Source organism: Vulpes lagopus, chromosome 8, assembly GCF_018345385.1.
Source record: "Vulpes lagopus strain Blue_001 chromosome 8, ASM1834538v1, whole genome shotgun sequence".
In the NCBI taxonomy this organism is placed as follows: domain Eukaryota; kingdom Metazoa; phylum Chordata; class Mammalia; order Carnivora; family Canidae; genus Vulpes; species Vulpes lagopus.
This window is the reverse complement of record NC_054831.1, coordinates 101,192,292-101,264,380: the sequence shown is the minus strand read 5'-3', so window position 1 is coordinate 101,264,380 and position 72,089 is coordinate 101,192,292. Positions and strand designations below refer to the sequence as shown.

At 40.2% G+C, this 72,089-nt stretch overlaps 1 protein-coding gene across 8 annotated transcripts; it reads right to left on the bottom strand.

Moving 5' to 3' along the window:
• Positions 1–26,299: 26,299 nt before the first annotated feature.
• Positions 26,300–71,739, bottom strand: SREK1 (splicing regulatory glutamic acid and lysine rich protein 1). Of its 8 annotated transcripts, none has more exons than XM_041765199.1 (13): positions 71,425–71,739; positions 65,679–65,741; positions 62,415–62,548; positions 56,586–56,701; positions 50,763–50,927; positions 50,444–50,622; positions 49,128–49,258; positions 48,125–48,239; positions 43,308–43,427; positions 42,570–42,938; positions 38,861–38,956; positions 32,026–32,167; positions 26,300–30,911 (listed from the first exon to the last, which is right to left on the bottom strand). In XM_041765199.1, the coding sequence occupies exons 1-13, from the start codon at positions 71,583–71,585 to the stop codon at positions 30,762–30,764; spliced, it is 1,941 nt and encodes a 646-aa protein (XP_041621133.1). In that variant the 5' UTR covers positions 71,586–71,739; the 3' UTR covers positions 26,300–30,761. The 8 variants fall into 8 exon arrangements, with proteins under 8 accessions (XP_041621133.1, XP_041621132.1, XP_041621135.1 ...); XM_041765198.1 differs by having other exon boundaries at positions 32,026–32,170; positions 71,425–71,738; XM_041765201.1 differs by lacking the exon at positions 65,679–65,741 and having other exon boundaries at positions 71,425–71,738.
• Between the last annotated feature and the right edge of the window lie 350 nt (positions 71,740–72,089).

The following is a 72,089-nucleotide window of genomic DNA, read 5'->3' as shown; positions in this document are numbered from 1 at the left end:
GGCAGCTCCGCCTAGAGCCTCTTCTCTAGCCTGTTCAGCAAAATGTTCCCAATCTGGTATTGGTAAAACGCTGACTGGAGGGGTTGCTGCCAGCTGAAACTGCTGCTACTTCTTTATTGAGGAGCCTAGCTAGCCAATGCAGATCAAGGTTCTTTCACAGGGTAGAAGGCACTTGAGATAGGACCCCAGGCTGGTTCTAACTAAACAGGAAAAAAGAGGAGACACGTTTGTCCCTCCCAACAAGGGGGTACGGGAAGGACAGAGGAAGGGGAAGAGACAGTGAGGCATGTGTGTTCCAACTACCCCTCTCTGGAGCAGCATGCAGAGGGGGGAGGTGTGTTACACAGAGGGCAGCCCAGCCAAAGCAGAGGAACCTTCACACCCCGCTCCCTTGCCAGGGGGCAGAGCCCTGGCAGGCCACCTCCACAACGACATGGGTGATCTCAGGCCTGGCTCCTCGATGGCCTCAGGTTTTCGGAAATTTCCATATACCTGTGGGAGACAGTGAGCTGCAATGAACAAATCGGAGAATAATATGCAAGGCACTCTAATTTTTGTACTTAAAAATGGACCCTCTGTAGTGTATTTGTGCAAAAAATACACTACAGACCTTTAGTTGTGCAAAAAAAAAAAAAAAGTTGCACAATTACATGGCAAATTGTGAGCCATGATTACTTCCCACAGGAAATGAAAGGGAGTCAGAGGAGAAGAAACTTCACTTTTGCAGTTACAATGTTCAGTATTCTGCGGATTTTCAAAAGTGAACGAGGACTTCTTTTGTAATCATAAAACTCTGTCTGCCTCCTCTTCCCTTGCAGCTACTAGCCACATGGGAAGAGCCATGTGGGGGGCAGCATCGTCAGGAGTGGTTCACTGCGATTTGCTCGAGAGGCTTTCTATTTACACTTGGCTGTTACACGGACACATGAATATTCAAAAAGTTTCCCTCTGTTGCTTCTGAGAAAACGGACATTGGTGACATCACAATGACGAAGTGGGCAGTGGTTCTCAAACTTGAGCAAACATCAGAATCACCTGCTGGGCTTGTTAAAACACAGTTGGCAGGCCCACCTCCAGAGCTCCTGGCCCCACACCCCTGGGGTCAAGGGCATGCCTCTGAGACCCTCTGCTCTACACCCCTGCTTCTCAGGGTAGTCCCAGAACCATCAGCAGCAGCAGCCCCAGGGCACTTGTGAGGAACCCAGAGCCTCAGACTTTCTCCCAACCCCATGGAGGTGGAAGCCGTGTTCTAACAAGAGCGAAGCCGGGGTCACATGCATGCAGCAGCTGGAGAGCCCTGCCCCAGACATCCAGAGCCCTCAGCCCCAACACTTCAAGATGCTCCCAAAGCAAGAGCCACCCATGAGCTCCCTTCCACGTCCCAGCCCTGTGATGTGCTGAGGCAGGTCAGTGCCCTCTTGGAGGCCTGGGGACAGGGGACGGAGGGAAGGAGATCCTGTCCATAAGAGGGGAGACCTCAGCCACAGCCTCTCAGTGTCATGTGGCAGGAATACTTTTTCTCCCCTTAGACACATTTCTGCAGCTCTGGGGAGCTGTCTTCTTGACACAACAGGGCTGCGGAGTTACATCCTCCTGAGCACCGAGATGCAGAGGGCTGACCCCATTCTGGATGGATCCCCCCCAACAACTCCACTTCATGGGTCCTCCCCCACCCTAGGCCTTCCTGGAAATGCTCAGTCTGCAAAGCCACGGTGTGAACAGAACACAAGCCAGCCAGACTGAAGGCCTTCTAGGCGTTTTAGAGACCAAAACCAGCATGATGCCCACCACTTAATTTCATCCCAGAGCCCATATGATGAGATGGAGTCTTCAGGCCACCTCTGCCTGGACTTGCCTCACAGCCCTCCCCACTGCAGGGAAGGCCCAGCACAGAGGACCCCACGCCAACCCGTAGGAGATGAGCACATCGAGTTCTGGAGTTCTTTCCCTCCAAGACGAAATCAGGAGAGGAAAACTGACATTACAAACACACACACAAACAGGTTTCAGCTGTTTTTCTCTACTGATTTACAAAGATGTGTTTCTCCAGAACTTATTTGAATGTATCAACCCTAAGGCGCCTGATTGGCTCAGTCGGTGGAGCGTATGACTCTTGATCTGGGGGTTATGGGTTCAATCCCAACCGACAAAGAAATCAGTGGTGTTGACTGGTCTCCAAAACACAGTGTCAAGGAATGAACAATATGCTGAAGGTTTGGAGAGAAGTCAACTTTACAACCGGGAAAAATAAAACAAAACAATAATTTCCAAGTAAATAAACAAGTATAGTCCTTTCATTAAAAAAAAAAAAATGTGGTTAAAAAAATCCGGGATCCCTGGGTGGCGCAGTGGTTTGGCGCCTGCCTTTGGCCCAGGGCGCGATCCTGGAGACCCGGGATCGAATCCCACGTCAGGCTCCCAGTGCATGGAGCCTGCTTCTCCCTCTGCCTGTGTCTCTGCCTCTCTCTCTCACTGTGTGCCTATCATAAATAAATAAATAAATAAATAAAAATTTAAAAAAAAAAAAATTTCTAAAAAAAAAAAAAAAAAAAAAAATCCTACCTCTTATGAACACTAACACTTGTTAGGAGTTTACTGTGGACCAAGCACCAAGCTAGATCTCCTTGATTTTCACACTGTCCTCTGCAGCAACAGGGGTTGCTTTCACTCCCAACACTCCTCACATCAAATGTGTGGGCTTTTTCTACACCAACAACCAGTTCTCCAACACTCCAGCACCAAATGGGTGGGTGTCCCACAATTCAGCTCAATGCTGACACTAACTATTGGGAGTTCACATCAAACCCCACAGGTTGAAGGACTCTGTCCCACAAGATTTCAGGTTGCAAGTATTGGGCACCTAGGATACCCACTCCCTATGTGACAAAGTTGAGGGTTCCCATACCACCTCACTTCAGATTCAATAATTTGCTAGAACAGCCCACAGAATTCAGGAAGATACTTGATTTAGTATTACCAATTTATTATAAAGGATACAAGTGAATAGCCAGATGAAGGGTCTGAACCCCATTGTTTAGATATTTGGAGGGGGGGCGGCTCATTACACAGGTATGACTGAATCATTGGCTACTGGTGACTGAACTCAACCCCTCTCCCCACCCAGAATGTCAGGAGGTGGGAATAAATTTCCAACCCTCTATCCAAGGGTGGGATCAATTCCACTTCCATATAAAGTGCAGAAAACACCCGAACTTGTAAGCATACAAGAGAAAGAGAAGGCTAGCAGAAGTGCAAGTGGGAGTATTATTAGAAAGAAAAGCCAGGTTAGTGTTTAAAACTGGCCTCAGGGCGCCTGGGCTGGCTCAGTCGGTAGAGCATGCAACTCTTAATCTCAGGGTTGTGAGTTTGAGCCCCACAGTGGGTACGGCGATTACTTAAAATCTTACAAGAAAATACTAAATAAATAAGACTAGCTTTAAAGCAAGTCACATAAAGCACATTAAACAGAAATAGACTCAAAGACCTTGTTGAGACAAAACAGAGGAAATTAGAATCATAAACGGATTTATGAGTGGTCATAACAATAGATACCATTTATTAAGAATCTACTGATCACCAAATAAGATAGATATCATTCCTATTTTACAAGTGGGGAATGTGAGGCTTAAAGAAGTTCAATAAAACAAAGCAGATGCTACAGATGATGAAAACCAGAGCCTTGATCCGCATCAAGGTTGAGCTGAATCCAGAGCCCATCAATTATTTCAGACTATATTGAAAATGGCTACAATTTTTTTCAGACCACAAGTTGGGAAATGGCATCCAGGTTGAGGTGTGCCTGGAAGGGCCTGGAGTGACTGCTGCCCGTGACCTGTCCAACATCTTTTTCCTCCTTTCCTCCTTCCTGTTCAAACCTCAATCATGTTATATATGTCTTTAAACAATTTCCAGCTTCCAAGGGAGAGTCCTGATTGAAATAAGAGGATCCTTGATTGGTGTTTTCCCAACCACTGCTACTGGTCTGTGGGTGAGCATATGGCCCAGTTACACTGAAGGGAGGGGGTTATAGTCAATATGGTAGAGATACTCTTCTCTTTCCTCTGGAAAAAAAACTGGCAGCCATGTGATAGCCATGAAGAAAACCAGGGGAAGACAAAGCCAGCACCCCACGAATGGCATTGCAGCAAGATGGGGAAAAACTGGGTCTGTGCAAAAAAAAAAAAAAAAATTCCATTGAGCTGCTGACTTAGCAAATTTTCAAAACTGTCATACTTCTGAACTTATTATGTGAAATAAAAGGTGCCTTTATTTTTAACTAATTTGAGGCGCAATTTCTATCATTGGTATATAAAAGCATCCTAGCTGGTATTGGCTCCCTGCCCCAATCATCTTCTTTAAAGCCTACCAAGTAGCCATGTTCCACAATTAGAGATTTAGTCCTTTGAATATTTGTATTCCTTAATAGGTAATAGATAAATAATGATATAATCTTAGAGAAGGGACCGTTTTTCCTTTTTTTAAAAATTTTTTTATTTATTTGAGAGAGAGAGAGCACACATGGGCAGGGGGGAGAGGCAGAGGGAGAGGCCAACTCCCCACGTAACAGGGAACCAGAGAGGAGAGCAGCGCTCCATCCTGGGACCCTGGGATCATGACCTGAGCTGGAGGCAGATGCTTAACCTATGGAGCCACCTGGGCACCCAAGACCATTTTTCTTATTACTACACGAAACGAAATTATTCACAAAGGAAAATATTAATACATTTAACTACATAAAAAGTTAAAATTTTTCAATAAGAAACACCATAAATAAACTTTAAAGGGAAACAAGAAACCAAAGAGCAGTTTTTCTGCATATAATGCAGAGCTAATATCCTTTCTATATAAATAGCTCTGCAAATAGATGAAAATCGCAAGAGAAAATATACAAAGGATATGAACAAGCAATGGACATTCAATCCATTTTTAATGTTCAAGTTTACTCAGAATCAAGGGCATGCACATTAAAATATAAGAGTATGCTCACCTACCTAATTGGGATTGGTTACTTTTCCCTTAATAAGGACGACCTTGTGAAAGAAAGGACCACCTCATGGTGCTGGCTACCAGCTGAGGTTCCTGAGCTCACTCACTCTGCCTCAAGCCAGGCTGGGCCGCTCATCACGGTGGAGGGATGAGTGGGGAGGGAGCAGAAACACAGGCTTCTCCAGGCCTCGCCTCAGGACTGGCATGCATCACTTCCCCTGCCTTCCTTTGGCCAAAAACACTTCACAAGGTCAGGGAAGAGTGGGGGGGTGGCAGGAAATGACACCGCCTCTTGAGCGGAGACTTGCAAAAACGCACTGAAAAGGTTCAGATACACGAAGAGATGGAGATGGAGAATTGGGGCCAATTCTCAAGCAACCTGTCACAAGCATGTGCTACATTATCCCCATGACGCTTTAAAAAAATGAAATGTATCTGTAATATAGTACATATATATTTTTTTCTTTTATGTTTGTGATATGTGGGTAGATAGATAGTCCACAAAAACCTATCCTCTATGGCACAGGCACTACACAACACAGAAATGGCCAGTAAGACTATGAAAAGAGGAGCAACACGCTGGTGGCCATGGGAATGCGCATTTAAGCCTACCCACTGGCATGGAGAAATGAGACCCAACAAATGTTTAAAACCTGACAATACTACAGAGTACTGTGGTGTGGCATTTCTGGGCCTCACATACCACTGGTAGGAACGTCAATGGGTAGAGAACCACAGTGGGAATTGTCCATGTCAACTCTAACCAGCACAGACACACCTCGTGACCCAGCAATTCCACCCCCAAACATACCCCCATATCCCCCAAATGAACATGAAGGAACATGTTTAAGAATATTCATAGAAGCATACTCATAGCAGCCAAACTCAACCCAAGGGTTCAGCAACAAGGGAATGCATGAGTGGCAAGGGGGGTTTTCCCCACAAAATGGAATACCAGACAAGGAAATGAAGTGAAATGGAGAAAAACACATTCCCAGAAGTAACAGTGACAACTCTCACGACATGATGGTGACCAAATGAAAGCAGGCCCCCAAAACTACATACCTTACGGTGCTCCTGAACCGGGGAAGAGCTAACCCGTGCTTACGGAGATCAGGAGAGCACTTACCTTTGACCACAGAGCATCCAGACATGCCACCAGGCTCTGCCAACATGCCTGGCTCTGGGTCTTGACGTCACCTCCTAAGACCTCATGCTGTACACCGGGAACGTGGGCTATTTTGCTGTAGGGACGTTGTACTTCAGTGACAATATTTACAAAATGATAGTAAAAATTAGACTGGGGTTTGAAATGCTCACCATTAAAATGCACATGCCTCTCACGGGGGAGATTCCTCAGTTTACCCCACCCCAGGACCCCCTCCCCACCCCCAGAAGAGGGCAGGGCGGCAGGTGGAAAGGCCTGGGACCCGCACCACAGCAGGCCCTTGTTTAGAGCGAAACGAGCTGGGCGCCCTCCGCTCTTGGGCAGCTCTGTGAGACCCAGGCTCCCGGCCCTGCTCCCCGCTCGGAGCCAGCTGCCTTCATGCTCTTCCAGGCCCTTTCCAGGCCCTTCCCCGGGCACAGCTCGCAGGGCAGCAGGGCCCGTGATGCCTGTTTCGGTGACACCGCCAAGGTGTCAGAGTGACACAGGTTTAAAGGGACCCAGGTGAACCCACCTCCCCTCTCCTCTTCAGCTTCCATTTCTCCACCTCATGTCTCGTTGTCAACACATTTAGGATGTTTGAGAAAAGTGAGGGCCTGGTCCTGGGGCTTGGACTGCCTAAGGGGCACTGGGGACAACCGCCAGGATAGAAGGAAGGACAGAAGTAAAGAGGCCGTGGATGTTCCGGATGCTGCATTCAGGCGGATTATTAATTCGGGTCAATGCATTTCCGTAACAGCTGGGGAAATTTATCCAGGCTTGGCTTAAGGATTTTAAAATGTGCTGCAGTTTGCCCCAGAGGGATCTTCAAATACATAGGATTTTAACCAGCATCATGTTCGTGTGTGTCTGGTCTGGATCAACATAGGTTAGTTAAGAATAAATTTGATTTGCCAAGTATATCCAAGCAGGGCACTGTTGTCTGCAAATATTGCTCACGGTAGTCAAAGGGACGTAGGAAATGAAAGGAAACGAATTGTCAAGATAGAAAATCAAATACTGTGCTGTTTCTGGACTGACGAAACCCGTTGCGAAAGAACAACACCGATGTGCTTTTTTAGCTGCAAGAACCTATTCTCCTTGTAGCCGTGCGTGACTAAGTCCTGGGAAATGTAAATAAAATCAAACACCATGTGGCAGGTGTTATTTTGGGAGTTATTTTGACCTCGTGTCATACACCATGGAAGCCAACCAATGCCCCGCCTAAATCCTAACACAAACAGGGGAATGCACAGATTTTTCATAGGCCAAGATCAGAGTAACCTCCAAGAAACGCCCTGATGGCTCTGTTCACCTCCCAACACAACACCATGACTGCCTGCATGACAAAGGCAGGAGCATCAGATCAGCCTCCTTAGCACCCCAGATAGTCTCAGAGATCCTACATTCTTAGGCAGCCCGGGTGGCACAATGGTTTAGCGCAGCCTTCGGCCCAGGGCATGACCCTGGGGTCATGGGATCAAGTCCCGCATCAAGCTCCCTGCATGGAGCCTGCTTCTCCCTCTGCCTGTGTCTCTGCCTCATTCTCTCTCTCTCTCTTTCTCTCTCTCTGTCTCTCATGAATAAATAAATAAAATCTTAAAAAAAAAAAAATCCTACACTCTGGATTCCATACACCAATTAAAGGAAAACCTGCCGCCCAGCAATAGCTGTGTTTATCAAGGGCTGTAACTGGGCACAAGGCCAGACTGAGCAGGTTTGTTTGAATGGAGATGATCTAATACAACTGCTGGACATGACAACAGGAAAGAAACAGGAAAGCCACTGAGCAGATGCCTGAGGAGTCCAATCCTATTTTTAATTTTCGTAAGATGATTAAGTCTCAAGAGCACACAACAGCTACAGATCCTGCGGCATGAATCTTCATTCACTCACCCGTCGTTTACTTGGACCATCAGCTGTGTTGGGGGAAGGAGTGATCAGTAGTTGGCCACGCTCCCTGGCTAGGAGGCAATGGATGTGTAGACGGAGGGCCTGTGTGTGAATACCCACGTGAAAACGGGTCGTAGGAGCCAGCGTGTAAGAAGCGCTGCAGAGGAGCGAACATGGTGCTAGAACTCAGCTCGCTAAGGGCCTCCGACAAGTGCAGCCGATGGCCAGTCAAACGTGGCAGGGCCCCAAACCCTGGCACCTGGAAAGGCCGCCCTATAAAGAAGAAGGGTCTCTGCAGATGGGATTGAGTTAAGGATCTGGACATGGGGAAGTTATCCTGGATGATCTGAGGGAGTACAAACTCTGATCATAGACGACTTATCAGGGACGCCTGGGTGACTCAGGGACTGAGCGTCTGCCTTCGGCTCAGGGCGTGGTCCCAGGGTCCTGGGATCGAGTCCCACATCAGGGTCCCCACAGGGAGCCTTCTTCTCTGTCTCTCTCTATCTCTCATGAATGAATGAATCTTTTAAAAAAACACACACAATAAAACAAAAAGCAAGCATCCTTAGAGGAAGGAGGCAGAGGGACATTTGGTGCAGACACACAGAAGAGAAGGCCATGCGAGGACAGAAGAGATTGGATGAATGCAGCCACAAGCCTTGGGATGGCAGGAGCCACCAAAAGTTGAAAAAGTGAAGGAAGAGCTCTCCCCCAGAGCCTCCAAAGGGAGGGAGTGCAGCCCGCCGACACCTTGACTGGGTCTCTGGCCTCCAGAACCAGGAGAGAAGACAATTCTTTGTTTTAAGCCACTTAGGTTTGTGTCGGTTTGTTCAGCAGAAAAAGGAAAATAACATACCAAGAATTTGGAGAGACTCTAGAGGGTTAAAAAAAGAAAATTGCATGCACTGGGTGTGGAGATGCAAGGGGAGAGTCAAAGCTTGATCCGGCTGGAGCGTAAAATGCAGAATGGTGGGATGAGAAGGGCCTCGAGCTGGGTTATGGAGGGCCCCGGGGTTGCTGCTGAGATTTCACCCCATGTGTATTCATGGTGAATGAGGGGGAGCTCTTGCAAGATTTTAAGCTGTTTACATTTTAAATTTACACTTTAGAAAGGCCTCTCTGTCCACACTGTGGGTACCCTCCCCTGCCACCCCCACATCCAGTGTACCAGGAAATCCTATGGGCCCTATATTCCAGGTGCATCATTCTTACTTCTCCCCCTGCAGCCACTGTGAGCATTCTGTCCAAGCCACTGTGTGCACTTCTAGACTTTAAAATAGTCTCCTGGCCTCTCTCTCTCTCTCTCTCTCTCTTTCTCTCTCTCTCTCTCTCTAAATATATATTTCATATTTATTAATATATAATATATAATATATTAATATAATGTATAATATATAATAAATAGTAAATAAGTAAATAAATATTAAATAAATAAATATTAGATGAATTAAAATAAATATTATTTATATTTATTAATGTAATATATTGATTTATTAATATATTGATATATTAATATTTATATATATTATAAAAAAGAAATTATATAAGTTGAGCAACACAGAGAATAAATGATGAAAAAGAATGAATCTTTGGGTCACTTCAGAGGCTTCAGGGCAAGACCAAGAGGCCTAAAAACACTCTTGTCATCAGAGTCACAGAAGGAGAGGGACGGGGTGGGGTGTAAAAAAGAAAATTGTTTTGAAGACACAATGGCTGAAAACTTCCTGAATCTGGTGAAAGACAAAACCTGCGAATTCAAAAAGCCCAGCAACTCCGACAGGATGAATCCAAAGACACCCACCCGGACACATCATAACCAAGCTGTTGGAAACTAAAGGCAAGGGAAACATCCCGAAAGCCATAAGAAAATGATGATTTGAAGAAAAGCCGCTTTCTCCTCAGAGGCCCTGGAGTCTGGAAAGAAGAGGGCAATATTTGTTAAGCCTGAAAGACACGAACTGTCAGGATTCTCTCTCCAGGATGACATCCTTCGGAAGAGAAGGCATTCTCACAGAAAGAGAAACTAAGAGAATTCACGTGCGCACACCCGCCCCAGAAAGAACAGCTCGAGGAAGCTCTTCAAATGGTGGGGCAACAGCATCAGAGGGGAACGTGCGTCTTCAGAAACACAGGAAGAGACACAAAACTGGTAAATAGCTAGTAAACATAACAGGCGATTATTCCCCTCTTGGGTTCTTTAAAACAGGCATGACAGTTGAACACGAAAATTGTAACCCTGTCTGACGGGAGTTCTGTTGGGTGTGGATGTTGATAGAGAAGAACACTAAGGAAGGGAAGGTAGAGGGACTTGTGTGGTGGTGACATGAGAAAGAGAACCTAATTAAGGGGAAAGACATTCAAGCTCTGGAAATGAGTCCAGGGCAGGGAGAATGTTCTCCAAACCACAGCAAGCCTGGGGCCAAAAGGCCCGTCCTCACTTTGGCCTGCAAAACCCAACTTCATCCACCCCATCTCCACCTTCTTAAGCCCTTGAAGGCTTCTTCAGGTCTCTCTCACTTGCTTCTGTGCCCTCCCCTCAGCGTCTGGTTTATAACCACCTGAGTCCCTGTAACACACAGTCGCTGGTGATATTAAGAAAAATATCAGGGCAGCCCGGGTGGCTCAGCCTGCCTTCAGCCCAGGGCCTGACCTTGGGGACCTGGGATCGAGTCCCACGTTGGGCTCCCTGCATGGAGCCTGCTTCTCCCTCTGCCTGTGTCTTTACCTCTCTCTCTCTCTCAATCTCTCTTTCTCATGAATAAATAAAATCTTTTTAAGAAAAGAAAAGAAAAATACCAGCAACCATCTGTTAGGTATCATCCATCAGATACAGCTCTGAGTATAGCCCTTTACAAATGTTATTCTTGATTCTTACCAAAACCCTGTGAGGCGGGTGATATTTTCCACATCCCACTTACCAAAAGAGGAAAGAGTCTCATTGTGTGACTGTGGTTAGGATGCCTGTTTCGTTCCCAGGAATTAGACTGGTCAGGTTCTGCTAAGTTATATCTGTCCTGAAGGCATCTTCCGGGCTCATAGAATCCGAGCTGGAATGACCTTAGTCACGTGCTTCTAACTCCATCTTCTGATTCTGTAGCTGACAAAATTGGGCTGGTTCGGTTTATTTGGAGATTGAGTTGAACCCATAAATCCAAAAGAAGCACCAGCCCAATTCAACGTTTGTGAGCTGGTAGGTCTTGGTGATGGCTCTTCAGCCTCCTTGCAAACAACACGTGAGAAAAGGCAGAGATGGTCGGAGAGAGTTTTGTGCAACCTGAAAAACCATTCCTGATTCTAGGATCCGAGAGAAACAATTTATGCTCCTGGGCTCCAGTACCTTCGGCTGACCTTGCTGCTGAACGCTTATGGTGATTTTTGCGCTGCGGCACATTCCAAGTTCAAAGTAAGATGGATATATCTTAGCAACACACGCTGGAGAAAAATCAATTCCTATGATAAATGGTGTGATGCTTGTCCTGTCGTGGGGCTGCGTGGGCAGCCCTGCTGGAGCACAGCATATCCACTTCTGAAAGGCCACGGCTTCTGAGCATCGTAACGTGCTTGCTACCTTGGAATGCTTTAGGCCAAGCTCAGTGCACGCAGAAAGAAACGGTATCTGACCACTCAGCGGTCACGCCTACTATGGTCCGAATGTGTCCTCCCCAAAATTCATAGGTTGAAACCCTACCTACAAAGTCAATGGTATTAGGTGGTGCGACTTAAGCCATGAGGGTGGAACACGCATGGGTGGGATTAGTGCCCTTGTAAAACAGGCTCCGGAGAGACCCCAGCCTCCCCTACCACATAAAGATACAGCCAGAGGGGGATCCCTGGGTGGCTCAGTGGCTTAGCACCTGCCTTCAGCCCAGGGCGTGATCCTGGAGTCCTGGGATCAAGTTCCATATCAGGGCTCCCTGCATGGAGCCTACTTCTCCTTCTCTCTCTCTCTCTCTCTCTCTCTCTCTCTCTCTCTCTCTCATAAATAAATAAAATCTTAAAAAAAAAAAAAGATACAGCAAGAAGTTAGCAGCTAAGAAGCAGGAAAAGGGCTCACACCCAACTACACTGGCACCTTGATCTTGGACTTGCCAACCTCCAGAACTGTGAGAAATCAACTTCCGCTTCCATAAACCAGTCAGTCTGTGGTATTTTGTTACATCAGCCCAAGCAGATGAAGACAATATCTGCGGGGGCGAGGTGGGGCGGTCGCCTTGGGTGGCTCAGTCGGTTAAGGGTCTGCCTTTGGCTCAGGTCATGACCTCAGGGTCCTGGGATGGAGCCTGCTTCTCACTCTCCCTCTCCTCCCCCTGCTCAGGCTCTGGCTCTGTCTCTCTCAAATAAATAATCTTAAAAAAAAATTCTTTTAATTAAAAAAAGACAACATCTGAGGGAACTTCTCAAGGAATAAGGTCCAAGGTATTGGGCATTGCCGAGGTGGATTTGGACTTGGAGAAATGGGATTTGAGCAGATGATACTCCAAGTTGAGAAGGCAGGAAAGGGGACCAAACATAGAGCACAGGCTATGTATTCCAAGAAGGAAGAGGGAGCATGGGATGAAAGATGGGTCGGGTTTGCTTTAGGAAAGGACTCTTCCAAAGAAAAGAATTGAAACTCAATTCAAATTCACGGAGTCAAAAAAGAAGGGAGTTCAGTGGCTCCCGTAACTGGAACATCCAGGGCTGCTGCCAGCCTCAAGTGTGACTGCTCACAAGCACTGAAGAGACCCTCCATCTGTCCTCTCCCCGCCTCTCAGCCATACCCACCAGTGGGTGTTGGTCGTTCCCTCCGCAGACCAATTCCTCCAGGTAGTCAAGGAAAAGCCACCAGCAGTGGCTGTCAGGTGGCAGGCTGTGCAGCCCTCATCTGGCGACTCAGGTGGGAGAACTGTCCTTTGCCTGTTGCCTGGAGCCACAGAACAATCTGATGGCCCTTGTGCAAGACACTTACTTGCCTCTCTCCCGCCAATCACTGGGTCCTTGTGCGCAGGGAGCAGTGATCAGCCAGGCCTGGTTACGTGCCCAGCCTACTGCCGCAGAATAGGGTCTGAACCTGGAAGAAAGAGATGGGCAGAGGGAAGACAAAAGTCACAGCTGGCACGGTCTGCTTCAGGGCCACCTCGTGGGGGCCTCAGGAGTGAGCGCTCTGTTGTTTAGACTACAGCAGGGACGGTGACAGCTTTTAGGGTGAGAGGCTTGTGCAGAAATGAGACTTCGGAAAGAGGATCCCATGGTAGTGCCTGGGGAGGCCTGCAGTGGTCAGGCATGGAGGGGGTGGTCCCTCTGGCCCTGGAGGCTCATGTCTGAGTTTGCCCTCCCCCCAGGGAGCCCCAGGACGGGTCCTTATCATGGTGGAAAACTACAAGTCTGTGATGTTGCAGTGGACGAGCTGGTTTCCATTTGCCATAACGTGCACATTGCGTGGGTGTTGCAGAGACATGGCAAACATAGACATCATGGAGGAAAGGCATTGTGATGGGGCTTTTGTACCTTGAGCTGGTGACTTGGGACACAACAGGTTTGCTGGGAGAGGGACCGGAAGGGGGTACCGGGGGGGCACGTGACAGACATGGTTAGTTCTCTCTGGGCCCCTAGGAAGATTTTGTTGACAAGCTGCTCGTGTTGAGACTCGAAAGGGAACCAAGTGTTGGCCACACCAACAAGAATGAGAGGAAGTGACGTTGACTGGGTGGGGCCAGAGCAGCCTGGGAGGCCTAAATGGCAGGAGTGCTGGGAAGAGAACTCAGAGGGGCAGGCAAAGGCCCGCTCAGTCACCCGACTTGCCCACCACCACCCACCCCGGCCATGGGGCTTTGCTCTGAGGACAAGAGAGCACCATTGACAGATTCCACGCAAAGGAGGGGCTTTGAGTCTCTCTTTCCACGCAAAGGAGGGCAGCTTTCAGTTCAGAAAAACCACTGCGTGGCATCCGTCAGAGGGAGGGGGGAGAGGCAAGGCTCCTGGAAGAGTCTGTTGAGGGCCTGAACCAAGGTGGCGGCCGCGAGGATGGAAATCTCTCCCATCTGTGAGCCCTGTTCACACACCTACCCTAGTAGGCATGGGAGTCAGGGTCACTGGATGCCCTTTTCTGGTCTGAGTGGCCCCTGGATGATGATCCATGGAATGAGGAGAGCTTCCTTGAGGCCAAGACCAACGTTCTATGGTCTTTATCTCGATTCACGAACGTAGACTTTTTTTTTTCTCTGCCTACTGAGGTAGTTTCATCCACTTTACACCTGCCATTTGGTGATTCTATCATCCCCATTGATGCTGGAGCGGCCAGTTGAGTGGCAGCATGTCGCCCTGTCACCTGCAGCATCCCCTGAGCTCCTCAAGAAAGCCCGGCTCTGCCTCTCCAGGGCGCACCTTTATCAGCTCGGTGAAGGGAGCATGCTCTAGTTCTCTCAAGGAGCATAGTTGGGGATGGTTCCCTGGCATCAGCAAATCAATCCCTCCAACAGTCCTGGCCCCCTGCACTCGGAGCCCTCACTCAGGCAGCTCTGCTTTGCACCTGGCTAACTGCAGGCCACCACTCTGTCCCTGTCTCAGAGAGTGAGCTAGCCCCTCATCAGGACTGGCCCAGATGTCCTTCCAGGAGGGGTTTCCCCTTCAATAATTCCCCTTCCCACCCCATGTTCTTCCCAACCCCAGGTTAAACCTTCATGCTGTGTCCACACACAGCCCCCAGGCCCGGCAGACACTTGGGGACTTAGTGCCTGCCCTTCGCCCAGCAGGTGCAATGCTGCCCCTGGGCCCGAGCGCTTTGCTCCACCCTGGCTCCAGTTCTGGTCTAGAGCAAACTTGGGTGGGGCCGATCTCAGGGAGGCTGGGACGAGCTGCCTGAGGGCCTGGCAGGTTCCCACGGGTGTCCATACCACGGTCCAGGAGGGGACGCACCACAGCATATACGTCCCTTACCAAAAGGCGTTTGCTCAGCAATTTCAAACTTAAGTACCTCAGAAGATTGCTCAAGGATGCTTGAGGACTGGGGCTCAGTGGTTGAGCATCTGCCTTCAGCTCAGTTCTTGGGATCGAGTCCCACATCGGGCTCCCCGTAGGAAGCCTGCTTCTCCCTCGGCCTGTGTCTCTGTCTCTCTCTATCTGGGTCTCTCATGAACAAATAAATAAAATCTTGGGAAAAAAAAAAAAAAAAAGACTGCTTGAGAATTTAGCCATGACTGATGAGCACCCCCCACACCTCTGACCCTCCTCCCGCCGAGGACGCTCACAGACAGGGCTCTCTATCGCTGTTCCTGGCAGACTTGCCTGGAAAATGAGGGCCCGGCGTCCTGCTGAGAACACCAAGCTGCGGGTGTTGGGCCCTGTGGAGCCGGAGAGCCTCCTCAATCATTTTAAAAGCTTGTTGTTTTTGAGGCCTCGAGCTCCAGAAACGAATTCAGCAAGAAAATGAAAAAAAACCACAAGACAGATACCCAAAGGGCAGCCCCCGCTAACAGAGGCCCTCGGCTGAAACCAATTCGGACAGCCCAGCAACGTCTGGGCTCAGGGCCTTGGCTTTACCTCAGAGGCCCTTCTGCTCGCACGCGCTCGTGAGGCGCAGACTGTGTTGGGAGCTTCTCGACCTGAAAGAAACCAAGGAAACTTGCTCCTTTCATTTAGGTGATCGTCTCTGTGGTTTTGATTTCAACAGCTTAACATCTTCTGAAGATGCCTCAGGTCATCCTAGGCCTGCAAGATGGGTCTTTAGGAGACACTTTGGGTGACAACCTGGGAGGGGTGGGATAGGAAAATTCTAGAACCGGCTCCTGGTGCCTTGTTTACACCAGCCACTTACCTCTTGAAACACCTCATCTCACAAACAGCCTTTATTTCTTCAAACCCAGGAACAAAGAATTTGAAGCCCTGAAATGTTTGCTGTGCCCCCCCCCCGGCCCCACCAAGGGTGCCCAAATCCGAAACATCCTCGGGAGAAAAAGGCTTGCCAGGTCCTGGGGAAGATTCCAGGTCTTACCTCCCAGCTGGCCTCGAGCACCTGAACAAGGGGAGGGGATGATAATGAAGGACATGCTCTCTCCCCAAATGCTTTGAGACCCCAGCTGGATCCCACCTCCTCTTTGAGACTTTCTGAAAGGCCAGCCCCGTCCTCTAGGACTTCAGAATCCCTGCACACGTTAGCTGCCTGTCCTGACTTGGGGCACAGCCTTGCTCACTCAGTGATGCCTGGTGTCCACCCAAGCAGTGATCCGTAGACAAGGAACACGCCTTGGCCCTCAGGCCGTGACACAGATGAGGTGGAGAATAACTTCATTCTGATAGTAAGTGAGAAAAACCAAAGTCCGGAACTATGTGTGTGATAAGCTTTACTCATTGTACAAAACTGAAAGAAAATAAATTCATCTGTTTGCATGGAAATAAAATACCTCTGAGGGCACTTGGATGGCAGTGAGCTAGGTGTCTGACTCTTGGATTTGGCGCAGGTCTGACCTTGGGTCTGTGAGATCAAGTCCCACATCAGGCTCTCCGCTCAGCGAGGAGTCGGCTTGGGATTCTCTCTCTCTCCCTCTGCACCTGTGTGCACCCTCTGCACCTCCTCCACTCTCTCTCTCTCTCAAAGAAAGAAATCTTACAAAAAAAAAAAAAGAGAGAGAGAGAGAAAGAAAGAAAAAGAAAATATCTCTGTAAAGACACACAAGAAACAAATCATACCGTCCCCGAGGAAGGAAACTATGCTTTTGTGGCCTTTGAATTTTGAAAAGTAAGACTGTATTTGCTATTCAAAATGAAGTCATTCAAACACAATTTAAAATACACATATTGGTCTTTAAAACATTTCTATTCCCCAGGATTTCAAGGCAGACAAGGCAAGGTTGGCCCAAAAGAAGTATACTTGTGGGGGGAGTATTCTTCTCGAGACTGCAACATGGATCATGGTTCTTCGGGAGACCAGTGGAACCAGAGGCAGAAAAGAACAGTGTCGTACTGAGTAGGTGCTATTGAAACCCCTTAGACCTCCAGGAGCATTCCTGAGTTCATGAACTCACAGGAGTGTCACTGCAGTTTCTTACGGAAAATGCGGACAGGGACAAGGCTGATGGAGGGACAAACTAGTTTGGGGTCAAACTGAGGCAGCACATTTGGATGGAGAAGCCAGTTAGGATGAAGGTCAGAAGGAATTGGGTCAGAAATTCACAGAGGTCACAAAGAAGGGACAGGACACACACAGACCAGAGATGTGACCCAAGTCCCCCCCGAGGGCATGCCAAACCCCAACACACAAGTTTGTTCGTAGGTTATCCGGGAAGGAAGCTTGCTTATGAGTCTCGGGTTTCAGAGGCCCAGGGGGCAGCACCACCACAGGCTCATACCGAGCCTTTGTGTGATCAGGACCGTGGTCCCCCTTCCTCCAGACACCTTCCTTACACCTGCCAGAAAATTGTCCGATCTACGATGACTGCTCTTTGGAAGGCACCCCCTCGGGCTGTGGGATCCTGTTAAGGCCTGTGGCTGCGGAGGGCACCCTAAGGAGGGGCCGGGGAGCCTGCAGGGACGTGGCTGTGAATCCCCAGTGAAGGCCGGGTTGCCTATCTTCTGTAGAACCTTACTGGAACACACACTCACGCACATACGCACACACTCACGCACACACTCACGCACATCTTGCCTTTACAGAAGAACAAAAGGCTGAATGACTAAATCCACAGGACAAAAAAAAAAAAAATCATTTTGTGAAGAATTCTCTTCAGTAATAAGCTTTGTTGTTTAGGTTCAAAGCGGGATTTGCTATTTCTACATTTTACCGTGCCCTGCGACTTCATTTGCACCCCATTTGTCACAGTTCCAAACATTTTAGGGACTTGTGGCTGAAAGACCCTTGGGGTTGCAAGAGCAGAGGCCTGTCCGCGTGCTAAGTACGATGTGCTTCGCGTAGAACGCGCTCTGTGTGTCAGCTTCCACTAGTGACAAGAGGTGACTAAGTGACCTAATATGGGTGACAGCTTTCTCCTCGGCATAGAGAGCTGGTTCCCAAATTCTGATCTGCATAAGAACAAGCAGAGGAGGATGTTAAAGTCATCTTCCCCCCTCCTTCCATCCCACCTACAGGCCCCATTCTGACTCAGTGGGTCCAGAGTTTTGTTAAATACCTGAGCGAGGACTCGGTTACGGTATGAATTTCATTCTCTTGTGTGAACCTAGAGGAGACCTGCCAAACAGGAACAGCAACTGTGATCTATTTTATTACCAGTGGCTCTTAGATAAATAAACAATAACCACATGGCTCCCTCGGGTACTTAAAGCAAATAAAGCAAAAGTCCGGGAGAGTCAAAATCGCCTTGACGTCTTCCTTCCATTGGATGCCAGATGAAGACATTGAGTTGTACTCAAGAGCTCTCTTAGCTGAGAGAAATATCACTAACGGGAATCCCAGCAAGCATAAGAGCACGCAAAAGATAACTGACTCAAGAGGCAACAGATGGGGGGCTCCCCACTCACGGCCACCAAGGAGCCCACACTATTAAACACCTATATAGTGGGATATTTGTTTGCATGGCGTCAAGTTGTTCCAGAGCAGCTTTTTTTCTTTTGCCCTCTCTCCTCTTCCACACTGTCCCCGCCCTGAAACACCTGCCCATGGGGAAAGGGAGAGGAACTCAACAGGTGTCAAGTGAACCCAGCCCCCCTACCCTGAGATCCAGGCGAGGCTGTTACCACTTAGCAAATATGGAAACAGAAGCCCAGAGATTGCAGGACTTGCTCCAGTCGCACAGGTAGGACAAATAGGTGCAAATCCACACGCCACTGTGCTGGCATTCCAGGTCTTGGCTCACTACCCCGTGTGGCATCTGTGCCCGGATGCCACGCACAAAATAATGGTAACGAACACACTCAGTGACCAGGTGCTTTGTTTGCAGTTTAAGGCTCGCTCCCCAATGCTCTCCTCCTCTACTCCCTTTCCTCAAATGTCATCTACTTCTCCTGGCTCTAGATTCTATCTCTAGATCGTCATCAACCGCCAAACTTACATTGTCAGCCCCGATCTCATCCCTGAGCTTCAGAGACGTGTCCACTAGGCAACGTACGTGTGACTTATTGGTGTCTGCAATGGAATATGTCAAACACTTAACTGTTTATTTACAGCCCCCCCGCCACCTCCGTGTCTAACAAAACCTCCTTTCCTTCCCCAGGCTTCACCATTTCACTTACCAGCACAGCCTTCGGCCTAGTTGCTCAAAGCCGAAACAATGAGCATCACCCTGAATTCCTTCTCGCGCCCCCCCCCCCGCCACATGAGGTACATTAGCATCCTGAGATGCCACCTCCAAAATGTGACTAGAAATCGAACGACTGCCTGCTGTCTTCTCTCTCACCATCTGGTTATATGTACGCATCTTGAACTGCTATTTCTTAGCTGCAGCATTGTGGTCAAAGAAATTTGGGAGCCACTCACTACCCATCAGGTTAAGGCCTCAGCCTACATCCTTGGTCTCCTCCTCCCTCATCTCCCCCTCTTCATTCCCTCAGTACCTGGAGTTCTGAGCTCTTGCCCACCTTGTTGCCTTAGTATTTGCTGTTGCTTCCCCCCCAACCCCCACCCCGGAACGTTTTTCTCCATACCTTTCCCACAGCTGTCTCAGTTTCGATGTATATCCTGAGAGGCTTCCCTTGACCACACTGTGAAAACTGTGTCCTATCCAGACTTATTTTTCTTTAATCAATACCTATCAGTTGACTTATTTATGATCAGTTTTTCCATGAGACTATAAGCTATGCGAGGACAAGAAATGATCGATGTAAGTCATGATTCCCTGCGCCCCACTTTCACCCAACTCAAGGAGCCCCAGGGAAAGGTAATTAATGACTGGCTGTAGTGCTTCCGTATTCACAGTAGAAAGGTTGCAGGCTGTAGTAGGCAGACTCGTGTCCCCCAAAAAAGGCTCGTTTCCTTACCCCTGGTAGCTGTGGGTGTAACCTCAGTCACAAATAGGGTTGTTGCAGACATTATTAGTTAAGATGAGGTCATACTGGACTGATAATGGCCCTCGATCCAATATGACCAGTGCCTCTCTAAGAGGAGACTCAGGACACATGGAGGGAGAACACCATGTGACCACAGAACAGGGCCTGGAGCGGTGTGTCTACCAGCCGAGGGAGCCAACGATTGCCCGACTGCCAGCAGCACCGGAAGCTCAAAGAAGGGCATGGGGCCGATTCTCCCCTGAAGCCCGAAGAGAAGCCTCGATCTCAGACTTTCAGCCTCTGAACTAGAACTCTGGAAGAATGAATCTCTGTTGTTCTAAGCCACCTGGTTTGTGGTGGTTGTCTCTCGCCTGAGAAAAGTGAGGGGAGGATAATAATTTCTAAAATAAAATGTAGCTCTAAGTTCTGTGGATTTTATGAATAGTAATTAGTCAAGAGTGAAGTTGGCCCAGTATAGGATTTGGAGAACCTGGAGATGATTTCTAAGGCAGGTTTTCTTCCCCGAAGGTAAAAACTCTCACCCAAACTCTTAATATCTCGTCCAAACCAATGTTACCCCAACCCCTGAAGCAAAAAATAAGACATATTTAATTCTTCAAGCAATTAAATCGCTCATTAAACTTTTGCCACCTGACCTGAAAGAACAGAAAATCCTATTACAGTGATGTTAGAAGATGTTCTCATTGTTTAATAGCTGTAGTACTTTTAAAAGTCAGGTACTGATAATGAAGTTACGTCGGCCTTTTAGGACATCTCTGAACACAAATTGCATTAGCTCGGAAGTCTCAGTTGGTTCATCAAGAGTAATGGAGTTATTACTGCCAGAAGCCATGATTCCACGGAAATGAAAATTGTATTTTTTCCAAATACTATAAATGATGATGCTTGGCAGCCCTGTACTCACTGAATCATACCTTTTCATCCGCATTTTTGAGATGGGTTTTAATGTAAGCAGCACTTTGAGGGGAAAAAAACTATCCAAATTTTAATTAAACAAGGCAGGCAAGTGTTGGATAGGAAATTGCTGATGGCCAACGACTGCGTCACTCAGGTCCGGACTCCCTGCTTGCCCCTGGTGAACCTGAGGCTACTCAGGTCTTCTGAGCTTTGGGAGCCGCATCTGCTAAAGTGCAAGAAGGGAAGAACTAGATCATTTCCTAGATACTTTCAAGCTCTAAAATACTGTTGTGTGTGGACCTTTTCTCATTCCTCCGCAGTACATTTTTAGGCTCAGGATTTCATAGTTAAGCTCTCATCCTTTTTTGTGCCAATCACTGTCTCACTGACCTTGGTGGCTGTACCTGCTGACCAAGCCAGCCAGATGTTGTGGCTGGACGGAGATTTGTTGAAGCCGCCTCTGGTCACTGGTAGCCCACAGGCAATTGTGCAGTCTGATGATCGCACAAGAAGGCCCAGCCTGGGTGACAAGGGAGACCAAACAGTCCAAGCTCCATTTGCCAAGGCAAGCGCCCGGGAGTTCGCATCTGTCGGGGAAGCACCCTGTCCTCAGCCAAAGGCACCCACGAGGCTCGCAGAAGCCCTGGGCCACCTCCCTGGATTTCACAGTTTCTGTGAGAAGCTGCCAGACTCCCTTCTCGTTTCAGAGGAAGCAGTTGCAGAATATAATCCTTATTGCTCTTAATTTATTACTGTTTATTAGCATTTATTCTTAAGAATGGTAAAGAGCCTACATGCACATGAACTAGAGAACTCTGAAACCAAACAGACTGGCTACAGAATTTCAAAATTCTAGTCATCCTTGTATCACACTATACTATACACATGACGACCATCTAGGTTGCTAGTTGTAGTTGAGTCACAGTGAGTTTCATGACTTGTTTTATAATCACATGATCTCAACTAGGGTCTATCTCAGTTTAACCCCTATTCAAGTTTCTGATTATTAGCTTGCTCTCACACCACGCAATTAGGAGGAGCTTGACGTTAGGATGACAAAGATAAAAGCATGCACCCCAGATTCAGCTCTTGTGATAACGGGAGACCTCTCCCATGCCCCCCACCCCACCCCCTGGTCTGTTCCTGGGCCACTTGGGGCTCCAGGCTGCCTGACCCTGAAGATCCAGGAGATCAGGAGATCCACTGGGTCCAAGCAACCAGCTGAGTGGCTTCATAAAATCTTTATGCAAATGAGCTTTTATGACCCATCAAGAAATCAGTCTTTGTAAATATTACCTCCTTCATTGGTTGTCACTGGCCACGTTGCACTTGGCAACAATCTAATGAGCCTGGACTGAAGCCTCCATCCTGCCAATCTGGTCCTTCTTTTCTTAAATAGGCCCTAAGATGGATTTACTGTGAAAATAATAAAGTTTAAGCTTCAAGACTCATTGCTCGCATGGATCTTTGCCAAGACTCCTAATCGCATTTGTGTGTAGGGAAAACACAGAATCAGCACAAAGTATGCAGCCAAATAAGTAAGTTAGAAAGGCTAAGGGCAAGATTTCCCGCTTTTACATGCTTAAATTACATTCACATTTTAAGACGTAAAATAGACATGGAAGATTTTTAAAAATGTCTTAAGTTGAACTTCTAGAGTTGTAAAATACAGTATCTGAGATTATTTTTTAAAAGATACATTTAGGGACGCCTGGGTGGCTCAGTGGTTGAGCGTCTGCCTCTGGCTCAGGGCATGACCCTGGGGTCCTGGGATCAAGTCCCACATCGGGCCCCCCTGCAGGGAGTCTGCTTCTCCCTCTGCCTGTGTCTCTGCCTCTCTCATGAATAAATAAACTATTAAAAAAAAAAGATACATTTAGGGGGCGCCCAGGTAGCTTCGGCTTAGGTCATGATCCCAGGGTCCTGGGATTGAGTCCCACACTGGGGCTTCTTCTTCTTCCTCTGGCACTCCCCTTGTTTGAACTTTCTCTCAAATAAAATTTTTTTAAAATCTTAAAAAGATACGCCTTGGGGCACCTGGATGGCACAGCTGATTAAGTGTACAACTCCTGCTCTTGACTCAGGTCATGATCTCAGAGTCATGGAATCAAGCCCCGTCGTTGGGGTCCAAGCTCAGCATGGAGTCTGTTTTAGTTTCATTCTCCCTCTCCCCATGCCCACCCTCTCTCTGAAATAAATCTTTAAAAAAAGAAGATATTGGGGAAAACAACAGACTCAACTCTACAGAAGGATATATTAACCTCAGAGAAGAGCAAGAGAACTACCCAAAGTGACATACACACACACACACACACACACACACACACACACACACAGCTGAAAAAAAAAAAGAAAAGATATTGAGTGAGCTGTGGGACAACTTCAAGTAACGTATACATAAATAGGAGACCAGAAGTGGGGAGGAGAAAAGAAAACATACATGAAGAAATAATGGTTGGAAATTTTCCAAATTTAATAAAAATTCAAAACATACTGACCCAAGAAGCTCAGGGAACCACAAACACTGAAACAAATAAAACAATACCAAGGACTATCAGTCAACTGATTAAAACCAATTAAAGGAGAAAATCTTAAAAGTGGTCACAAATAAGGGTCCCTGGCTGGCTCAGTTGGAAGAGCATGACTTTTTTTCTTTAGAGAGGTAGTAGAGGGGATGGACTGAGGGATATGAGGAGAATCTTAAGTAGGCTCTACACACACCACGGAGCTGTGCTTGTGCAGGGCTTGATCTCACAACCTGAGTTCATGACCTAAGACAACATCAAGTCAGATGCTTAACCGACTGAGCCACCCAGGCACTCCTTGAGTAATGTGACTCTTGATCTTGGGGTCATATGAGTTCGATTCCCATATTAGGCGGAGAGATTACCTAAAAATAAATAAACTTAGGGGGGAAAAAGTGGTCACAAGAAGAAGGTCATGTAGAGGAACAGTAAGAATGATAGCAGACCGATTTGTAATGACACAGATGGGGTTAGAGTGTATTATGCTAAGCAAAATCAGTCAGTCAGGGAAAGACAAATACCATGTTATCTTTAGGCAGAGGAAAAATAGAATCAAACAGAAATCTGGATCTACACAAAGACATAAAGAACACCATAAATTGTAAATATGTGGGTAAATATAAGAGACTTGTTTTTTCTTCTTCTTCAAAGTCTCTTTAAAACTATTCAAGCAAAAATAGTTACCACTGTATTATGGTGACTTCAACAAATATAAATGTAGGACAAAAATAACACGAACTGGGACTAGGAATAATAAGAGTATTACAGGAAGGTTCTCACACTATAAATGAAGTGGTGTACTACTTTAGACTGTGATAAGTGAAAATTCACACACAATAGGGGCGCCTGGGAGGAGGCTCAGTCAGTTAAGCATCTGCCTTCAGCTCAGGTCATGATCCTGGGCTCCTGCGATGGAGCCCTGCATCAGGGTCCCTGCTCAGCGTGAAGTCTGCTTCTCCCTCTCCCTCTGTCCATCCCCACCCTCACTCTGCTCATGCTCGCTCTTGGTCACTCTCTCAAATTAAAAAAAGTTTACACACAATAAACCCTAAAAACACTTAAAATCTGAAACAAAGTATTAGACCTAAGAAGCCAACAAAGAGCACAACTAGGATAATAAACAGGTATTCAAAAGAAGGCAGATAAAAAGTGGGATAAAACTCAGAATGATAGGAACACTTGGGTGGCTCAGCGGTTGGGCACCTGCCTTCTTTGGCCCAGGGCGTGATCCTGGAGACCCAGGATTGAGTCCCACGTCGGGCTCCCTACATGGAGCCTGTTTCTCCCTCTGCCTGTGTGTCTCTCTGCCTTTCTCTCTCTCTGTGTGCTTCTCATGAATAAATAAAATCTTGAAAAAAAAAAAAAAAAACTTCAAGATGATAGATTTGAACACATCAATACTCACATTCAATGTAACTGGTCTTAATATTACCAACTAAGGCATAGGTTGACATACTGGATTTAAAAAAAAAAAGAAAAGGCTAAACTGTATGCTGCCCATAAGATGCACACTTAAATATAAACACACCAACAAGTCTGAAGTAAAAGGATAGGAAAAGATAATACTACGCTAATATGTGGGTTTTTTAAAGTTTTTAATCAGACTGCTAGTATTAACATAAGATTTTAAAGCAAAGAATATTACCGGGAACAAAAAGGGTAACTAAATAAAGGTATAAATGTCAATTCAACAGAATATAACAATCCTAAATACTTATGAATTCAAAATACATAAAGCAAAACCAGGAAGAACTAAAAGGAAAAACAGACAAAATCCACAATCCACCTGGGGATTTCAAGACCCCAACATTAAATGATAGCAACAATACACAGAAAATCATTAAGGATATACAAACTTGAACACCACCATCAGAGAGCATGACGTGGCATTATAGATTATTTCACTCAACAAGATACCTTCTTTTCAGGTGAGTGTGGGGCACTTATGAAGATGTATTGTGAGCCATAAAGCAACTCTTAGAAAAATTTTAAAAGGAAATCAAATCATACAAACTGTTTACTAATCAAAATGGAATTAAGTTATAAGAGAGCAACAATGCTCTTTGGACACTAAATATCTGCCCAAATATTTGGACAGTAAAATAACACACACACTGAAAGTAACCCAAGGATCAAAGACATGCCAAATGGAAAACTATGAAGTGTTTTGAACTGAACAAAAACAAAGACACAACATACGAAGATTGGCTGGAATGAAGCTAATGCAGTGTTTCGAAGGAAATTCATAGCATTACAATACCTATTTTGAAAAAAAGGCCTCACATCAGTGACTCCAGCTTACACATTAAATGAGAAAAAGAGCAAACTAAACCTGAAATAAGCAAAAGAAATAAAGGGCAGAAATTGGTGAAATAAAAAGAAAAAAAAAAAAAAACAAGAGGAAATGATGATGAAAGCAAAATCTGATTAGATTCCTTTTAAAGAGATGTTAACATTAGGAACAAGAAAGTATCACTACATATCTTACTTTATTAAAAAAAGGGAATTGCCAACTTTATATCCCGATAGCTTTGACAACAAATTCCTTTGAAGATGTACACCACCAAAGCTTACTCAGGAATAAATAACCTGGATAATCCTAAATCTACTATTAATGTTGATTTGTAATGTTAAGAAGGAAATTCCAGACTCGGATTGGCTTTACTATGAAATTCCACCTAACGTTTATGGAAGAAATAATGACAATATGAATCAAAGTCCTTCAGAAAACTGAAGAGGAGGGAACACACACAACTTTCCAATTCATCCTGTTAGGCCAGCAAGATCTTTGTAAAACCAAAACCAGAAAGACATTGCAAAACCCTGGAAGGGCTTGTTACCACCTTTCAGTTATTTTTCAAAAGCCATAAATGTGTAAATGTCTCAGAAGTAGGTGAAAATACTACTCAACAGTGGCAACATTTTAAGATTTTCATTTTTATTAAAAATATAGCAACACAATAGCAGCATCATTTGATAAATCTTTACTAGTCCACTTAGAAGTAGTCCTACTCACATAAATATACACCACCTATGCAGCATCTTTATGTTTACATTTTAAACTCTTCCCTTAATAATCCATTGCATTATGTGAAGAACACTATTGTAAGATTCAGGAGAGTAATATTTAACTATTAAACCGAACTACCTATACAACTACACAATACACCCAAAAGTCATCTTCTGTGGAAACCAGAGACCATTCCCCAAGAGGTTGTTGCCTACCACACACAGCCTCAAGTTGGTAAAACTCCGTCTCAACTCTAACTTCTTCATTATGATTTTCATATATTTGAACTTGCACATATAGACAAGAAATTAACTATCTAGCAAATAAAAGTTAATCAAGAGTGGAGAAAACTATATTAATTCCATTCCAATCCCAGGAAAATAAACCTCAGCAGTAAAATATGTCAAATTTCACAAAAGTTGGCAATTTTTGAAATGAAGATGTTAGATACAAAGTAAATTTAAAAATCAGGCAACAAACTAAAACCTTGCTTTTAAAAACAATGTATTAAGAAAAGCTATATTAAATATAAACTAATAATTTTAACAAATTAGTTGCTAGGAACTATAAAAATATCTTTAGAATGGAAAGAAATCTAGTGATTACATACTACCAACCTGAATAGGGACCAAAAACCATTAACAGCTCTAGCTATTATTTTTAAAATAATGTATCAATCTTCAGACAGAATCACCAAGAGAAGATTTAAGAAAAACAAATTCATCCACAACCCCAAAATTAAATAGGGAAGTCAATTTCATTTTAAAAGACTATTACATTATACTTGACTACTGCTTCCAGAAATATAATTTAGCCCTTTTAAGAGCACTAACTTTTGAAATCTGAAAAGAAACAATTTTAAATGAATATTACACTAGTTAAATAAATGTGAGATTACTAAGTATGTAGGTAGTAAAAATTTTTTTAAAAAATCTAAACATGTAAGGAACATACTTTGTGGAAATGGCTCTACTTTATAACCCACCCAGTTAGAATCAGATACTATGTTTGAGTGAAGATACAATTCCCTGAAATTTTAAGCTATGCGATGCATCCCTCCAAAGACTCATTCTAACAGCTAATTCAACTACCTAAAAAAAAAAAAAAAAAGAAGAAGAAAAAAAAAGATTTAATTCAAACCATATTATTTCTAATAGATTTTTTAAATGTTTAAAAGCCTATTACTACATACTGTAATTCTTAAAATTAGAATCTTCAGAGGTGATTTGGATTCAGGGCTTTTTAAGTTTTAAGATAAAGACAGAACATATATATATAGGAATGAATGAGGTCCTGGAAATAACATCACAAATGAAGTTATTTTCTTCACAAAAAAGAAGGGATTCTAAACATGAGTTTTTATTATTAAGCATGTCAAAATTTAAGCCTCTGACATTTCTGAAGATCAACACAGCATATATAGAACTCTTGAATATAAGAATTCTGAACAAAATCACAATTAGTGTTTGCAATTATAAATTAGATTAGATGGAGAATAATAAGGAGATAATTGCAGAAGTTAAGGATTCATACTTGTTTTCACATATGAAACTAGCCAGCTTATTATGAAGGCCATCTTAATATAAATAATTCATTACGCACTGCTGAAAAGAAAGAACAAGATGATCAACAGAATTTGTCTAAAATGATGAATAGCAACACAATTAGGGGAACAGAATGTACTCTCTGTATAATCAAGCTAAAAAAGATAATTACAGAAGGGATCAAGTATAAAACGGGTGTCTTCTCGGCCTTACCTCAAGTTTTCCTGACAACATCTACCTGGGTTGAAAGAGAATAGCCTTAAAGAAAAAACAAAATGCCTTGAAAGACAATAACAAATAAATGGAAACCTACCAGGCTCCTATAAGTGAACAAAGAAAAAAATACGTCTTTCTCTCTTTCATTCTTTCTCGATCTCTCAATCTCTCTCACGCATATGCCCGCACGCACGCAAGCACTCACCTCCAGGCCCTAAACACTGCTTCTGTAAGCCCACTTAAAGACATTTTTTTCACTTTCTTTGTATCTCTTGCATCCCTACTCAATTCATGTCCGACTTTTACAAATCAGGGTCTTTCAAAAGAAGTGTCATTATTTTAAAGCTGAATGTCACCAGCAGGAAAAACAATTTGCAGCAAGCACCAAATTAACTGCCAACAAAGAAAACATTAGGAGTCCAGAGTACAAGAAATAACTCAAACTTTAAATGATTGTTTTATAGACACCAAACAAACATGTACTCTCCATGTCGAAACAATATGCCAACTAAAACAAGATAAACATGATAAACTAAGATGCTGTTTTGAAATGCATAAACAAATACTTTCCTCTAAAATACTTGGCTTTATTAGAGAAATGATACTAAAAATAACAAAGATTCAAACATTTGCTCTATTCTACTTACATATTATAAATAAGACAGCTGTTGATGCAAGACACACACTCCTCCACAATCTTTCCATATGCACCCAAGCATTCTTGTATCAGAATAAGCTGTTTACCAGCCAACCGTATGTGGTTGAATGATTAAAATGACCATCTATACTTTACATAGTAAAGCATTTTCAAAAATTTTAATGTACACAGTGACAAAAAAGGAAAAAAAAAAACACAGTAATTCTGAACACATGAAGAGTAATTAAGCAGCTTCATAATAAAACGAGGCTTCATTGCAATAGGGGCAATTCTTTCCATTCTCTACCAAATACTTAAGTTTCAACAGTATTAACATTAAAAGAAAACTCAAGTTGAAACCAAGTAACTGATGTGCTACTCAGCTTTTTAAATCTATAAGTAACTCTTCCCATGAGGTAAGGCAACGGAGTAATTTGATTGTATTAGATTGCATTAAAATAATTATACTTGATTTATTTTAATAACATGCTAATCAAAAGGTATAACATTTGGGGAAACAAAACAATAATGAAAATATTTCTGAAATTATGACTTATGGCTTTGGGGGAAAATATTAGCAATGTTGTCATTTTACTACATGTATACTTCCTGCAGAAAGTGAGCCTAAGAGTAACGGACGACCTATATTTTAAACTCAAGTAAACGTATCCTTAAAACAAATAACCTCATGTGTTCTCCTTTACATAGAATTTCTGCACATCATTTATGAGAAGATGATTAAGAGGTAATAATTAAGGCCATCCAATGGAGACGAGAAAGTGTTTGCTTTGATTTAAGTAAAGTAAGAACATGCTTCATTTTTCAATCATCACAGTATAAAACTGATGGTCCCAAAACTGCACTGTTGTTTTAAGCTCTGAAGCCATTCTTGAAAACAGGACTTGCCTCGTGTTAGGTGAACTATGTGAGAAGCTCTTCTGACATACCACTTGCACACTTCTCTATGGGAGTGAACGGGATATCCATCTACGTTCCCTATGAACTGAGAATGACTAGCACATATAAAATTCTAGAAAACAGCATACCACATTGTAGAAGGCACTAAAGCTTCAGCTTGTGCTCCCATAGCCCATTTTGAAAACCCAGTCTTCTTTTATAATGGCACCTTTGCCACCTACAGCTGACAACACACACTGCAATATTATTCATAATAAGCTTGGAAATGTCATGAAAGTTCAAAAAGAAATGCTCACTTTGTGGGGAGACCCAATGATTCTAAACTGAATACTAATACATTAGTATTAGTATTCAGCATGGGTGCTCTTCCTTTTGAAAGAGAACAGGAGCATGCATTGTCAGTTGTCTATTAATCCACTTATTTAAGCAATTTTAGTCTGTAAAACTATTTTAACAAAAAACTTTTGTCCTAAACAGTGAGCAAAAGAAAACACAATAGTGAGAATTTAACACAATCACCGTAAATCCTGTGAAGTAAATGTTAAACTTCTTACATACTCTGCACTTACAAGGGTGTGTGTGTATATATTTGCACCGATTTCAAGCACATCATCAAATCTGTATATATTGAAATTTAAAAAAAAAAAAAAGGTAAAACAATACAAAATTCAGCAACTACCATTTTTTAAAAGAGCCTCCAATGCTTATCTCCAGTCTTTATGGATAGTACAAATTTGGATCTTTGATGTCCCATTTATTTGTAATGGTTCTTGGCAAACACTAACAAACCACATGACAAGTGTGGCAGCCACCATGGAAATGCACAGATTCTAGAAGATGAGGAGTTTGGGTAACACCTGTTATTTTCACGATGTCCATGCTTTATTTTCTTACTCAGTAACAAGATGGCCACAAAGTCACCTAACAACTAGGAAAGCTGTTAGCTTGTATCTTTATGCTCAACTGGATTTCTTCACGGTTTAACATCTTGTTGAGAGAATTAAAAGCTTTGGATTTTTCTTCCAGCCTGTGTTCAGAGGTGCACCTGTCAGTTCTATACTGCTTCTGTTTTGGTAGAGAGGTTTTCTTCATTTGGCTGACAATTCCCATTTTGCTGCACTTTGTTTTCCTCAGTCCTTGGTGCGTCCTTGTCATCTACTTCTTTGCCCACGCTTGAATCTGGTTCTTTACTGTGTTCCTTCTCCTACAATGAATATTAAGCCATACGTTTAATATTTTTTCTCAAAAGTTGCCTGCTATTACATCTGGTTGCAGCTAAAATAGGTACTTCTGTGAACTTAGTAAAAGTGATTATTTGCTCCCATTATCTTTTCACATAAATAAATGTATCACTATATCCTATGTATTTCTCATAAAAGATGGAAATTGTAAATTAAATTACAATAATCAAAAAGAAAGTCTAGGACATATTCAATAAACATCACTGAATTGAAAAGTAGGACAGACTAGCTGAAAGAGTTAAATAGCTCCCAAAGATGCCAGGATAGGTTTGCAATCTGGATACCAAAGAAGCAAAATTCAGAGGATGCAGAAAAAGAAATCACTCTTCATTCTAGAAAAGACTGCTCAAGAACAGTCCAATTCTGCCCTCAGCTTCAAGGAGAATTAAATGAGAACATACAGAACAATCAATGCCTGACACACAATAATGCTCAAGAGATGTTATCAAGGTTACTGATGATGGTGACAAACCCCTACCAATATGAGAGTAAATAAAATTATCAGGTGAAAGCTCTAGAACTTATAAATGATTTCCAAATACAAATACACTTACTGGAATAATAAAGCAATTAATGTAATTCACTAGCAATTAAATATTTATCCCCCAAAACACCCTTACTTGGTAGAATTTGGTTTTCTGTTGTTCTAATTCGACGAACCTACTAATTTCAGTATATATTACAATACCAATGACAACAGAACTTGTGTCAAATTTGCTGAAAAAAATCTATTTCAGGAAATACATATATTTTAAGGAAAATGGCCTCAACCAGAAATCTTCGTATAAAATCAAATATGCATTATCTGTAGACAGTCCTACTGTCTACAGGACAACCAGGACTCTAGGATTCCCTATAGTAAGGAATGTATGTGTCTGAGTTTCAGTTAGCTCTTACTTCATCCCTTCAAAAATCCAGCTTAAAAAAGTTATCAATCGAACAAATATTAAAGGATACCCAAAAACATACAAGATATCAAAAGCCCTCAAGAAGTTTTTGGTCTAAATCTAGTTCTATGTAAAAAATAATCTCAATTTTAATTATTCAAAGCCAAAACACTGAGTGATTGCTGCTTACTTTAAGTGAAGTATTGTTCTTCTCCAATTTTTCCTTTCCATCTCGGTCATTAGAACTCTTTCTTGTAGAGCTTGAACGTTCTCTCTCTCTTCTTTCACTAATATGGTCCCTTTCTTTTTCTCTCTTTTTATCCTTCTTATTTCTGCTGTAAGAACAGTGGTAATATGCCAGTTAACTTCTAAGAAATTATAGACTCCCATGTTGTCGATGAAACAGTCTCATCTAACACTAATGCACTGGAAATAAGCAGGTCAGTAATCTGGTTTGACCAAGTAACATAAACAGTCCTACAGCCCCACCTGTTCTACCCCACAACCCAATTAATCTATTTTTGCAGAGGCCACAGTGTGTTCACATAAAACATGATTTGGCATTTTCAATTTATTTGTTCAAGATTTATCTATCAACTGTAATAAGATTAAAAAATAAGGCCAAATATAGGGTGCTGGTTGTTTTATAGCCACCTTTTCAAAGCAAAAAGCAAAAAGGAATGTAAAGGATAAAAAATTAGGGCAGCTCCAGGGAGGGCTGAATGACTACAGCAAAACTTAGAATTTCAAGTAACCTGTGCCACTGCCCTGGTCACTCACCATTACAAACAAGACCCACCAATTCAAGATCAAAAGTTAAGAGAAGACTTCATGAACAAATTTCATTTATAAAAACAATAGATCTTTAGAATTAGAGGGAAAAAATAATGCATTTTCAGTCAGAAGCATAATACCTTCCACTTAAAAAAGTTAGCCTCAACATGGAATTCTAAATTTTCTCTTGTAATAACGAGTAATTCAAAAATAAAGACTAAGAAAACAAATAAAAGACATTCAGCAAACATATAAGTACATACGAAATTTAGTGTAACAAAGGTAAGATCTCAAATCACTGAGGAAAAGATGGTCTTTTCTTTTTTTTTTTTAACAATGTTTTTTTTTTTTTAAATTTATGATAGGCACACAGTGAGAGAGAGAGAGAGAGAGAGAGAGGCAGAGACACAGGCAAAGGGAGAAGCAGGCTCCATGCAGGGAGCCTGACATGGGACTCGATCCCAGGTCTCCAGGATCAGGCCCTGGGCTGAAGGCGGCGCTAAACCGGCTGAGCCACCCGGGCTGCCCTAAGATGGTCTTTTATAAATAAAATGTTTGGAGACAACTTATTTGAAGTAATTAATCTGGATCATTATCTCATATCTCATTCCAAAATATCTAAATAAGTCCAAATGGATTAGAACCTAAATTTTTAAAATAAAATAGTATTAGAAGAAAATATGGGTAAATTTCCTTACTATCTGGGTGAAAAAAAAGATTTTTCAACCATAACTAAAAATTCAGGTACAATAAAAGACTGGTAAATTTGCCTACATAAAACTTCGCAAGTAAAAAAAAAAAATTAGCATGTTCAAAATAAAAATTACATATTTGCAACATATGTGTGCATCTTTCTACATTAATTCTTAAGTGTCAAAGGAACAATCACATTAAATTGAATAAAATTCTTAGGAATAAATTTAACCAAGGCAAAAAATTTGTTAAAAAGATGAAAACAAATAAATAGACATCCATGTTTATGGACTGGAAGACTTAACTATTGTTAAGATGACAAATAGCATCCAAAGCCAACTAGAGATTGAATGCAACCCCTATCAAAATTGCATTATCTTTGTTATTAGCAGATATACAAAAACCCATCCTAAAATGCATATAGAATCTTGAAGAACATCAAATAGCCAAAACAATCTTAAAATTTAGAACAAAGTTTGAAGGCACAGCATTCCCAATTTCAAAACTTACTGTACAAAGAAAGGTTCAGTAATCAAAACAGTGCAGTATTACATAAAGACAGAAAATAAACCAGTGGAACAGACCAAAGACCCAGAAATAAACTCCCACATATATAGTTCAAATGACTTCTGACTAGGGGGCCAAGACCCATTCAAGGGGGAAAGGACAATCTTTTCAACAAATGATACTGGGAAAACTGGATAGCCACATGCACAAGAATGAAGTTGGACCATTATATCATATTAAAAAATTAATTAAAATGGGTCAAAGACCTAACATATATGTTAAAACTATAAAGTTCTTAAAAGAAAACTATAAAATTCTTAGAAGAAATCCAGGCACTGGATTTAGAATGATTTCTTGGATATGACACCAAAAGCAAAGGCATCAAAGGGAAAAAAAATAGATAAATCTGCCTTCAACAAAATTAAGAACTTTGGGACATCTGGGTGACTCAGTGGTTGAGTATCTGCCTTTGGCTCAGGTCATGATCCCAGGATCAAATCCTGCATCAGGCTCCCCATAGGAAGCCTGCTTCTCCCTCTGCCTATGTCTCTGCCTCTTTCTGTCTCCCGTGAATAAAGAAAATATTAAAAAAACAAAAACAAAAATAAAAACAAACCAAAATTAAGAACTTTAATGCATCAAAGAATACTATCAAGAAAAGAAAACCCACAAAATAGGAGAGATATTTACAGATCATGTATCTGGTACACAAGATTAATACACAGATTTTAAAGAACTCCTACAACTTAACAAAATACAAATAACTAAATTTGAAATGGGCAAAATACTTGAAAAGACATGTCTTCTAAGATAACACAAAAGATCAATTAAGCACACACAAAGATGCTCAACATCACTATTCATTAGAAAGCCATAAATCAAAACCACAATGAGATACCACTACGCACTCAGTAGAATGGCTATAATCAGTCAGACAATAACAAATGTTGGTGAGCATGCAGAGAAATCAGGACCCTAACACAATGCTGGTGGAAGGTAGAATGGCACAAGCACTTGGGAAAACAGTTTGGCAGTTTCTAAAAAGATAAAGAGAGGGGCACCCGGCTGGTTCAGTTGGTAAAACATGTGATTCTTGGTCTCAGGGTTGTGAGCTCCAGCCCCACACTGAGTAGAGATTACTTAAAAAAAAATTAAAAATAAAAAAATAAATTGACTCACTGCTTAGCATACTGATTAAAAAAAAGAGAGTAAAACAGGACTGGGTAATTACCACTCGTTATGCACATGCCCCAGAGAAATGAAAACACAGGGCCTCACAAAAACTTGTACATGAATAGTCATAGAAGCATTACTCATTATAGCTTAAAAATGGAAACAATACTAAAAGTTCACGAACTAATGAATGGATAAATAAAACATGGTTTTATGCATTCAATGGAATATTATTCACAAGGAATCAAGTAGTGATCCATGCTACAACATAAATCTTGAAAACATTACATTTAGTCATAGAAGCCAGTTGCAAAACACATGCTGAGTCCACATATGAACATCCAGAAACAGGCAAATCCACAAAGATAGTGAGACTGGTGGCTGCCAGGAGCTGGTGGGGAGTAACTGCTTGTGGGTACGGGTTTTCAAGTGAAAAAAATGTTCTGGAATGAAGTAGGAGTGACGGTTGACAATACTGTGAACCTAACTAAAAACCACTGAATTGCACATTTAAAGTGAATTTTATGATACATGAATTATTTCTCAATTAAAAAAGAAAAACCCAACATGTAAGTGAGGCTAAGTACAGTTACTCACATACATACACAGATATTCTAATCAATGCATTTGCTTAATTTTGCAAAAAGAAACACAGGAAGGATAAAAGCAATTGATCACTTACAGAGGGTGGGTGGGGAGCAACAATGGGTCAGAAGTAACCTTGTGAAAAATTAGGCAAAAAGGTAACCTTTTTGCCTAATTTGAATTCACAACTGAGAAAAGTTTTAACTTTCAAGACCAAAGTATTAAAAATATACACATATGGCCCATGACTACAGTATCATAATGCCTCCTATTATTCTCACCTAAAAACAGTAACCCACTGTTTGGGTTTGTTTGCCAGTAACCCACTGGCAAATAAACAGTAAGACCCCTACTGAGAAACATGCTCCTCTTTACATTCTGGCAAAGGTTTTTGTAAATTTCTCTTTTCTTTACCTAGAAAACCACAGAAAACCAACTGAAAAACTATGACAAATCATTAAGGTGATGAAATAAAAAATAAATACACAAAATGCAGTAATCTTCCTTTGCATGAACCCAACCTCCAGCTAGAGGACATAATGAAAGAAAAGACAGGAGAAACAACAACAATAAAGTATCTAGAAATCAACTTAGAGATGTATAAAATCTCTATGAAACAAACATTGAAGTATTCCTAGAAAACACTACAAATGGTTTAAATAAGTAAAAAAGATACTGGAAAGCAAGACTCGCCACCATAAGGCTTTACTGATAAAATCTGTTTGTCAATTTCCCTAATTAATAAATTTAATGCAACTGTAACACAGATCACCACCAGATTTTATTTCTAGAACCTAAACAACTCTTATGTTCAAATGGAAAAATAGGCAAGAATGGTCAGGAATGTTCAAAAAACAGCAGTGGAAGAGTGGGGAAGAATTGGCCCTACTAAAATGTTAAAAAAAAAAAACAAAAAAACTATACAATCTGAGTTATAAAAAATAAAAAAGCATGGGGCATTGGTACATGCATGAATCATCAAACCAATCCAGCAGCAGAGAAGGCCCAGAAATAGACCCAACCACAAGCAGAAATATTTAGTACCTGAAAAGTCAATATAACAAAGTAGTGTTAGAAAAACATGAGCTTTTGGGATCCCTGGGTGGCGCAGCGGTTTGGCGCCTGCCTTTGGCCCAGGGCGCGATCCTGGTGACCCAGGATCGAATCCCACGTCGGGCTCCCAGTGCATGGAGCCTGCTTCTCCCTCTGCCTGTGTCTCTGCCTCTCTCTCTCTCTCTCTCTCTGTGTGTGACTATCATAAATAAATAAAAAAATTTAAAAAAAAAAAAAACAAAAAAAAAACATGAGCTTTTAATAAGTGGTACTGTACTGATCAACATAAAAGCATATGGAGGGATGTCTGGGTGGCTCAGTGATTAGAGTCTCCCTTTGACTCGGGGTGTGATCCTGGAGTCCCAGGATCAAGTCTCACATTGGGCTCCCTGCATGGAGTCTGCTTCTCCTCCCTCTTCCTATGTCTCTGCCTCTCTCTCTGTGTCTCTCATGAATAAATAAATAAAATCTTAAAAAAAAAAAAAAAAAAACAGAAAGAGAAAAGCATATGGAAAAATAAAATTGGACCCACATGCCATACTATACATAAAGACGAACTCCTAATGGATCAAAGATTTGAACGCAATAAGTAAAATCATAAAGGTACAAGAAGAAACAGTGAGGGGCATTCTATTATAATCTAGATCTTTCTAACTTTATAGGACTCAAAATCCAGAAATCATAAAAGGAAACATTTGAGAGATGTCTGGCTAGCTCAGTCAGTAAAGCATGTGACTCAATCTTAGAGTTTTAAGTTTCAGGCCCACACTAGGTATACAGTTTACTTTAAAAAAGAAAAAGAAAAAACTTAGGAAACTACTAAAAAATCAAAATCTCTTGTAGAATCAAGTCTCATAATATTTTCTGAAAAGGAAGGACAAACTAGGAATGATAGCTGGTATCAAATCACTAAAGAATAATCTCCCTAATACAGGGGCACCTGGCTGGCTCAGAAGAGCATGCAACTCTTGATCTCAGGGTCATGAGTTCAAACACCATGTTTGGGGTAGAGTTAACTAAAAAAATAAAATAAAATAAACTGAAAAAAAAAGAATAATGTTGCTAATTCAAAAAAAGCCCCTGGATATAAGAAAATTCTAAAAACAAACAAGCAAACAAAAACCAGACCCCACAAAACAAACAAAAATAATGGGCCAAGTATCTAACAACTCACAGAGAAAGAAATACAAATGGCCTTCAACTATATGAAGAGAAGGTCAAAAAAAAAAAAATGAAGAGAAGGTCATCTTCACTCTTAAGAGAAATGCAACTAAAATTATTATATCCTGATACTATTTCTCATCAGACAGACAAAAATCCACAACTGTAGTAACAAAGTATGTTGGAGCTGATGGAAAACAGGCACTCTCATACACAGTCTGTTAAAGTGCAAACTGCTGCCTTCATAAGGAGGGAGGGCGATACAGAAATACTTCTCAATACTATAAACACATTTAGCCTCCGACACTTTTGGAATTTTCCCACATACCTGCACACAACAAAGTCTGAAGCTATTCATTACAGTACTGTATAATCTATGACAGGAAAATTAAGAAAACCCATTCCTGCAGGCTGATTAAATAAACCAAAGTACTGCCACATAATGGAAGTCCATGCAGTTACTAAAAAAGAATGAGGGGACGCCTGGGTGGCTCAGTGGCTGAGTGACAGCCTTTCGGCTCAGGGCGTGATCCTGGAGACCCAGGATGGAGGCCCACATCAGGCTCCCTGCAGGGAACCTGCTTCTCCCTCTGCCTGTGTCTCTGCCTCTCTCTCCTCTGTGTCTCTTGTGAATAAATAAAATCTTTAAAAACTATAAATAAATAAAAAATAAAAAAAAGAATGAAGCAGCACTCACTAATGAATATGTAAAGATCTGCAGGTAATTGGGTGAAAAAAAAGCAAGGGCACAACATGTGGTTTTTGTGCTGCCTTTTGCAAAGAAATATGAAAAGAAACTATAAATTTCCATCTTGTATATCTAAACACAAAACTGGAAGGACATACAATACAAAAAAAAGTGAAGTCACTACTTACGGAGACGGAGTAGATGAATGCATAGGTGAAGTTAAGACCTACTGATCTGTAACTTTTTATGCTGTTGGGATTTCTCAAACATGCAAATGTATAACATATTACTCATTCAAAAGAGAAAGTTTAAAAACAGATCAAAAAGAAAATATTTCTACGCCTGTCCCCCACTCCATCCTTGGGTTTATTAGCACACGCGTTCAACCTACCTCCTAGGGGAGGGAGATCTAGAAGATTTCCTTTTTATAGTTTTTGATGTTCTTGGTGATCTCGAAGAACTCCTGCTCCTCCTCCTACGCCTTTCCCTGGAAGTCAAAAATATATTATTTAAAAATACAGGAATTTTAATAAAGGGAATTCAAATACACAAAAGCAAACGGGTCCTTAATGCTCTCATGCAAACATTCTTCTTCAAAGGCCAGTTTAAAGTCATTTCCTTTAAGAACATGTTCTATTATGTAGTATTAGTGGAGGTCAAATTTTGAACCATAAATTTTACAGACATGAAAATATGTTCTAAGATTTCATAACAGAAAAGGAAGAAAACCTTCTCCTCATCTGGTTTATCTGAACAATAATTTCCTAATTACAGTAATAATTTCCTAATTTCCTAATGGCTACTTCAGATTCTCTCAAGTATGTTCTTCTTCCGCATCTAAAAGGTTTTGCTTGTCCAGATCCCTTTGTCCTGCATCTAGCTCCTTGCTGCCCCACTGTGGATTATTTTATAAAAGATTAAGTTGGCTTGCAATATGTGAACTTTCCAAATCCAAGCATTTAGAATATCTCTAAAAAAGTATTTACATTAATTCATTTTATAGAGAAACTGTTTCACCCCCCAACTTCCTACCACTTTAGTGCTCTCTTCATGTAAAACTAAGTGCACAAATTGCTTAGACAGAAATAAAATAGTTAAAACCTATGGCTTGAATGTGAAATAAAAAATAACTAATGAACTGACAGTGTTTAGTATTATTAAGAACTATTTTGTTTACCATGTGAGCAAATGATTCATACTCAAAATTACTTCATTTATAAACCTGGTCAACTGAGAAACAATGAATTTCAAGATGTCCATAATTCAAGGGATGAGGTAGGAAGGAGGACATACTATGATTAACGTGTCCAATGATCTCACAAAGAGCTCTAATAAGTAGTGGTCGTACAGGTCAAAGAACCAAATCCGCTAGAATCATAGTTCTCCATACCACTTCAACAAGAATATTCTAGGCTAATAAAACATTTTGCCTACATTTCTCATTATAAAATTTAAAATTACATAATGCTCAGATGTGGTAGATACAGTAAATGTTATGCCTAAACCAGCCAAGAACTTTGAAAACAACATCAATTCCAATACTACCTAAGGCCCTTTCCTCCATTACCTGACTTTATTTTCATGACACCTCAAAATTATTCTTCCTGACTAAGGTGAAAATCAGATAAGGATATTCCATTCAGTCACTGCCATTCTGTAACAGTACAGCACAAGTACCACAAAGCTTATTTCATAAGATGAGATTAACAGTGTATCTTAGGCTTTGTTTACACAAAATGGTTCCACCCTAACCAGTTTAACTTTGTTCAGGAAGCACGATGCACAAGTGGACATGTGGTATCAGTATTTTCTCCTTTCCCCTTACTAGCTTTACTAGTGAATATAAACATTACCAGTTGCTTAAATATCAAAATTTCCTTTAAAAATGTAGATTAGGGGACAATGTTTAAAATAAAAATACACTATTTTTGAGCCGTTAAAATGTTTCCCGTTTACTAAACAAATCAAAGCACAAGAAAAACAGAAAAATACTAAAAGAAGACAAATTTTAACTCTTTACCAAGCTCTTTGAAAACAGGAAACATTCCAAACTTCTGAACCTTTTTAAGACTTTATTTACTTAGTAAAAAAAAAAAAAAAAAAAAGACTTTATTTACTTAGTTGAGAAAGAGAGAAAACACATGCACATGCGTGTGCTGAGTGAGTAGAAGGAATGCAATAAGCAGACTGCCTGCTGCTGCGGGGCTCCATCCCAGGAGCCTGAGATCATGACCTGAGCCTAAGACAGACACTTAACTGACTGAGCCACGCAGGCGCCCCATTGAACCTTTGGAAACTCACGTTAGTCAGCATTTATTCCCCAGGCCCCAGACAGGAGTTAAGAATATACTTAGGAATGAATGTAAACATTTGAACTTTCTTAAACATCAAGCAACTTAAAATGCTCCCCCTCAAATTAAAACATTTCAAAGTCACAAAAAAGTAAATTCAACTGAATTTAAAAGGAATCAAAACATTGTTTTGTGTTATGAAGGACAACCACTAAATGATCACATAAACGTGAAGGAATGTTGACAGGCAAATCAATAAAATCACTGTGGAATAAAGGAACAGTTGCAGACTTGACTGATGTCCACAGCAATGAGGCTAATTAATTCTTCAGTTTCTGGTTCAATGTGCTGAAGTATGGCAGTGATCTGTTTATTTTAAGCCTCATGTGAATATACACTGTAGCTTTCAACTTTATGCTTTTGTGGCAGTTTTTAAAAGTAAGTACCAGGTACTAATTAGAGAATTCTCAAACTTAATCTCTTAAAAAGAAGAGAAAGAGCTACCGTACTTCTAATGGAAGTGCAGAGCAGATGGAAAAATTTCCCCTGAGCTGCAGTATTATCATACTTCTAAACCATGACAATAATAGTCTTCTCACATACTGTGAGGATTAAATAAGGTTAGTCATGAAAAACTGCGGTGACACAAAATCTGGCATATAGTAAAGCATGCAATAAATGCCTGCCATTATTTTGTATTACCTAACCAAAGACGGGTATTAAAAACAAGCTACTGAAACACAAAGTTAGAAAAACAGAAAATATACATTCATCTCCAGTTATTTTCTATGGAAAACCAAAAACTTAAAATATCCATAAAGCTTGCTAAAATAGATATTTTGTTCAGTGTTTTTAAGTCTAGTTTAAAACAAGTTAGGACTTGATGGGATGAACACTGGGTGTTATACTATATGTTGGCTAACTGAATTTTTTTAAAAAGTTAGGAACCTCCATTTACTCAGTTATTATATCATCTGGAGTAATGGATACAGGTTCAGATAATCTGGAATCAAGGAAGGTCCTATGTTCTTTTAGCAGCTGTTACTATGGCAACCTGCTGCCATCTGGTGGCAGTGTACTTATTAATAGAGGGAACAGTCCCTAGGAAAAACAGTAAAATCTGAACAGTGACAGATAAAGGAAAACCAAAATTTAAACACCCAAAAAAATAGACCAGTAAAGATAAATAAGTTATTTAATAAGAACTTAAATAAGAAAGTTAAATAAGAAATTTTAATAATCATTCTGCATATTAAAATTCCCCAAGAGGCCAATTCTTCCATATTGAAAAAAGAGAAGAGAAGAGAAAAAAAAAACTTGCCCTTGCCATATCATCCTCCAACAAAATCAGCAGCAGCAGCAGCAGCAGCCTCTGCGGCTGCCACCACCAGATTCAAACAGTGGGTTACAAAAGATAGTTAAAAACTTTTCAAATGGGGCACCTGGGTGGCTCAGTAGGTTTAAGTGTCTACCTTGCACTCAGGTCCCAGATCAAGCCCTGCATCAGGCTCCCCACTCAGCAGGAAGCCTGCTTCTCTCTCTCCCTCTCTGCCAAATAAGTAAATAAAATCTTAAAAAAAAAAAAAACAAAAAACTTTTCAAATAACTTTGCCCAATTATCATCCCTTCTACCTCACTGGTTCACTACTGTGGCAAGGGCTCTACTAGAGAAATGTTTATTCTGCAATTAGAGGGAAATATTATTGTACTGTTTCCATTTGCCCAGAATAATCTTTTCCCCCTTGGTTAAAATTTATTTTCATTTGTTGACAGTATATCCCTTGGCAAAAATTTTAAGCATTATCAAACCTGCTGGAACTACGAGATCTTCTTGATGCGTTGTAACTTCTGGGTGGTGTTCTGGATTTTTTATCCTTCTTTCTTTTCTCATCTATCTCCTTGGATCTGTCCTTGTCTCGTTCCTTTTCTTTGTCCTGTTCCTTTTCCTTTTCCTTGTCTCGCTCCTTGTCATGTTCTTTGTCCCGCTCTCTCTCTCTGTCCTTTTCCTTGTCTTTATCCCGGTCCTTTTCCCGTTCTTTATCTTTGTTTTTACCCCGTTCCTTTTCTTTTTCACGTTCTTTCTCCCTGTCTCTCTCTTTTTCCCTTTCCTTTTCTCTATCTTTTTCTTTCACTCTTTCCTTTTCCTTGATCTTTTCTCGGGTGTCTTTTCTCTTGTCCCTTTAAAAACAAAAATAAATAAATAAATTCACAACTAAAATTATTCTATTCCCCAAAAAGGACCTACCTCTTTCCTCGACAATCGACCCAAAACAATTTATACTAGCTTATAACACATTACATAATAATTTCTATGTAACCAAGGTGTATATGAAGCTGCTAAATCAAACAATTAACAGGTTCAATTATGTATTTTAGAAACCTCATGCGTCATTCTGATCATCATACTCAAATCAATGGCAACCAATATTAATCACTACTAAAACAATCAGAAAAATTTAATGTCGCTCATTAAAAACCTAAACCATACGAATTTTTTAACAAATGAAGCCACAAAAAAACTTACCGCAAATTTCCCCCAAAACTCACCGTGAACGTGAACGACTCCTTGACTTTCGCCTCTCTCTTGATTTAGAGCGTTTTTTATGTGGGCTCTTAGATCTGCGTCTGTCTTTTTGTCTTGAACGTGATCTATTATGGGATCTACTCCTAAAGAAAAACAAGTTGCTAGAATGTCAAAACCTACTGTTAATTTCAATTTTTAAACATTTGAGATGTCTTTCAAGTAAGAAAATTTTAAAACCTATCCCAAGTATTTATCAGTATTTTAAAATTCTCTATTACGTAATGCCTCAGTTAGACTATTTGAAATAAATTACCCAGAACACAAAGACAGAGAAAGAAATTAAGTTACTTTCTATGTCAGACTGAAGTTGTAATATTCTTTTTTTTTCTTTTTAATTTATTGAGAGACAGAGAAAGAGAGAGAGAAAGCAGGAGCAGGGGGTAGGAGTAGAGGGAGAAGGAGAAGCAGCCTCCCCACAGAGCAGGGAGAAGGCAGGGCTCCATCCCAGAACCCCGGGATCATGACCTGAGTCAAAGGAAGACAATCAACTGAGCCATCCAGGCACCCCGTTTTTTCTTTTTTTGAAGCTGTTATTTTCACCTGTGGCTTTCTTTTGCTCATTATTATATGACTGTTACTATGGGACTTCTCCCATAGAGCAAGTATTTATATCATAAATTTAACTCTTGACCTGCACATAATAGAACTGCTTGTAGTTATACCGCTTATGGTTATACTTTGACAGGAAATAGTGGTTTTAATGGCTCAAGAGTTTCCCTAACTGGCTGTGTGATACTCATCATAATATATCTTAAGAATGAATACGGAAGCACCCAGTACTAATTACGCTGCTAGTATGACAGGAAAATAAATGTTACTCATGAGTTAAAGATATGTATAATCCTATGTTGGATTTGTAAGATCTTGATTTTATAACCATATAAACATAGCTATTAAAAGAAACCTTTATTACCAGAATTCTTGCAGGAGAAATAACTGTTACTCCAATTCTGAAATTCTCTAGGCTCCTTCTTCTCAATGAAATGTTGCTTATATAATGTGATTTTCTTTAATAAAGAGGTACCCTAATAACTAGTTATTAAAATGTAACAAAATTGAATGTATGGAACTTAACAAAGTGATGAGACTCACCAGCTCTGGAGTAAAACAATCTGGCTGTGACACTTGGCTCTGCCACACACTAACTGGGAGAACCCTTACCCACTCTAAGTCTAGTTTCTTCATCTACAAAGTTGGAGAAGCATACCTATGTAGCCTCAGGCTGTCATGAGGACTGAATCATATGATGCATGAAAGACTGCCTAGCAGTCTCCGGTATGGAGTAAATGCTCAAAATTCTTAACTCTCAAGATCATCAACATTAACTAACAATCAATATAAATGAAAACTTTAAATTATAGCTTTATTTTTCCCAAGGAGACAAATCAACTTTCATAAGTATGCTTTTATAATTAAAATTCATCTTGATAGTCATGTTTTCATGAATTAAGTTAAAACAAATATCTATAAAAGAAATACAGAGTTAAATACTTGCGGTATGCTAAGCCAGAAAAATTTCCACACAATTTTCAATTAATAATAAAATCTTAATCCTAAACACATTTTTCAGTTAGTTAAAATCTGTTTTCCACAGCTAATTTTCAATTGAATCACTCACCTATTATATGGCTTTAAAAATTATACATTTATCTTCATACCACATTTTTAATGTAAGAAGATAAGCCACAGCTTGTTGAAATCTTTATTACTAATAACCCAACAGACACAGAGTTGAGTGATAGGTATTAAGGCAAAACTGCAAAACTTAAAAAACATTTTTAATCCATTTATAGACATCTACATAAGGGCTTCTATGTACTTAATAGAAACTCTACATTTCTGTTCTAGTTAACCTTGCTAAAAATAAATAGTAATTTTGTTTTCCTCCAACACTGCTGCTTTTTAACCTTAAGCAAAGAAACACCTTTTAAAACATTATGTATAGCCTTAATAAATAAAGTTAAAAAAACACTGATCAGGGCAGCCCAGGTGGCTCAGTGGTTTAGCGCCGCCTTCAGCCCAGGGCATGATCCTGGAGACCTGGGATTGAGTCCCACGTCAGGCTCCCTGCATGGAGCCTGCTTCTCCCTCTACCTGTGCCTCTGCCTCTCTTTCTCTCTCCTCTCTGCGTAGTCTCATGAATAAATAAATAAAAATCTAAAAAAAAAAAAAAAAAAAACAAACACTGATCACTGGCTTCCCATCTTACCTTATGGGTCCGCAGAGTTTGAAAGTCCCAAGAGTAATTATCCTATTTTAATTTTGACATTACTTTCATGTCCCTATCTCACCCACTAGTCATCTACAAATAAGTGTTGTGAACAGGAACGCTAAAAGCTTCAAGTCAAGAGCAAATCTAATCCAACCAAAGAGAAAGACTTGAGTTACCATTAGGAGATCATTTCAGCATATGTGCAAAATCACATTTATAAATTAAACTGTAAATACAGAGCAACTTACCATTATGTCTCATCAAAGTTCAACTCTAAGTCCGCTCTTTCCCATTAAAATACTAAGAAATGTCTTATGGTTCCCATGCTGGTCTGTCAAGGTTACTTAACTTTATAATAATCACAGTACTACCTACCTTTTATAACACTGTCATTTGGAAAAAACACATATAAAAATTTGAGCATAGTCGAAACACTTCTCCAGTCCTAGCCAAGATCACAATGACAAGAAATCCCTTCCTGCCTCCTACTACAGAAGGAGAAGGAACAGGAAGGAGATAGAGGCTGGAGGGAAGCTCTAGGAGCATCTGAGAATGCTAAAGAAAGTAGAGGGTGAGCCTTCCAAGAGCAAAGGATCCTGAAACTCACATTCCTGTTAATAAGTCTAGTGGGGCAGAGCCAGAGATGAGGGTATCAAATTCCACTAGCAGGGGGAATCCAAGAAATGCCTGCCATCCCACTCCCCTACCAGGGAAGTTCCTTCCATACCAAGATCCTTAAGTCAAATGTTTGTGGTTAAGGAGTCCCCCCCCCCCTTAAAAAGAACCTTTCTTCTTTTGTATTTATGAACTCAGTAAAGGCTACAAGTGTTTCTATACATGTATAAAAAAACAGTATAAATTTACGCACTACATAAACTTATCTGAGTGTTACATATATGTGTGTGCCAAAAACAAGTAATTTCTAATGCCACACAGTTAGACAAACCTACAGGAAAGCTTTCTAATGAATTAGGAAGTAATTAATAAATTTTATCTTGGACCGAAAAATTCTTCTCCTAACCCTTGACAGGGGAAATTATCCAAATATACCTAAAATGATAAGAGCAAGCAACCTTAAAGCAGAAAGTTAAATTGCTCCAACAAATAAATCTTCACAGAGATTATCAAGGAAACAATGAGGTTAATCAAATTTTGCTTTTTTCCAGCCTTAGAAAACCACTAAGGTATTAGATTTGGAGCACAGCTCTTAGAACAACACAAAATGAGGTTCAGGTCATTGGTCTCCTGTTTCCTCAGAAAAGAGGCAATTACTCTCAGCTCAATTTTGTATTTCCTTTACCTCCTTTACCTTCACCACATCCTGTCAATCTGTAGAAATATTCATAATCTAACTGACTTCTGTTGCACTGCCTTATTCCTTGTACACGCAACGACTTCCTTCACTTGGATCTGAATTTGCCTTACTGGAAGACCTTGGAGGGCGACAGTAAATTATATCCCAAAAGAGACTTTACAAACTAAGAATTATAGAAACTTATATACCAATAAGCAGTCAGAAGTATAGTTTACTAGAGTCAAAGAATATAATTTTTCCTATCTCATTGCTTCAATCTCCTTGATATCATAGAAGAACAGACTAAATTGAGCTTGCTGCTGACACTGAACATAGAGCATACTGATTCCTTTTCCCTCCCCCTCAAACCTTCCTCCTTCTCTAATACAACCACACAGCTCGCACACACACACACACAGGCCCATATACTTTTCTCTCTCTTCTCTTCAGATCTAAGTATGTATATACATATTAACACATAATTAAGATCCACTATATACATTTTCACATTTCAGTAACATCTCCCCATGTATCTTAGAGAAGACAATAAAACTTGACACTTTAAACCTGATTCTTAGGGCACTTCCAATCAAAATGATGTTGCAAGTTCACATTTTGAGGTCTATTTTGGACTAAATACAAAACAGATTTATTAAAAGAAGAAAATCACAATGACAGAACTATGTTCAAAAGTAAGATAAAAAGAACAGAAACAGAGCTTAAGTATAATACAATACTGGAGCTAAAGGTGTAAAGTCACTCCTGTGCTTCAGGTCCCAAAGGGGGTGCAAGAGGCTCTTATCATCAAGAATACCAAAGATCTAAAGCACCTCACTTGACTCATGAACTAGAAATAAGTTAGTACTAGAAACCAAGATCTAAGGTGCTACTCTCCAAGCCGTGAAGGGACTGGGGGGCAGGGGAGTGCTACTTCAACAATACTTCAGCATCACCACACATATGTTTCATTTTCTCAAGAAGAAGAAGAATGAAAACTTTCTACCAGTTCTGTATAAAGACTAGTTTATTCTTAGAAAAATCAGGAATAAAGCACCTCAAGATAGAAAACCAACCTCCAAAACTGTAAATTAGAGATAATAAAAATTATACATTAGATAAAATTTCATTCGTAACTACAGTATTATAATTAAAGCAACATTTAATGATAAACCTAAGTCCTGGTGAGCTCCAGCAAAGTTTCTAAAACCTCAGAAATCTTAACTATTTTAAACACAAGACCAAAAAATTTAAAATAGGATAGCAGAAATTCTCACCTGTGTTTTGATTGTGATCTTTTTCGTCTAGAATGGGATTTTGAGCTAGACCTGGATTTTGAACGAGTGTGGGAACGAGATCGACCGCCTTTTCTTTCATTGCTCTTTCCAGACTCTGGGAGGAAAAAACCACTTTGCAGTGTAAGCTCAGAACAATTAAAGATCCCAGTTAATAATCAGGCACAAGTGGAATGTACCACATATAGTGCAAGGGGCCTACTCTCTGTACATCCTCCTCCTGTGCAATTATCCTTCAGAAACATCCAAGAAAGTCATTGCATAAACTCGTTGAGTGCAGCCACCCTGCAGCAGTACATATAAACCAGATGATTATAAACAGCTGTTCGTAATATTTTGTTGCTGCCATAATGTACCATTATAACATATCTGTAATTCCTATGACAGTGATTTTTAAATCTTCTCTCCATTTATTCTGCTAGTAGTGAAGCTTAAATTCTGAGTGCTAATTTAGGAAATCTGCTCAACTATAAACCACGTAGACATTTTTAGATTGGATTTTAACTTTCAGTTAGCAACACAAAAGTCTGAATACGTGTTCCTTTACCTTGCTAAAAGTCTTCATATTTTGTCTAAATCATGGGTTCTCTTTCCTATTTTTAAAATGAAAACTTTGAAGGAAAGTGAACCTGCATGATTTTAACATTTTAAGTATATTTATTCATTTTAGCCTCACAATAACATTTATACTTTGCGTTAAGCAACTCAGTTGTGGGCACTGACTCTGCTACCAAAACATAAAGAACTGAGGAAACTCAAACTAATTCAATATCAGTGCTTCAATTCAGTTATCATGGGAAAATACAACATTTGTGCTAAGCAGTTCTTTGACCTTTGACGCTAGAAAGTCACTTACTCTTTCTTGAGTTTCAGTCTTCTTGTTTGTAAAATGATGGGACTGAACAAGATAAACTCTAAAACTCCTTCCAGTTCTAAGGTTCTATGATCTTAAACTGTGACCTATGTAACAGCACTGTGGCCTTACCTGGTTCAATGGCTGCTGAGATAAAGGACTGAGCCTCTCGTACTCGCTTCATTACTTCTTCTAACTCCTTAGCTGCAGCCTGAGGTGTCATCTCAGGGGGTTTTACTATTGCATTGTTGGAGTGATTAATTCTAAATTAAAAATATTAGCATATCACAAATACACACCATATTTTACAAAACATGAAACAGATGTTTAAAAGACAGACATATTTATAAATCTGAGGACATCTCGAAAGCACATTAAGAATGATACAACTAAATACAGAATAATCAAAACCATGATTAATCTCATTACCATCCATCTTTATCTCTTGCTAACAAAGCCAAAAGCAAAGAAAAAAGAAAAACAACACTAGCTGACTTCTTTAATACTTAAATATACCAAGACAAGTGCTTTTCCACACAACTTACGTTAGAATAAATTAAAATGCTGACACCAATATTAAAATGAATCATTTCTCATCTTGGATTATAAGATTTTGTCGGCATCTCTGCACGCTGGGAGAATGCAGGAAAACCTCTATATGTGCACAATTTTAATCAACCCTGGACCATAGGTGAGTCAGATACAGCTTCGAATGTGGGAAATACCTGATAAAACTCTTCCCTACTAGGTTAGAAGTGGTTTCTCTGATGCACATAAATGAATCTGATGAGTCTCACTTTACCCCCCTTCACACTGAGAAGACAAGCATTCACTAAAAAAAGATATTAATTTTTTCATAGCTGAAAGCTGTATAACTAAGGCAATTACCTATGAAATTCAGATAAAACTCTTGCCTCAATAATCTGTAAGAAACAGAATTTCTGGTCTTGAAAATGTAAAGTCTATGCCAATTTTTCTTTTTGCAAACAAGGATATGAGAAAATATTAACACTCAAAATGCAGGACTTAAAATATTTCTGGGCACTTAACATTATTTTCCTCCTAGGATTTTGGATTTACAGAAATTCTTATTACTATATTACTCTAAGTTCATCAACGTAGATTCAACCGTCCATTAGTCTAGTCATAATGCAAACCCAATCCGATTTATCAGAGCTTATCGGAAAAGACCTGTAATCATTATATAGGGTATGTAATGTTAACATCAAATTAGATCTTATAAAATAGAAAATAGTATGTTTTCAAATATAATTTTAAAAGCTAAAATGGTAAATAACTCATATATTTCATTTATACTTAACACAAAGTCTTCCTTTCCACAAATTGCCAATTACTATTAAAAAGAAAAAAAAAAAAGCCTTAATTACATCAGAAATAGTTTAAGCTTTTCCAAAATCATTAAAATTTCTTTGTTTAGGGTTTCTTACTTCAGTGGCCTGTCTCCAAACATAACTCCATTAAAAGCAAGGGCCCTTGGTACAGAATTTTGGTCTGCAAATTCCACAAAAGCAAACCGAGTTGGCTGAGTCTCATCACCTGCCATCCGCACAAACTTCACTTCTCCAACTTGTTTAAAAAATTCAAGTAGTTGATCAGCTGTCGTTGTCTGAAGAAACAAAGTCACACTTTAATGAAGTATATACTTCTTAAAAAATTAGGTAAATGTTACTTTATAATCGATATGACTCTGAAGAAGCAGGAAGGAGTAAGAGGTCCTACCACTCAGCTGCTTCTTAAATTAGTTACCTGAGAATTTAAATTGCCAACATAGACTGTTCTCCTAATTTCATCAATTTTGGAAGGATCCACATTTCCCATAAGCGGTGGCTGTGGTATCTCTCCAAGTGTCGCAATGTTGGGGTCTAGTGCTGCTGCTGGTATAGCTCCCAAACTGCTAAGGGAAACACCCAACTATAAATTAAAAAAAGAAAAAAGAAAGAAAGAAAAGAAAGAAAAAAACACATATTTTCTATTAGTATCAAAGATTACTATTCTTTAACCTTAAAAAGAAAGTATCAATTCAATAAGAATGGAAGGAGACTAGGGAGTCCTAACTTTAAGCCAAGTATACATCTGAATTATTGAGAAGGAGGCCACAGTTCTGTGTATCATTAGAAAAACAACATAATTCTTAACTACCTAGGTAACTACTTTCAAACTTGAAATTAAAAATGAACAATTATCCTTCACAGTAGTCACGGCATAAAGTTGCCGAGAACTGGATTACTGAATACTACGTCAGCATTCCTAAGGAAAATACGGGGCCAGGTATATACTACCTGCAAGCTTCTGGTCACATTTTCATCTATTTCACCCAATAAATGCATTATCTCGTGTTACATGTTTCTATTTAAAGGCTGCTTATTTAATATATATTGTTGATTCATTAACACTGAACTCACAGCCAGCAGTACTATCAACCAGTGCCTGAATGAACCTTACCAAACCCACATATTTTCTCTATAAGGCCCATCATAGCCCTCCAGCCCTTAGGAACACAACAATATATACTTGGGGGCTAATTTAAAAAGCAAAGTCAGCAACAAAATACAAAAAAATGTTTAACACATGGTACCAGACCACAAAAAGGACCATTTTTACAGACTTAGAGCTAAAACAAGAAGGCGGTGTTGCTGTTTGAACTCATCCGAGAATATACAGAGCACCTAACTCAGAATTTTCATCATTCTATGTGTCAATAAATGACTCTAAAAGCTCCACCATGTATTGATTTTTGAGGCTTCAAGTAAATTGTAGCTAAGTCAGTGAATTTACAAGTACAGAATTCACAAATAATGAGAATCACCTGTACCTTGGGATGTCAAGAACATTGACTGAGTTCCTTATGGTTAATAATCACTGCACCTAATTTTTGCTGCATTTGTTTTTGTTTTTGTTTTTTTTAATTTGAGAGAAAGAGGGACACCTGGGTGGTTCAGAGGTTGAGCATTTGCTTTTAACTCAGGTCCTGATCCCAGGGTTCCAGGATCAAGTCCCACATCAGACTCCCCATCGGGAGCCTGCTTCTCCCTCTGCACACACATGTGCATGCAAGCAGGGGAAGGGAGAAAGGGAGAGGGGGAAGCAGACTCCCTGCTGAGCAGGGAGCCTGACGTGGGACTCAATCCCAGGACCCTAGGATCATGCCCCGAGCTGAAGGCAGATGCTAATAAACCAACTGAGCCATGCAGGTGCCCCTTTGCTGTGTTATTAACATAATCCTCATATCAACCGTAAAAGGTAAGTATGAATATTAGGGCAATTTCACAGATAAAGACTTACAGATGTGAAATAATTTTCCCAAAGCTACTTAGCTACTAAGTGTTTGTAGAAGCAAGGTACCACTATGCACAAACTAAAAGTGAAACGGACAAAGTTTTCCTAAGAAACCTAAAATACTGAACTGACTTATACTTTGGTGGGAACAGGACAAAACCTTTGAATGATCTTTACATTACTAAATTCAATTTTAGTTCGTGTTAAGGAACATGTTTTTAATGTGAATTTAAGCTACAACTTTTATTTCCATTTATGAGATTTAAAATTTCGAGCAATGGGGTTCGCCTGGGTGGCTCAGTCAGTTAAGCATCCAATTCTCTATTTCATCTCAGGTCAAGATCTTAAGGTTATGAGATAGAGCCGTGAGTCAGGCTCCAGCCTGCTTAACATTCTCTCTGTCCCTTCCTATTTTCTTCCTCTCACTCTCCCCCTGTCCAAAAAAAGGAAAGAAAATTTTGGACATTGTATATTGTTACAAAACTAAGATTAAACAAATACAAAGTAAAAACACTTCCTCAAGGTAGAGATGAAATTGATAAAAACAAAAATATCACTTATACTCATCACAAAAGCCTGTGTAAGATCTTTATAAAATGTCAAATTATGTCTTACACCTTGCTTAAAACTAATCATTGGCTTCTAGTTAACTTTATAATAAAATTCAAATTCTTTTCCTAGGCCCAAAAGCGCTATTGTCAGTACCCTATCTAACCCTCCACTATCTCAAAACACATACTATCACCACGCCCATTTCCTAAGCTTCAACTATACTGACTGCCCTTCTATACCTTGAAGACACAAGTTTTTCCCACCTTAGGGCTTTCACTTAGTGTTCCTGCTGCCAGTCACATCCTTTAGAAATCAGGTCATTCATATCCTCTAACAGACTTCCCTCACTTCATATAAAGCTTCATTTCCTCTCAACCACATCACTGTTTTCCTTCATAGTATTTATTATAACGTGTGGTATCTTGCTACTAACAGATCTTAGATTTGTTGCTCAGCATCACCGTTTCAAGTTATCATAAAGTCGTATAAAATAGCTCAATTCGAAATGGGAGAGTGATCTCTGAATCAAGGCCACCACCCCAAGCCTAGTTTCTTTCCATGTTTTGCTTGTATATCGACGCTCCTTTTTTCCGCCCCCCCAGCTTTGTCTTCTATGGTATAAGGTACACAGATGTTTGAGGATTATTATATTTAAGTTTTATTTTTTTAACTGTGCAAAAGAATTGTTATATACTAGTGTTAAATCACAAATATGACTCTTATTATTTATTAGTTTTGCATGGATTTAAAGCTTTAAACAGGCCTTTCCAGGTAACTCTCAGTTGTCAATCCCTTTGACCTGCAAATTTTCTCCACTGGGACATTATATTTATTTACATACATACACACACACATACTCATACACTTGGAATGGGCTTTTCCAAATCATCTCATCCAACCCCTTTGTTTCTCAAATTTAAAGTTCAGTTTTTTAGAAACGTTTCCTGTGTCTTCCTTTCATATCATCTTGCTATCCCTATGCTATTCAATATGATAGTCAATTATGACATACAGCTACTTGAATTTTAATTAAAACTCAGGAACACATTTCAAGTGCTCAACAGCTACATCTCAAGTGCTCAATAGGCACATGCTGCTAGTGGTTACCACACTCAATAGTACAGATACGGATATTTTCAGCATAGCAGAAAGTTCTATTGAATGTGGATGCTCTGTAACAATATGATTACCATTCTTTTGATGATTAGTCTACTTTCTAGCCCTGATCTAAGAAACCTAAGTATTTAGTTACCCTTTTGGTCTTCATTGGGTTAAAGATGACCTAAACTCCTGACATAACACTTTTTGCCTTCTGACATAGAATCTATGGCTTCCCTGAAACCAAAATGTTCCAGGCATAGGATGAATAAATATAAAAGCCCTACGGCAAATATATGCTTGGAATGTCTAAGAAACAACAAAGCCAGTATGGCTGAAGTAGAGTAAGCTAGGAAAACAGGTAGGAAAAAGGTCAGAGAGGTAAGCAGGAACCAAGTCACAATGGGTCACCTGTCCTCTATTTTCTAGCTTGAATTGTTCTTCATAAATTAAATTTCAAAATAATAGCTATCCACAGCTAAATTAAAAGAAAACCATTTCCCCTCAAGCCAACAAATTAAATAAAAACTTACACTGTTGCTAACCAATCCCTCTAAGAATTATCAAGAGTGCAAGACAATAACAATACTATGAAAAAAAAAATAGTGATCCAGAAATTAACATGTTAAAATATGCCAGAATATAACCAAAATAAAATTTTCTAGAAAATATCTAAAAAGTACCAAAAAAGTATCTAAAATATCAAACTCAAACAATCAGATATTGAATTAAAAAGTATTTTCCAAGGGTGCCTAGGTGGCTCAACTGGCTCAGGTCACGACCTCAGGATCATCGAGCCTTGTGCTGGAGCTCCTCACTCAGGGGGTGTCTGCTTGAGATTCTCTCTCTCTTTCCCTCTATTCTTCCCACCACTCACACTCTTTCTAAAATAAGTAAATCTTAAAAATAAAAGGAGCAATTGTGTGGCTCAGTCAGTTTAGTGCCAGACTCTTGATTTGGGCTCAGGTCATGATCTTGGGGGTTGTGAGACTGAGCCCCATGTCAGGTGCTGTGCTGGGTGTGGAGCCTACTTAAGATTCTCTCTTCCTCTCCTTCTGTCCCTCCTCCCCCTCTCTCTCTCTCTCCTGCCCCTTCAAGTAAGTAAATAAATAAAAAATGCATCCCCCTCACCCCAAAAAAATAAAAAATAAAAAGCATTTTCCCACCAGGGATCACAGTGCAGGTCTCCAGCAATACAATGACATGTAAAAAAAGACCTAAAATTTTGCACTTCAAAGTTTGAGAGACCACTTTGATAACTGGTAAATTAACTACTATCAAAGGGGCACCTGACTGGCTTAGTCAGTAGAGCCTGAGACCCTTGATCTCCAGGTGTGTTCATGTTCCACAATGGGAGTAGAGTTTACCTAAAGGAGGAGGGAAGAGGGCGCCCGGCTGAGTCAGTTGGTAGAGCATGCAACTCTTGATCTCAGGGTTGTGAGTTTAAAGCCCACATTGGGTACAGAGATTACTTAAAAATAAAATCTTAAAAAAAAAAAAAAAAAAAAGGAAAAAAGTATTTTAAAAAAATTAACTACTATCATAAAGCTAGTATTCATTCACTCCCTAATAATCCAATAGCACAAATCTAAGATACAACTTACAATTAAAGTGAATTTTGTATTTTGTCTTGCATTATTTTTTGAAAAACAATGACCCTTCTTTAAAATAAATATAAAAAGAGGGGGATCCCTGGGTGGCTCAGCGGTTCAGTGCCTGCCTTCAGCCCAGGCATGATCCTGGAGTCCCGGGATCGAGTCCCACATTGGGCTCCCTGCATGGAGCCTGCTTCTCCCTCTGCCTGTGTCTCTGCCTCTGTCTCTGTCTCTGTCTCTGTGTGTGTATCTCTGATGAATAAATAAAATCTTTTTATAAGTAAGTAAATAAATAAATAAATATAACAAGAGTCTATTAACAGCAAAAATATTGTTTTTAAAAGATTTTATTTATTTATACATGAGAGACACAGAGAGAGAGAGACAGGCAGAGACACAGGCAGAGGGAGAAGCAGGCTCCATGCAGGGTGCCTGACATGGGACTTGATCCCAGGTCTCCAGGATCACACCCTGGGTTGAAGGCGGCAATAAACCGCTGAGCCACCCGGGCTGCCCAACAGCAAAATCTTATTTAACCCCTCTTAGAAATCACAAAAAAAGGTATTAAGTTCCTAAATGTATGTAGTTAATGAGAAAATATTTTTACCGTGTTTCTACCATCTCACATTTTCTCAGTATCAAATGTTTCTGATATTTTTTCCCGTTATAAAGCTGTGGATCATTTTATTTTACTTTAAAAGATTTAGTCCTCATGAACGCGGAAATATAGTTACCTAGATTTTCCAATTCCCCACGCAATCTAAAACGCTCAGTTTCAATAAATGATTCTCCAATGAATAATCTACTTTAGTTCTCAAATTTAAACGAATGCCCAATTACTTCAGAAGTAATTCCAAAAGTCTGTTTAAGTCAATGATAACATGGGAGGAAAAATTAAATAGACATTAAGTAGAAAAACTGAGCAGACATTTTCGATCCTTTTCATTTAAAAAAAAAGGTTCCAAACAGAAATAATTTTCTAAGTTCTTTTCAAATGATTACACAACTGAACATAAATCCCTTTCAGAAGAGGGTGTGTAATACTTACTGTAGTCAGGGGATTTGGGGTCGGTATGGGAAGCAAGCCTGCACCAGGCATTAAACTTGTCATGGTTGGAGCAGGAGCCAATAAAGAGAGGGCTTTGGATTCCTCTGGAATTTTACCTGCAGAGGCAAGTTCCAAACATTATGGGAAGCAGAAACACCACACAAACTTTACACTATGATTTTACAATTACCCTTGCACTTAAAAAATAATAATAATAAATGAATCTATCTATCAGATCTGTACAAAGAAATAAATAAGAACTTAAGTCTTTCCTTTTATCCTGCTCTACTAGGAAAAATAAAAGTGAGCAAAACTTCAAAGACTAACAATCTCATTAATGGAATATTATTTTAAAAATTGAATAATGTAGACAATTATTTAACACTTTGAGCTATGGGTCACCTGTACTGGAAACTTAATGTTCATGAACCAAACGATATCAAGCATGGACGCTTTCCCAGGACGGTGTTTTCGCGGTGATCGAAAGTTGTGTTACACATGACAACCGTTCGTGTTGGCTGCATCACTAATAGCACACAGAACATCAGATACAGAAAAGAAGAACATTTTTTAAAGTTTAATCCCCAGAAATGGCAAATAACCAAATTAGTCAAAAAAAAGAAAAAGAAAAAACAAATATGTGCGAATTGAAATTTGTTCCTTAATGAGTGCCCCTATCCTAGTTACTAAAACTACCTACTGGTGATGCAAACAATTTTGATAACCTTCCAATATATTCTATTCAATTTTTCAAGCAGACAGAAAAAAACAAAAGCCTACTCCATGTAATCACCTTCAATTTAAAAGGAAGCCTACACCCATCAAGTTAAAAAAGACCTCTCACCAACTAGGTCAGAGATGCCTAAAAGAATCCAATTCAAAGAACATGCCTTGGGAATTACTAAAATTTTTGAGAATCACTAACAAAAAAAGTTCCTTTGTCTCAAGAAACTTCTTAACGTCCTGACTTTTATAACCAATTTACGTATACTTATCTGAAGAGGAGTGGTTAATGCCTAATGTCTTGCTTATAAACACCTTGACTGCCTAATAAAAGTAGTGTAACACTAAAACAATCTTAGACACTAAAAAAAAAAAAAAATCCCTAGAACTAAAAAATGAAAAACTTACTCTAAAATAAGTTCATCAATTGCTGTATTTGAACACTAAACTTTAATCAATTAATTTTGATATGAACTGCAACTTCTGCACATTTTCCCTTTCTGTCCTCTTTCTCTACTGCTCCTGCTAAAATATTACTTAAAAAGTTGACTGCATATATCTATTTTAGAAAAGCTACTTATAATTACGTGGTAGTTGTCTATACATTTCCATTATGGAGTCCTCAAAAAATAAAACTGTACAAAATCACACTAAATTGAAAATAGCATATGGATTAAGTTTTCAAAAGCACCGTGCTGAATTTAGAACTGAAATTTCTACTTAAGACAACCAGACGTGGAGGGATAATCTCTAAACAATATTATCTGAATATACCTGTAAACATGGATGGAATTCAAGACAGCTTTTAAAATTTGATTTAAATAATGGTTACACCTTATTTATAGGAACAGAAAAATTACATTCAATTAGCTTTAACAAATCCTACTTTTTCCTAAATTTTACAACATCTAAGTCTACATTAATTTACTAATTTCAAAAACAGTTATTTTATTATTTCAGTGTAAATTCTGCACAAGCACAGATTTTTTAACATGCATAAATAAAAGGTAGGTAGGCCTTACTGAAGACATCAAATAACAGTAATTTATTTTATATTTATTAGTTACTGGTATTAATACACATATCTGTATACCCACCTATATATACTAAGCTATTTATATTGCTACCAGGCCCATTTTATGTTATAAATAGGTATTATTTTTTAAATGCTTTAAAACCTGAACACATCTTGATAAATCGACTGAGGTCCTGTGTCTGTGTAAATCTTATGCTTTGCCACCCTAATTTACATACCCAAAATATAAGCTAAGAATTTCGATTATTAATGTCCCCAATTTAAGATTACTTGTAATTAAATAAGCAAAAGTATCCATAAAAGACAGTGTAGGAAGACTACACAAACAAAAAGTATTCAACACAGGCCAAAAGATGAACACTTGATATTATAAAGACTTCCACTTCTGGCTTAAAAAATTTTTCAATAGGTTATCTGCTTCTCACTGCCTTTCACAGTAATAAAAAACTATTATAAATGGCAAGTCTAACTGTAATCACATTTTTTCCTTATTCTAATTACCATTAAAGATACTTTAAGAAAAAAGTCCCATTGCTTAACTCCCAAGATAGAATTCTATCAAATTTACCCTCCAAATACTATCAGAGTATATATAAAAGTATAAAACAAACAAGCATTCAGGATTTTCCCCAAACTATACTCCTCAAACTCAGCTGAGAGGAAAAACATCTCTCAGAGAAAATTAAAGTGCTAGTCCTAATCTTGGAATCCATTTAGAAGCTAGTGACATCTGAAAATTCTGCAAAAAATTGAAGCAGAGAAACATACACGCAAGTTTTCAACAAACTTTCTCAAATACCCATTCCCCATATAGGCAAGTAAAAAGTCTTTGTAAGTCAAGGAAGTTCTTTTCTATAATAAAATAACTCAAAAAAGCGAATGTCTCTGCTTGTCCTCTACCCCTAAATTAGTCTAAGAAATTTACTTACTTTCCTTGAGGATTTTGTATGCTTAAATTTCTAGGGGAAAGGATGAAAATTATTAGCTATCAGTTGGTTTTTATGAAAGATGTAGATTTGGGAGAAAAATTGCAAAAATGTTGCAATGAGGTCAGAAAATGTTCCTAAGAATTCTATCAGTGTTTTAGTGTTTTGAGAACAAAATGTACTGTGCAGTCTATAAACACCAATTAAGACTCACACTGAGCTTCACAACACTGTACCCTAGTTTACTATGAAAATTTATTTCACTGTAAGACTGAGCTCTGCTATTCATCTCCCAATATAATCTGCAAAGCAATGTTATGAACCCTTAATGGAATACCATTTACAAAGAACTGGAAACCCAGCTCACAAGTTAAAGTGAAAGAGATTTAACAAAACAAAAACAAAAACAAAAACAAAAAAAGGGACAAAATAAAGAAAAAGAAATGAAATTAAAGTAAAACAATAAAAAACAGAGACAGGGCGTCCATCTTCTGCGGTTCAGACTCCGATCTCATTTCCCCAATGAAGGTTTCACTTGACGGCAGGTTTAGTGGCATGGCAAACAATGCCTAACTCAGGCAAGTGTAACAGGTCTGCCTTGGCCAGTCTAGTCATCTAATAATGCACAAATATCACATAGAGAAAACATACAAAACCAAATTAATAGTCAAAATCCATCTACCAGAAAATGTGGACATAAAGTTACGACTGATGATTAGGCTGACACCCTTGTTATGTTTGACCTTATCTTTTTCTAAGTGTTAACATTTATAAAAAAGAAATCTGAGATGCACGCAACAACAAAAAGAGGTCATATCTGGACAAGTATAATGAAAGCATATTTTATTTTGAAATGGCAGGTTTTATTAACAATAGCTAATGCTTAATATGTATGAAACTATTACACATCAAACATTATTTATACAGCTTAGGACCTTGTTACAAATCTGTCTGCATTAGAAAAACAGCAAATTGAAAGAAACTGAAAAAACTTTTCTTAAAACTGTTGCTTGCTATGGCTGTCTCATTTCTTTCATAATGCTGTTTCTATAACATCAAAGAAAGAATGCAATCAGTGAAGTCAATAGAAGAATGCTTACAGCACCCTATCTCCTCTAACAGAACTTACTCCACTGGAACTCTTTCCTTTGATTTATTTCAAACTCACTTTGCTATCTTTTTCAGTACATAACACATTATTACTCTGCTTGCAGTGCATAATCAGATCTTTCATGGCTCACTGTAACATTCTTCAGATTCTGTAAGGTTAAATTGGTGATATTTAGTTACACTAAATGAAAAATGTGTATCTCAATGTTTCTCTAATACCAATTATTTTATCAGTGTTCTAAAATACAACTAAATTGCAATAAAAATGTGCTTAAACTTTCATGTTCAAAACCAGAGAAACTGTCTCAAAATGGTAGTATTAAAAATATTCAAGACCTATTGTAGTAAGTGTGTATTTATTAAGCTCTATTAAGCACAACAAAGAAGAAAACCTCTACATGCCCATAACCTTGAACATTTATGACAAATCATGGTTTGGGCTTCTCAAATACATGAAAAATTCTAAGGGAATATAGCAAGGTTCCAACAAAGAAACACTGATAAAAATTCTTCCTTCCAATTCAGTAATGAGCCAACATAAGATCCTGCACTGTTGGTAGCATAGTTTTCTGATAGGATTAATATTCCCACTTAATAAACCTGCCATCTGACTTTTTTCCCCATGCAGTTTACCTGATGTGAAACTGGTATGAACTTGGTATGCAGAACTAAACCATTACCAGCTCTGTTCTCACCTTGCTTTCTCCAATTCTGGGCTCACTGTCCCCTTACAGATCAATAGATAAGGACAGATTCAGCAAATAATTAGCTTTAATCCATTTTTATTGTACTACTCTATTCTAATCTCCAGGCATGGGGGAAAATACTTTCAAATTTCTCTGGAAAAACATCCAGAATGTCCTATTCTGAGACTTCAAAACCAAAAGAATGGTACTCACTGTATCTAACTGTAATGTTTTTGACATCCCAGAATAGACATTCTGAAATAAGCATCAAATTTCAAAAGTGCAACACTATGTACCATATGTCAAGTTATTTTAATATTAGCCTTGTTTCTAAAAGAGGTTTTAAAACATTCCATATGAAAACTCCTTAAATTGTTCCAGGTAAATTTTTTACGTTGTAAAACAGTTACCACCATCCACCAGGGAAAACATACTTTAAAGACATTTAAATTATAATGAACTATTTGAAAATCCAAAGAGTACACATGCCATAATGTGTACTCGAAATAAAAATTGATTACACACCAGAACTGTCAAATTCAGCACAGCCTATTATATGTGAATGGCTCTGTAAACAGAAATTACTACAAAATAAGTATTAGTAATCATTAGCTCTTAAAGCAGGTTAAGTCTTAAATTTAACGAGGCTTTTGGCCTTGTTCCCATGTTCAACAACTATTTCCTTGATGGAGGCTTTGGGCTTTCCATGATTTTTCTTGAATTGCCCATCCTACCCCCCAAGAGAAGCAAGCCATTAAAAGAAAAAAGTAAATTCCAGTTGCATAGCAATCACATTGAATATGCAATAATGGCTCAATGACAAGGTGAATTACCTTAAGAGGATACTTTAGAGATTAAATTATAAATATCTTTCTTATAAATACTACTTAACCTCAATTTGGGAAAATGAACAATTTTTATTTATGATATCATTAATACTGTATACATAGGGGCAAATGCTCACTTATACATACATTTAAAATAATTTCCCTTACCAATGTAGTATTTTCATTTCAGAAACCTTTGTTTACAACTTGCAAATTGACTACAGAAAGCCAAACAAAAGAAACCAGAGAAGTAATTCATGAATTTTTTTAAATGTTTGGCTACAAAATCTCAAGCACAAGTAAGTAATAAATAGCCATTCTAATGTATTTATTAGGTACAAATTCTTTCCTTCTCCAAATTTCATTCCTACACACACACACACACACACAAACACACACACAAACACACACACAAACACACACAGCAATATACTATCTACCTACCAATTTCTAGGAAAGCCAAAGGTAGTAACACACAGGACAGAGATTAAAATAATGGAAAAAACATGTCAGATACCAACCTTCTGCACAAGGTACAACTATCAGAGCTCTGTCAATAAAAACCGTGTTAGTTAGATGCTGGGCCACGCCAACACTTGATGGGTCACGAAACTTAACATAACATACTTTGGAAGAAAAAGCAAGAGGTGCGTTGCTGCAAGATAAAAAGAAAAACAATTGGACTAATAAACATTTGGTTTGTTTTGTCATTTTCACTTGAAACATCTTTCTTAGATCTCTGCATAATCTTAATCAAGAATTTTTACTGCTAAAGATTATTAAGACAAAAAAAGTTTTGTATTTTTAAATTTTTATCTAAATTCCAGGTAGTTAATATACAGTATAATATTAGTTTCAGGCATACAATATAGTGATTCAACACTTCCATACAACATTCTGATGCTCACCACAGCAAGCGCACTCCTTAATCCCTATCACCTATTTTACCTATCCTCCCACCCCTCTGCCTTATGGTAACCATTAGTTTGTTCTCTATAGTTAAGAGTCTGTTTCTTGGTTTGCCTCCCACTCCCCCCCCCCTTTGCTCATTTGTTCTGTTAAATCTACAGATGAGCAAAATCATATGGTATTTGTCTTTCTCCGATTTACTCTGAGTAGTAGAATACTAACTCCATCCATGCCATTGCAAACGGCAAGATGACATTTTTTTACAGCTGAATAATATTCCATTGTGTATATACACACCTTCTGTTTCCACATTTTGGCTATAAACATTGAAGGTGCATGTATCCCTTTGAATTAGTGCTTTTGTATTCTTGGGTAAATACCTAGTAATGCAATTGCTAGGTCAAAGGGTAGTTCTATTTTTAACTTTTTGAGAAACTTCCATGTTTTCCAAAGTGGCTGTACTTAAGGCAAATCTTAAGTCTTTCACCGTGATTTGTCTACAAAAGTTGACAGAAATCTAGGAAGTCCTATTGTCTTACCTCTAAAAACTTGAAATTTATGAGTTAACCCAAGCAAAACATGAAAACAGCAGATTTAACCCAAAAATGTTCAACCAGCATATTATATCAATGGGCAAAATCACTTTATAAAAAGTCCCAATCCTTCAAATTTTGTAACCACTTCCAACCTTTCCTAATTAGATCACTAAAAACTTTACCAGAGTCTTGCAAAAAGACAACAAAGAATTAATATTAAGATCTTTTGCATGTACTAGACTGCTTTAGGCTAGCTAGGCAGCATTGTGATTTCCAGACCAAAGATTTTACAAACGAAATTTTAATTATTTTATATGCAAAAGACATTCTTCTAAATCCTACCAGATTCAGTTTAATCTAAGTAGGTCTACAGTAAAAAACCACAGAGCAGAGCACAGATGAAAGCAGTTTTCCCATAATATAATTCATCTTGTCAGACTGCAAAATATACTATATTCAATGATTATCATTTTGTCTATCTGTCCAAGACTATTTTTAAAGTCTAAAATTTTCTTTAGCAAGAAAAAAAACACCCAAATATATACCTAATATAGAACATATACATTCCTTTAAAGCATTAACATTTCTTACACTATGAAATAAGTGAGATCATTGAAAAATATCTTTGCCTTGTGCAGTAATTTATGTTACAAAACAGGTCAAGAAAGTTGACCATAATCCTAGCCCTAGTAAATGGCAAAGGTGGGACTTGAAGTCTAACGATCTAAAGCCAAATCTAATGCAACCTTAATCATTCAACTAATCAAGAATTTTAAAAGCACTGTAGGGGTGCCTGGGTGGCTCAGGTAGTTAAGTGTCTGATTCTTGATTTGTGCTCAGGTCATGATCTCTGGGTTGTGAGATGGAGCCCCACATCAGGCTGTGCACTAGACACGGAGCCTGCTTGAGATTCTCTCTCTCCCTATCCTTCTATCCTTCACACTCTCTATTAAAATAAAAAAAAAATTTAGAAGCATTTTAATGTACTATCAATTCCAAATATTAGACATTTTTAAAATTAGAAATTTTCACATAAAGTAACAAATCTATCTTGATAATGATTATACATATTCATGCTATTACCAAAACACTGCGATAATGAAACATATTAGCATGTAGAACTTGAACTTATATTATTAATGTAAATAGGCTAATAAAAGTTGGCAAAAAGAAACTCTCTCTTTCTCACAACCCAACTCAATTCACTCCTGCCTAAGGCTATCCAATTCAGGCTTCAACAGGCTCACTACAACAATGCCTACTCCCCACTCTATACAAACATCTAAGTACTTCATGAATTTGTCACTGAGGTAAAAACAGTGGTGTCCACACTTAACTCACCTTTACATTACCCACATCTCCAATTTAGACCTCTCTTGAGCTTTAGACTCCCAGATCCAAGTGCCTGCTGGGATATCACACCTTGATGGTCACAAGGCCCATCCCCCAAAAGTTACTGAGTCTGAAATAAGTTCATCACCCTTCTTCCTCAACAATCCTGGTCTTTGTCCTATACATCATCTCTCAGTTAAAAATACCACCATATTACTCAAATCATAAATCTAGGAGTCACTAAATGTAACCGTCATTAGTACCTTTCACTAAATGCTTCCAAATCTCTTCTGGCTACATGGCTAAATTCCACTTCTTTGTTCCTTAAAGTTAGGTGTGCCCATGTAACTTGTTTTGGCCAATTAAGTATGAGCAGGACCGACATTCAGGAGCTTTAAGGGACATTACTTGGCTCTTTTGCTCCGCCACAATGACCAGCCTCATTTGAGAAATGGGTGGCTGACTGCTACATCAGCTTCATCCCAGAGTGAGTGACCACAATGAGGAGAGTTCCCTACCCCACAAACTTAGCATAAAAAGTAATTCATTTCTACAAACTATTGAGATTCGGGGGTTGTTTCCATCCTTGACCCTTCCTCCTTCTTCATCCAGTTGATTGTTAAATCCTGTGAAGACTGCATCCCAAATATTTGTCACAGGAGTTCTTTCATCATTCTCATGATCAGGGCCTTAACTCAAGCCCCCATCATCTCACAAGTATTATTACTATGGCTCCTAACCCATCACAGTGATTCCAATCCCAACTCCTTAATAATGGTCTTTCACAACAGCTGCCAGAGTGATCCCTCTAAACCCTACATTTTATCATGTCATTCCACTGCTTACTTAAATTTACTTAAATTTTACAGACACCCTTCTGTTCTTGCTTCATCCTCTACATTGCACCCAAAATATCTAGGCATTAGAAGTACTTGTGGTTTCCACAACACATTCTGAATATCTGGGCCATCTTTGCACATACTGTTCCATTTGCCTATGATATCCTACCTTCCTTTTTGAGGGGTAATTCCACTTTTCTTCAAGGCTTGAGTTTCCAAGTCTTCTGGAAAGCTATTTTAAGATATCAAAGTGGTTAGGTACCCCTCCTCTATGTGCTTCCAAGACATTCTATATACACTTTCAGCACAGACTTTAAGAGTTTTCTTAGGTGAAATCCCCAACAGATTTTAGAAGCTGCTAGCCACAACTGATTTGCCACATGACCCAAGGGCCCATTTCACTGGCTAACCAACCACCTATAATTTGGGTGGCTTGATCAAATGAACTTAAACAATCAGATTGTCTCTCTTGGTCTGAAAAGTCACTGAGAATCAGGGCTTGGGCCAGATGCCAAAATACTGAGTACAAAATAAGTCTGCAAAGAAAATAGAGCAGATACATGGAATGAAACTGAGTGGACAATAAAGCTTCTGAGAAGAGGCAGATAGTCACCTTGGATGCTGAAATCTTTCTGGTTCCCAGTCCCAGTTTCCATGAGGCCTACTTGTACTACAGTCTTTATTTCAATTTAGAGAAACAATTTTATTTCTTCTCGAACTAGACCAAGTGGCACTGTTTTTTTCAACAACCCTTCCCCCTAAAAAAAACCTGTAATTACAATGAGCTACTAAAGCTCTAGCAATTACCAGTACACTCTCTTTTAGCATTCTTCAAGAGCCTAACAAATCGCCATTGAAACTACTTTCCCTAAACGGTCAGATCCTTTTGTGAAAGAATGGAAACCTAAATAATCACTATTGAAAACTAAAAACACAATTCCAAATACCCCTACTTAAAACCCAGATCATTTCAAATTTAAAACATCCAGGGGAAAGGAAATATGAGACTGGGTGGGAAAGCAATTTCATGTTATGATAGGCTACCAAGATTTGAGAAGCCCAGAACTGGTTAAGAAAGGCTGATCTGTGCGCATCAAGCATGATCATAAGAATGCGGACACTAGACATAGCTACACCACCGTCATTTTCATCTCCTTTCTTAAAATACAGAAAAGAGATCAACATATATTTAACACTATCTTATTCTGAACATTATAATCTAAGTTACAATACAGTGGCAAGCCTAAATACAGAAGATGCTCAAGTGTGTATTTATTTAAAATCATTGTTTCCAAATTTTATATTTACAGCTTTTGTTCTCATAAACCTAAACTTTTAAACACTTACTTTTTTTTTAATTAAATAGAATTATCATTTTTAAGTCTATTTTTGACCTAGAGTTTTAACTTTTAAAAGGGTGTTACATGTTCCACTTGGTCTAAATATATGCTTCGGAAGAAAGTAGCAGCAGCCAAATATAGCAAATTTTATGTCTGCCTGATTTGTTGAATCAAATTTTGCCTCTTTTTTCAAAACTTTATACAGTCCTTTTTTTTCTTTCAAAAAATTTCTAACAATTTAATGTAGAAATTACAGAGCCAACTTTTTGAGCATCATTTAAATTTCCTAGGCCCTAACTGGTTATTTTGTTTTTCATTAAACATGGTGATGGCATTGTAGAACGCTTCTGAAAAAGTGAATGTGGTACTAATTTTTCCAGTAATTTATTGGAAGATCTATCAAAAAGGATATAATTTAAAGCAAGGACAAATTACACAAAAGTATGTGTAAAATATTAACTGACACATAACTTTTAATAGGGTTTCTGAGGAGGACTCCAGTGGTACTTTGGAGGGCACAATTTTTCCTTTTGTTAAGATCTTCTTACAAATTACTGACACTTGCCAACCAAATGCCAGAAGGCATTCCCATCAATGCCTGATAATCAAAAGGACACATTTTCAAATGTTTCCAGCTAAAATCCACTTACTTAAAATACCAAACCAAAGGACTCAATATAGCCAATGACAGAATTGAAATGTTATTACTATAAATAAGACACAAAAATATGAAAAAAAATGATTATATGTTGAATGAAAAAAGTTTACCATCAATGTATAAATCCTTTGACTCTGCTACATTAAAATAAGCACATATCAAAAGGACTGCAGGCAAATATATGGAAATAGAGGTTTCAATAGGATCGTAAGCGGAGTTTTCTTTTTCTCTCTCATAAAATGACTATACTGGTTCTATTAATATTTTTAACTAAATAAGTAAGAGGTGACACATTTTTCCTTGCTTATTAATACTTTTGTAGACCAGAGAGCTGAAGAAAACCAGTAAGCAAAAAGAAATCAACACAAGTGTTAATGTGAAAAACAGTGTTAGAAATCAGGATAGGATTACCCTCCAAGGTTAGTCATTTGAAGGGGGACACTGGGAAACTGCTAGGGCACAGACAAGCCTGATGTAGGTGGTGATTACATAGGTGTGTTCACTTTGTGGAAATCCATCAAGCTGTACTTTTATCCATGCATTTTTCTGCATATACAGGACACCTAAAAAAAAGGGGGGGGGGGGGACTAAAAAACTACAAAAGTTTCTTACTGCCGTAAAAAGTTTCCATGACATGGTACCCCTCTGTTGTGCAACAAGTGAAAACAAAAAATTCTGGGTATTGGGCAGCCCGGGGGGCTCAGCAGTTGAGCGCCACCTTCAGTCCAGGGCCTGATCCTGGAGACCCGGGATCCAGTCCCACGTCGGGCTCCCTGCATGGAGCCTGCTTCTCCCTCTGCCTGTGTCTCTGCCTGTGTGTGTGTGTGTGTGTGTGTGTGTGTGTGTGTGTGATGAATAAATAAAAAAAATCTTTTTAAAAAAAATTCTGGGTATTTATCATCCAGCAGCATAAAAAAGAGCACAATTAAGAATTGTTAACATATATATAAAAAGAATGTTTAATTATCAATGTTTAAAAGCTAAAAAACTGAATCACAGCCTCATTCCAAAAGAATTCAATTTAAAATGTGAATTTTCATATTAACAGGTGAATGCTTAAAATGTTAATGAGAAACTGTTTCCGCATTCTATTAAAGAAATATATTTCCACCTGAAAAAAAAGAAATATATTCCCAAATTTTAAACAAATGAAATTCTACTCAGCTTCCAGACATTAATAGTAAAGTACGGTTTCTGAGACACTGCAAAACATTTATCTGTCTTCAATACATCTACTACTATTGTACTGTTATCCATTTCAGCTCAAATTTGCAAATAACATCTTTAATATAAAGACCAGGTTATGACCACTTCATTATAGAGCAGAAAACACCCTATTAGTAAAGCAAAGCAGTATTTCTGAAAGACAGGAATGAGGAATTACCCTGAAGGAAAAACTGATTAGAAATACATGTGCTGTTTGTGTTACAATTTTGCAAAACGTATTAGTTTGTGACACAGTAACTCTACCAAGTTTAAGTAAACAGTGTTTATTCTGACTTTCAAAGTAATTAACATCTGATTTCAAAAAACAGCTCATTACTAAGTATCAGATAGTAACCGGCAGCATACTGCCACCCATACCTGGTTTTAACAACGAAAGTGGCTATTCCGTTGGCACTGAATAATACTCTGTGATATGTTTCTTCTACCTATAAGACACCTTATTACCACAACCTTGAAAGCAAGGTTAGTTTACAAAAGCTCTTGTACAAAATATTTTACTGCTTGTTTCCAGTTAAGCATACAGCACTCCTCCAAACACTTCTCCATCATTTAAAAAAAAATTCTGAATGCTTAAACCAAGAGACAGCAGAAAACATTTTCAAAAGTTAAATAAGATTGTCAAGCTATACAGCCGTGGCTAGCCAATAAATAGTATACTCATGCACTTATGAAGTATTGACAAAAATATATTATCTGAATCTAATCATGCAGAAACAATGTACATAAACCCAGATTAAGAATCATTCTGCAGGGGATCCCTGGGGGGCCCAGGGCGTGACCCTGGGGTCCCGGGACTCCCGCATCGGGCTCCCTGCATGGAGCCGGCTTCTCCCTCTGCCTGGGTCTCTGCCTCTCTCTCTCTCTGTCTCTCATGAATAAATAAATAAAAATCTTAAAAAAAAAAATCATTTTGCAAAACAAAGTACAAAACAAAATGTCAACGCCATGAAAGATTTTTAAGAAGGTGACAGGGGTCTGTTCTGGATTAAAGGAGATAACAATCAAATGCAACGGGTGGTTTCTGATTATATTCTAGACAAAAAAAAAAAAAAAAAAAAAAGGAAAAGGAAAAGGAAGGAAGGGAGTGAGAGAAGGACGGACGGACGGACAGACGGACACGTGACTGTAACTGGGGAAAACGTAAACTACTTCGTATACAGTATCAATGTTCAATTCGTTAAACGGGCTGTGGAATCGTGGTAACGGAGGAGGATGCACCTGCCCCAAAAAGGCACACTTGGGTGCCGAGGGCTGGCCAGGCACGGTGTCTGCTTGGAAAGGACGGGCAGCAAAAAGGGGCGTTTGGGCGCAGGGGGCGTAGGCAGCGGGCGGGGGGGGGGAGGCGGAGGAGGGAAAAAACCCGCGAGAGAAACGTGGCTGCTCCTCTCCCCAACTTCACGCGCTGAGGACTTCGCGACAAAAAAAAAAAAAAAAAAAAGAGAGAGGAAAACACTCCGAAAAGCGACCTCTGCAAACCCCGATGCCAACTCTCCCCCGTCCCCACGCCGTGGCAGCGCGGGATCCCTAACGGGCGGAAACCGAAAGAAAAATAGGTCTACGGGCATCATCATCAAATACATCAAAAAAAGGTCAAAGAACAAAAAAAAAAAAAAAAAAAAAGTTGTGGTTTTTTTGTTGTTGTTGTTTGGTTTGTTTTTGGAAAGAAAGAAATCCTGGGCGACTCCTAAGCCGTTCCTCCAGAGGGATTTGAAACAATGAGCAAAACACGGAGGCCTCGGAGGTGCTAAGCTCTACCTTAAGAACACACAGCTTAAAAAAAAAAAAAAAAAGGAAATTCGGTGCGAGGGCCGCAGGGCCGACCCGCAGGCCCTGCGGGGTCGGCGCTGGGAGCGGCCGCGGCTCGCCCGGGCCAGGCCACCCCGCTGCCCTAACACGACGCGGGACGCGGCCGCGGGGGCCCCGGCAGGGCGGAGGCCGCGCCGCAGGGATAACCCGCCGCCCGCCGCCCCTAATACTTCTCAGCGAACGCTTAGGACAGCGTGACCTTCAGGGCGGAAATTTTAATCCGCTGCCAAAAAAAAAAAAAAAAAAAAACGGTGGGGGGGAGACGAAGGGACGTGATCTTCACCAACACGGATGGACGGGCTCGGTCGGCTTAGCCAACAGGACGCTAAATCCGCCAGGACGGCCCCGGGGGCGGAGCCGAGCGCCCGCGGCACAGCCCGCACCCCGAGGCCGCAGCAGGCGGGCGGCGCCGCGGGCTCCGGGACTCCGCCGCCGCAAGGACGCCAACAGGCATTTGCCATGAGGACCGTTCCGGGCCCACGTGCGGCCATCTTAACTTTGGGAAGAAAGACGGGAAGGCGAGGGGAGGAAGGGGGAGACACGGACTACGAGGCCGGGACGGAGACCACAAACCGGGGATGCACGGAAATTAAAAAAAAAAAAAAAAAAGCAGCTTCTCTAAATTCTCTGTAGTGGCTCGATGCAGAGAGATTCACCTCCCACCCCCGCGCCCCCAGCACACACACAATCCGCCTGACCCGGAGAAAGGGCCTAGGGGCCCCGCGCCGGGCTGCCCTCATCAAACATGGACGCCGAGGTGAGCGAGGCGGTCACGTGACGCGCCCCCGCCCGCGCTCTCCCCCCCCCCCCCACCCCGACCGGCCTGGGCGCCCGAGGTCTCTATGGCGCCCGCGCCCCTCCCCCAGCCGAGCTCCAGCACTTACTCCGGGGGGTAAAGCCGCAGCTCCTCGATTTCTCCTAGGAAGGAAAAAAGCGTCCGCATCTGCTCGCTGGTCACCGCCGACGACAGGTTGGTCACCTGGATCACCGCCGTAGGGGTGAGGCCGAAGCCCAGCGCCAGCCCGAAGCCGCCGCCGCTGTTCATCCCGGCCCGCTGCTGCTGCCGCCGCCACCACCGCCGCCGCCGCCGCCTCCCGCTGCCCAACGTCCGCGACGCGTCAGCGGCGGAACCGGGAGGGCCGCGAGCGCGCTCCCGCGGGCGAAGGCTCGGCGGCGGGCAGGTCTAGCCGCCCGGCCCGCGACTCCCCTGCTCCCCGGGCTGCGCGCGCCGGCCGGAAGCGTCGCCCCGGCAACGGGTGGGTCGCGGCGGCTGCGGCCCGCGGGGGGGGGGGGCCGGGGGGACCGGAGGGGGGGAAGGAGGGGGGCCAGAGGGGGGCTCGCCCCGCCAGGGCTCACACCCGGCTTGCTCCCGCTGCAGAGGGACCGGGTTTCGGCCCTGGAAGCGCAGGGCACGCCGCTGCCTCCGCGTCGCGCCCCCGTAGACCCGGGGAAGCGCGAGGCCTGGCCTGCCGGGCGGGGCCGGGACCTGGGGGGGGTCCCGGCGGGGGGGATCTGGGGGGGGTCCCGGCGGCCTCCCCCGCGTGTACTT

Excerpts from the sequence above, each read along its gene's own strand:
- SREK1 (XM_041765198.1), bottom strand. The coding sequence starts at position 71,585 with ATGAACAGCGGCGGCGGCTTCGGGCTGGCGCTGGGCTTCGGCCTCACC. Across the intron at positions 56,702-62,414 it reads AGTTGTACCTTGTGCAGAAG|GTAAAATTCCAGAGGAATCC; the intron begins GTTGGTATCTGA and ends TTGCCTCTGCAG. Across the intron at positions 49,259-50,443 it reads TTTGGAGACAGGCCACTGAA|AATTAATCACTCCAACAATG; the intron begins GTAAGAAACCCT and ends TTTTTAATTTAG.